This window comes from Solea senegalensis, linkage group LG4 (assembly GCF_019176455.1).
Source record: "Solea senegalensis isolate Sse05_10M linkage group LG4, IFAPA_SoseM_1, whole genome shotgun sequence".
NCBI lineage: Eukaryota > Metazoa > Chordata > Actinopteri > Pleuronectiformes > Soleidae > Solea > Solea senegalensis.
The window spans coordinates 6,092,549-6,164,637 of record NC_058024.1 but is presented as its reverse complement, the minus strand read 5'-3'; the positions used below and the strand labels follow the sequence as shown (position 1 = coordinate 6,164,637).

General features: G+C 41.7%; 1 protein-coding gene across 1 annotated transcript; it reads right to left on the bottom strand.

The window, feature by feature from the left end:
* Window positions 1-35,789: 35,789 nt before the first annotated feature.
* On the bottom strand, window positions 35,790-66,600 carry mdfi (MyoD family inhibitor). The gene is made up of 5 exons (XM_044024986.1): window positions 65,928-66,600; window positions 63,584-63,785; window positions 50,734-50,871; window positions 38,944-39,282; window positions 35,790-37,901 (listed from the first exon to the last, which is right to left on the bottom strand). Exons 2-5 carry the CDS (start codon window positions 63,732-63,734, stop codon window positions 37,648-37,650), a joined length of 882 nt encoding a protein of 293 aa, XP_043880921.1. The 5' UTR covers window positions 63,735-63,785; window positions 65,928-66,600; the 3' UTR covers window positions 35,790-37,647.
* Between the last annotated feature and the right edge of the window lie 5,489 nt (window positions 66,601-72,089).

Genomic DNA, 72,089 nt, shown 5'->3' with positions numbered 1-72,089 from the left:
TAACTAGTAGAAACAGTAAGAACCATAAATGAAGACCTATTAACGGCAAAAGTTAAGTCCTTGGTAATTCTGATGCACGGTCGTTCATTGTGCTTTCATATAAGATTTAGTTTATAGATAACAAATACTGTTGAAGGGCTTTGTTTTCTCACCTACCAGGCTAACAGGCTAACTTCACAGAGAAGCCTGCTTATTAGCTTAGCAGTAGACAGTTAGCTTAAGCATTATCATCTTTTCTTCATGTAATGATTTGTAAAGCTTTTTTAAAAAGTCAGACCTGGTTTTTCACGCACAAAACTCATTTTTAAAAGTTTTACATTTCGAGAGTGTGATTAGGAGAGTGATACAAATATAATTTGTACATGAAATGTGTTGGTGAGATAGAGAAACACTACTATTAAAGGGTTGTTAGCCAGTTAGCTTTAGCTTAGATCATGGGAACTTGGGGCTTCAGTTGCAACAAATCTGTTCACTTTCTAATCATAATATCTGTGTAATGCACACAGAAATGTCATATTAAGCTAAGCTAATTGCCTATAGCTGGATCTATAGTTTCCTGTACAAATCAATTACAAATTTGTATCACTCTAATCAAATTCTTAAGATGTCAAACTTTTAAAAGGTGTTCTTTATTCAACTCTACAAATCATTACACGACCACTGGTTAAGAAAGACAAAATAATCATGTACATTCTATTATCAAAATATCCGACATTGTTAAAACGATCCCTCATAGGGAAGTATTTTTCTTTTATATTCTTTGTCATTCTTTCACATTTTTCATACAATAGCCACAAGTGGTGTGTTGCACGTTCATTAAAGTTTTTGGATGGCACTTGCCCTCATTCAAAATGCCTCAGTTGTTTTTGACACCATTTTCCTTTCTCATATCAAGTTATAAACAGCCTTTTAACCCAATTTGAGTGAACTTATCCACAGAACTTTAATACAGGCCGACTGTATCTTTAAGAAAATCTCTATTCTCTGGAGGTTGGATGACAAAAGTGCTTATTCTGATCCTCATGCCCTCTTTTTGGTGCTGATTAAGTGTTTAGAGCAAGCGTCTTTGTGCTGTTGTTAAGAGTGTGTCCCTGTGTGTGTGTGTGTGTGTGTGTGTGTGAGTTCAGGAGTAATTCTCTCACAGGTACAATACGTGAGGAGTGTGTGTCTCTGCCTGTGTGTGTGTGTAGGTGTGTGTCTCTGTGTGACTGTCCCACAGGTACACCGTGTTTGAGCCTCCTGACAGGCTGTGTCTTTGATCGTTTGGTGAGTTGGTCCTTGTTTGCCTCGCCTGTGTTCCACTGCTGTAGGGGCTAATTAACCAATGAAAACACTTAATCACAAGAGCCTGCTGTCAACTGTACACCTTAGTTTGCTCTCAGGAATCTTTAAAAAGGGAGTTTTGGGGAAGGGGGAGTGCAGGAGGAGGAACAGGGGAATTTCTTTTTTGTAAAGATGGGGAACTTAAAAGAAGTATTTGCTTCATTTTACACATGTTTTCAAATAATAATAAAAGCAGTTATCACTCCTGCAATCAGCTGCAAAAACCCTTTTCCTTAATAAAAAATGAGAGGGGAGGGGAGGGGAGATGAAAGGACAAGAGAAAGAATCAGAAGACAGCCATTAATCCTGATCAGTGACCCATCACCTGAAAAAGAGAGAGAGACAGGAAAAGGGAAGGGATTGGAAAGAAGGTCTGACACACCATGAACTTTTCTTATATGCAAAGATCCAATTAAAAGCGGTAGAAGTGCCTCCCATTGTCCCAGCAGGCTCCAACAATGGTACCTGACCGGCTCTTTATGCTGTCATTGCTGCTTAGTAGTGTTTACCTTTGGTCCCTGTAAACAAGCATTATCTAACAGAGACAATTCAATGTGTGTGTAGCAGTAATGATGACGACCTGCAAGTGGCCACAAAGGTTTACTTGTTATTCACCAAGACCCTGTAATTAGAGAAACATCGTCAAACACAAAGCTGAGCATTTTCAACCCGGAGAGAGAGATAGAGTGTGTGTTTTGTGAGGTCCAAAAAACATAAAAACCTATCTTTGTGGGGACATTTTGATGTTATGGGGACATTTTGTCTGGGCTCCACAACTTTAAATGGATTTTTTTTTCTGGGTTAAGACCTGGTTTAAGGGTTAGGATTGGATTTAGGTTAAGGTTAGGCACATAGTTGTGATGATTAAGGTTAGGGTAAGAGACTTGGGAATGCAGATGTGTCCTCACTAAGATATAAAAACAGGTTTCTGTGTGTGAGTGTGCAGGTATCTGTGATATTGTGGGGACCTAAATGTCTTAACACAGTCACATTACATGGACGAGGAGTGCGTCTCATGGTTGGGGTTTGAGCAGGTCTCCAGGAAATGAATGCAAGCCTCTGTAATATCCTCTGAAGTCAGAGTGTGTGTGTGTGTGTGTGTGTTTTAATTGGTTTATATCGTCATTGTAGCTGTGGTGTGATCTTGTTATTGTCCCTTCATGAAGACCTCTCTGACTTATCGCAGTGAATGTGTCATTTTTCTCTCTCCGTGGTGATATATTTGTCTGATTTATAATGTGATTAATTAGGACCTAGAGAGGACTAAAATATGCATTTATCGCAGTGTAACACTATTACAAATGGTGAATTTGATTTAATTCATGTTCATTTATTTATTTTATTACATTTTTTTTTTAAGTGAAATGCCTACATGTATCTATTTCCTGATATTTTACTCTGATATTTACCGGAATTTAGTAGCAAACACCCAAGGTTCCAAAAGAGCTCACTAATTTACTTCTGGAGCCAAAGTCTTTGAACAAACTGCTATAATAAGAAAATTATGAAAAGAAGAAACTGGCCATGACAAGAAAAAAGGAAACTTTGAAAATGAGGTTTTAATTTGTGAACAGCAATGATGGTACAATGCAGGAGCACACAGAGATGAGTCAACTTCCTGTAATGATTTAACATCACACTGAGTATTAACATTGCCAAGGTCCATTAAAAACAATGAAAGATCCAACCATGCACACAATAACATCCTATTTCACTAGTGGACAGAAAGAAGAAAAAGAAACCTTGGCACTGAACTGAACGTGACCCGAGCGCTGAAGCAGGCAGACAAACAAAGACATGCACGGTTTAAGCAAAATTGTCTTGATGAGTTCACTTCAGTTCACTTTAAACTCAAGGTCCTAAGCATTTAAACAACAGACACAGTATGAATAAAGACCCCCAGACATTTAAGAGTATAAAAGACAATCATACCACTGATTGGTAACGTACAGTACTAAACTTTACCAAAACAACATTCAATGAATAATTAAAATGTCAGATTATTAAGTTGGCAGCGAGCACTGTGGCCTCACAGCGAGCAGGTTGTGTTCGTGTTTGAATGTTCTCCCTGTGTGTGCATGGGTTTTTCTCCGGGTTCTAACTGGACACTCTAAACTGACCATGGACGTAAGTGTGTGAGTGGATGGTTATTTGTCTGGTGACCTGAGTATCTGCGGCCTTTTGTCAGCTTTTGCATTTCCATTAGGATTAAAAGCAAACAAACACAGAACCAGCTGATTTTTGGCACCCTTCCCTTAAGGTACCAGAGTAAAATAGTCGACAGAAAAACGGAATCTTGCGATCAGTGTTTCTTCAATATTGTATATTCTCATACAAAGCTTGATGTCAGGCATAAGTGAACTGTGCACCTGTGTAAGGCCTTGTGACCAAGTTTGTTTTTTATTTATTGTATTGGTTGTGCATGAGTTTTCACGTTTTTAAATAGTTTTCAGACAAAAGTGCTTAACATTTTTCTTCTTAAACCGTTGTGTTGTTGCAGTCCCATGTCCTTATTTATTTTTATCTAATGCTGTCTTTTGTTTTACTTTTGGACTTTTATTGTGTTATTTGTTTTGTTCTACTTTAATATTTAATAATAATATAATGTAATTGTTTTATTATAGTTGAGTTTTTTTGTAGCTCTGGTTGTGCACATTGGATTAAAAATAAAAAAAACTAACCCAGTGCAGTCATTGTCATGGTGACAATAAATGCATTTAGTCTCTTTTTAGTCAGCTGACACCATATTCACGTCTTAGTATTGTGCCATTTTGAATACTATGTGAAAATCAACACAAGACCATTCTCCTGAGATTGTTAACAAATTAAAGCCAATTTAATAATATATGGGTTAGAACATGCAAGGCTGACTTTGGGATGATGCAAGCGACACAGCTACAACTGCACACAATCTCCCCCAGAAGCATCGTGTCATTTACTGCTTCTTATTGGTTAATAAATGTGACGTCACGTGCTAACTTACTGTTACTGTCCCCACACTATTGACTTTTCACAGTCCAAAGATCTCCCCCCTCAGCTATCCTGTATGACTGCTGTGTTCAGTCCAAAGTGAAGAGAAGAAGGAATGGAATGATGGGATTTGAGAAGAGACGCGGGAGAACCCATTTAAGAAAGGCAGACAGATAAGAACAGATGGTATAGAAGAGAGGACTAAGTGGAGAACTAATAGACGGTGTGGGAAAGTGATGAGAAATGAGTTGCAGGCTAAATACCCCCTCGCCCCATTTCCCTTCTCTCGTTGTCTCCTTCAGCTCTCCTCTGAATACGTGTGAGTGACAGCGATGTTAAGTGCCGTTTGACACCAAAGACGAAGGTGACTATGTGAAGGTAACTATCTGACTGAGAGGGCCTTTCTTCCAGTTGTGTATGTGTGCGTGCGTGTCAGGACGTTGTGTAATGAATTAGAGACGTGGGTCCGATTAAAATGACTGGTAATTTCTCTGGGGGGGGGAGGTGGTGGTGGTGCTGCTGATGAGAGCCTGGAGCAGCATGAATCAAAGGACTGCCAGGATGACTCACCACCATCTCCTCTCCACTCAGACACAGAGACAAGGGATGCTGGAGGAACAGTGGAGTGGACTAAGAGGAGAGAAGGAGGCACGGTTGACGGGTGCAAGAGCATTCAGGGACGAGCGGGGTTGGGGGGAGCGGGGCGGTGACAGGGATGCAGGACACGTGCTGTCCAAAGAAGAAGAGAACGGGGCTATTAGCGTTTGTGAAGAAGAAATATAGAGAGATGACAAGATGATGGGGATGGAAAGAGGGGTGAGGTGGGTGAAAGAAAAGGTCTCAAGCGCCACTAGTTTCAATCTGTTCTCGCCGTTCCCACCCCTATCTCTGGCCTCATTGCAGGTGACAGCAGCATGGCTAAATTACCTCCTGCTGGCACTCAAATTAAACAGGGCATATAGTGAGAGTGAGAGACTGTGAGAAAGAGAGGGACAGCGAGAGAGAGAGAGGGAGAGAGAGAGTGCTTATGAAAAGAGTGTCTGTGGTCACATTAATGCAATTTTTCTTTCCGATCCCTCCGTTCCCTCTGCCCAGCCTTGGATAATGAGCTAGCGAACACTCTCCACCACCCCAACCCCCACCCCACCCACTGGGCCTATACCTGCTATGCACAAAAGGCCGTGAATGCTATTTTTGGAGCCCCTCTTCTCATTTATTTCCTTGATTTGGTGATGATAATAATCATTGTGGCTTGAGGTGCCATATTCAAATTAACTGCCATTGCTCTGGTGCTATCAGCGCGGCATCACCCTATACCTGCAAAAGTGTTCCTGCGCCTCCTCCAGCTGCTCCCTCCTCCTCCCTCCCTCGCTTCCCCTGGAAGCAATACAAAGACCAGTGAGGCAGCGCCACCTGATATGTTTCCTTGTTGAGCTTATTCAAATCAGGTGTTTGAAAACTCACCTTGTTTGCATTGTAACGTCGCGTGGCAGAGCATCCGCAATTGACAATTTACTGATACAGGGCCTGTAAGTGGGCCGGGTGCCACGTTGCCCCGTGAATATGAAATGAATTACATTCGCGCCTGTTATTCAGTTGAGAGTGTAACATGATAGCTTACATGAGTGGCTTTGAAAGGAGGCCTAACTAAATAAATTTGATTTGAAAAGGGTGTGTTTGGCAGATTGTGCCACTCACCGGGTGCTGCCACGGATAAAGCAAGCAGTTTATTGTGCGTAATAGGATGCAAGAATCTTTACATATACATGAATTCTATTAGGCATCGCCGGCTCTGCTGGAGGGAAGCACAAAAGGCAGCGGTGCTCACTGAGAGGAGGTGAGGGAGCTGCTCACGTTCATATCCAGTCTGATAAAGAGATTTGTATGCGCGAGTCTCCATGTGAGTTTGCGTGCGCGTGTGTGTGTGTTCTGTTAATAAAAGGCCATCATGCTGTCACTCTCACTTTGCACTCTTTTTTTTTTGCCGAACAAAGAAAATAAAGCGTTTCTGTGAAACAAAACACCTGGGGGGATACCTGTCACTGCTGAGACTCTTCCTAGTGAAAACACAGCTTCCATGAGGACGTGTGTGTGTGTGTGTGTGTGTGTGTACAGGCATGCTGTCAAGTCTATGTGTGTGTTAGTTTAACCTAGGGCTGGTAGAAAGCCTGAGCTGATATATGAAAAAAAACTTTTTTTTTTAGTTAAAATATTTGTGCAGGCTGCTACAGTACCAGTGGAGTGCCATTTTTCAAACAGTCAAAGTTTTCCGGAGAAGTGGAGCAGCAGAGATTCCTCCAAACTGTGACACTTCCATATGCGAGCATCTGTGTGTTATATGCGCTCCGGCTTAGCAGCTGCTGGGGGTGACCTGGGATGGTCGGGGGGCTATAATGGCCAACTTGTTTTCTGGTCCAGCTGAGCTCTTAATTACATGATTGAGCTTGTTATAGCCTAATTAAAACCGTAAAACACAGGGCAGAGAGGGAGAGAGTGAGAGAAGCATTACTCAGTCCCTCGCCCTACCTCCCTCCCTCCCCCATTGCCTCCCCTTTTATTAAACTGTTAACCCACAAGGTCCCTATCTGGCGTCTTGTCTGCCCCTGGCTATTTGGAATGGGCCACGAACTGCAGCCATAATCAGGAGGCCTACATTTCAATAACACATTTTATCATTTAACCTCTAGTTATACACATCAAGGTGGCAGAGCGTGTTCCATTTGGGGAATTGGAAAAAAAAAGTAGGGAGGGGTTGTCGATAAGAAAATTAAACACGAAAACAAAATTATTACAAGAGCCCGAGGACAGCCGTAGAAGAAAAAATAATAAGTTTACTAAGTTTGTGTCAGAAACTAAGACACAAGTGGGAGGGGAGGAAGGGGGACAGCGAGCGAAGGCGACGAGCCGTGTTTTGTTGTTCAGTTTTTTGAGAGTATACTTTTGGGTCAATTAACAATAAAGATCAATTGATAGCTCCTCATCCTTTCTTCTGTGATTTTCTCTGTAGCCCGCGGTAATGAGATAAATATTTATGAAGGCTGAAAGTCCCCTGCCTCTCCTCCTTGTGTCAAATGCTCGGCATGATCAAAGGCGCAGCCCAAAAAACACACACAACACAGTGAGCGCGTCAAGGCTCTGCTGGCATTGTTTTCCTACACTGTCCCACAGCTCAGACAGCAAACTGAACATCACCCCCCCAATGTAACCACCACCACCACCGTCTCCTCCTCGTATCCTCCACAAAAAAAAGGATAGGTTTGGGACCAGTGCACTGTCGCTTTAAGATAAAATATTCTATCTTCTACATCATAATTATCTCCTTAAGGTAGAAATATTAGCATATCCACCAATCTTATTATCTGAGAAATTGGCTCATTAAGTCGGCTGGCTCCCCTTGCGCCCACCTTGTTCTCTGTTGTCCATACTTCATCAGTGATAGAGGCTGCTGAGGGGCATTCTGACTGACAGGAGGCGCACAGCACTCGGAGCAGGACTCTGTGGGGACTGGCCCGGGCCAGCACAGGCTGACGGGACAGTGCTCTGACGCTGTGTGAGGGAATAAAGAAGAAGGAGGCAACCTCGCTGCTGCTGAAGTCACATCTCAGAACAACCTGTCCCTGGAGGCTGAGAGACACACGGAGTTGACCCAAGTACAGCTTCAGTGATGCTTTATGGTCACAGAATCCCTGGTATCTTTTTTCCAGGCGGTCATTTTGGTGAAAACATTGATCAACATGACGAGATAAAAAAGTTGCAGCTCGGTTTGACCTTCCTGCAGTTTGTGCTTCCATCAGTGACCCTGCCTGGGGATGAGGACTAAACCCCGAACAGAGACAGTGTTCAAAGCCCAATTTATGGTCTTAAAGAGCAAAGCATACATTTGCCTAGTAATCAGAAAGACGAGCTTGCCAAATTACATTTCTCTTGCTATTAGATATTAATGAGATGCAGAGGAGTAGCCCTGGCTTCTAATCTGCAGGATTTAATCCTAAAATGAAACCTGATACCCACGGAGGCTAATGAAATCATCCTTTTAATCCGGGGAAATGTCCCCTGAAAGCTCACAGCTTTAGAGAACCATGGGGATGTAGAGCGTGCAAACAAGTTCAGGAGGTGGACAGGGACTGGAGACACGCGGCTGTACGGCAGAAGCAAAAGGTTTGGATTCTTAAAGCAGTAGTACGTAAGTGTTACATATATATAACCAAGGCTGTTACAGTCAGACCACTGTTGAGTTCACACTGCTCATCCCATCACTCTCTCTGTGTTCAGAGCTTGTGTCGCCCGACGACATTCCCTCGCTGCACACAGGAAGTGATGCATATTTATGTCAAGTCAAGGAGTGGGAAACACAGGGTTCCTTGTGAGATGAGACGATATGTGATACGTGGTCCACGATATCAATAATACACAACGATTCTGAATGAAGAAGAAAACCAAACAGCCGGGTAACTTCTGCCCAACGTTTCCCTCAGCGCCGCCGCGAGGAGACATCAAGTAGTGACGCCCAGCGAGTGAAACTGGCAGGGACTGTTACCTTTAGAGCGCCTTAAGTTGTTTATCAATATATCGATTATTGTATCTCACCAAAGGCAACAACAAAATAACATTTCAGAAGTGAAAACACGGTCATTCAGCAGATCGACGGCATAAATCCAGAACAAGGTTAGAACATTAAAACAACGTCACGTCCTTTTTGTTCACAACGACCAAACAGACGCACAATAATATCAACAACAGGTCCAGGGGTTGTAGAATTATAGTGTAGCTAATAGTGTGTGATTAAAGATGAACCAATCTTTCTGACATTTCTCCAGAACGGAGCGCTGCTTCCACACAATACCGGAGTCCCTCCTCCCCCTCTTTCTCACTTTCTCTTTCTTTCTTTGGCTGCCGTGTGAGATTGAGTTGTTAATTAGAATCGTGGTCAGGTCGAATGAATTCAGACCTTCTTCCTTGCGTAATGGTGCTGCGGACCCCAAGCTGTGGGCTTTAATTCTCCTCTCATCAGTCTGATGGAAAAATCACCTCACTGCCATTCCATTCAGCTCTGCCACTCATTAAACAAGTCAAGAAAAGGTGATTGGCACAATAGACAGTTTTATTACATTTTCCTTGTCCTTTTGGGGACATGCATATGCCTAGGAAATATTTTGTTACCAACACTTGTTCCATCTGAGCCATAAAAAGGGGGAAAACACACAAAAGACTATTGCCCATAATAATTTCACAGCATCCATTCTTTTCACAGCGAGGGACACGAGTCTAAATTAGCAGAGCGGAGGTTTTTCAAAAGAACCGAGGGCAGCGGTGTGTCTCTATATGAGTGTGTAAGGGCCTAAATACTTATGAGGGTGTGGTTGCTTGGCTTGTGTCTATTAACGGGCCATGTGTGAGGCAAGAGGGTCAAGTTGCGATATGCTTAACAGCCAATTTACAAAGGTCAGGTGAGTGGGATCAAACGGGTGGGAAGATCACACCTCACACTCCTAAATGAGAAACAATCATCCCTCCAAAGGTCACGCAGACACAACCGCGGATTAGAATAATAGAGCAGGCCTCGCGCTTCGCCCTTTTCCCTTTCTCCTTCAACTCTCCGTCCTCCTCTCCACAGGGGCACGGATGACACAGAACACGACGCTCTCTTCATTTATTTCAGGTGTATTTCCGTGTCCTCATTACCTGGCATTTGTGTGTCTATCAGTGATTTAATATCAAGTGAAGAAAGTGTGGGTTCACCTCACACAAAGAAATCTGAATTTCATTTTATAAAACTCGCTTCAGTCTATTTTCGTTTTTTAAGTATTGAAAAATGAAGTCTGTTCAGAAGGAGTGGACGACACGAGCTATGAAAGAACTGATCACATGATATTGCACTTGCAATATTTGTGACAATATTTCACTGAATTACAATTTGTTTTGATATACATATATAAACATATATGTATATATATATATGCTGTATATATATGATTTCAATGAATCAATTCATAGCAATAAATAGGTATTAAGGTACAAATAGGTATTAAATTCACTGTGAGAAGTGTGTGGGTCAGATCATGTGTGACAATTATTTAATTCAACTAATATTTTGCACCTTTTTGATTTTATGCACTTTTATGCGTTACACCTGGGTCAAATATGACAAACCTATTTGTATTTCATTTTTAAAGAGAAACAATAGTTCCTTGTACCACTATACGCAATTCTGTATGCGCTCTGAGGTGTGTGAAGGACAGGTTTGAACAAAATCTTTTTATTTCAGTGGAAAACATTATTGCTGGTACCGATGCAGTTCTATTATATTTCTAAAATGCACGCATGCATGGCCCTGCTGCTAAATGTCTCAGTTTGAAAATGCGGCCGAGTTTGTAATGATATATAAATATTTTAACAACTGACTTTGTTGTATTTGTCAATTTTGAAATTAATCTTCTAAATCATTTAAGTATTTAAGAACAGTGCACAACACAGAGGAGCTTTGACTATGTAAATACCTTTTTTCTATATCGTTTATAATCTATGAAACATAAATAGATTTGTTTTTACATCTGTACAAAATCAAAAATAACACACACAATTAATAGATTAAATTTTACAATTAGTGCTTGTATTAAATGATGTATTTATTTGTTTTAAATACAAAACAGCTAGGGAAAAAGTAAGGTTGGCATTTGTGAAAAAGTGTAGGTGCCACTGGAGGAAAATGGGGAATAGGCAGCAACAGCAGCAGCAGCATCAGCATCAGCATCAGCCAGCAGGAAGGTGTAGACACGCAGTGAGGAAACAACAGGGGGCAGTGTTGGGTCATAATACAGACCCATCTCTACGACCACCTCTCTCTGCCTCTGTTTCTCTCTGGCCAGAGTCCAGTCTCGCCACCTCTCAGGATTAATTACACTTTTTCAATTAATGTTCTAATGAGAGCTGCTGGTGCAGAAGTCTGATAAGGCAGTTAGGGAGTGAAACACACACACACACACACACACACACACACACACGCGTTCAGACATAGAGAGAGAGATGTACTCACTACAATGATTGATGGGACAGAGCAGAAGCTGATGGAGTTGATACAATGTAGGTAGTAGCAGAGATCAGCCTGAACACACACACACACACACACACACACACACACACACACACACACTTTAACATGTGAGTTGAATAATATACAAATAGAATTTTTTAAAAAACACACACACACACACACAGGCTGATTATTGTGATGAGGATAACGCCGTTTGTGTCACAGACCCACACACATATGCAAACTGGGTTTCCATGGTAATGAGCTCAACTGGTGCACACACACACACACACATGCACACACACAAACTTTGCCGGCACGCACCAGGGGACCTGTCAAGTATAAATTAGTGCTGCTGATGTGTCACTAGATGCCCTGAAGGTCATTAATTGGTCAGTGATTGGAGGTTGGCATGTCATTTATGTGGAGATAATTTGCATATAAGGCAGCAGAGTATGTTCCCCTCAAAAGCATTGTACAGATTCTATATGTTGAAGCCCACACCAACCACATCTTCCTCTCCTAATCCCAGTGAGACGGTCTACTTCTTTACATTCCAGTGCTGTGTGCACACCGCGAGACAGGGCATCCTATAGGAATGTGTGTGTTTTTTTTGTAATAAAGTCAGTATTTTTGATAATAATATTTATCCCAATGCAAATATGTGGCATTATAAGACTCGTAAATGTTGATACGGGCCTATATGAGTTTGACTATGCACCGCTCTCCTGTCAAACACAATACACTTGTATTACCATTTTAAAAACGAGTCACAGGAAGACTAAGGACGCTTTGAATGCAATGGAGTGAGATGAAAATCATTGGAGATCTAATGAATCTTAAAGGGGGGCCATTGTGCGAGAACCAGAGCCAGATTGAAGGTCATGGGAGGAAGAAAAAAGAAAGAGAGAAAAAGAAAATCCCCGACTTTTTCGATGACATCCTTTAGAAACTGTGGAGGCTGTCTGTTCTTGGTAGACAAAGGAGAGTGTGGTGTGTGTGTGTGTGTGTGTGTGTGTGTAAGAGACAGAGGGAGAGCAGGGAGATTGTAGAAATATGACTTTTTAAAAACACACACACACACACAGACTGAATGTGATTCCCACTCCAACTAATCAGAGCAAACCATTACATTACATTTTACACTTTTAAAGATAATAAGAATTAATAATGCCTTGTCTGTATATGCATTAGTCCGCATATGCATTAGTTAGGAGTTTGTTAAATTAGAATACCATTTTCTCTCATGTACTTACACAGTCCTCACCAAAGGAGAGTATGAAAGTCTGAGCGAGAGATATTGCTTTTCTCCCCACTGCTGCTCTCCCTCTCTGCCCTCCCCTCCTCCCCCTTCTCCTCCACCTTCACACACACTCACTTTCTTTCTCCCTCTGTTTCATTCTCATTCTCTCTTTCAATCGCTCTCTCCGTCTCATTGCCCCATAACCACAGAGAGATGAGTTCAAGCCACCATTAAAGCGTTAAAAATTTAAATATATATAAAAAAAAAAATCTTAACGCTCTTTTTAATTAAAAAGGATCCTAATAATCCACATCATATTATACGTCGCAGATTCATCGGTCAATTTAATAACAGTGAGGCTTTTGGATCTTAATATCTCTGCTACCAGGTTTCCTTCATAACTGAGAGCCCGTGTTAATTACAGCAGAGCCTAATGGTGGGGAATATTCAGGGCCTCTCCGTGTTTTGATAAATGGCTTTCCACTAAGATTTATTCCTAATTATCTCATTTGTCTTTCTCCATTACTTTTTATAGCTTAAATTTATGAAGTCATTAAGACGTTAGTGGGCCTGATAATGATTAGGAGAAGGAATTGTATGAAAGTGAATTATATGAAAATGATTATGGCTAAAGGAGTGTTTAAAATGAGGGCTGCGGAAGCCTGGATATGTGTGTGTGTGTGTGTGTGTGTGTGTCATAGCTTTGTCTGAAAGTGCATGCATGTCCCACCGCCCCGCCCCTCTGTCCTGCCCAGCTGATGTTACCCCCCTCACACCACTGGAAATAAGTGTGATGAAACATCTTTTGTCACTCTCCTCATCCCTCTGTGTCTCTCCTCCCTGCTGGCCACCATCTCATATCTGTGCTCCATCTCTCTGTCTGCTCTGACTCTATTACCGCAAGGTAATGCTCTCACACCCGGTGATTGCGGGATGATATTACACACATGCACAGAATAAGTTTTTTTTTTCCCCCTTGCACTGCATTTGGCTTTTGTTTAATTACATTTGCCTCGAAAGATAATGAAACATATAAATACAGAGGCCCAAGTGTGTGTTCTGGGCTTAGGAGTTATGATGACTTTATGGAGTGGGAGCTCCCCGCCACCATCACTGTGGTCTCATTGGTTTGATGAAAACTTTGGTGGAAAAGCATCCACACACACACACACACACACAGCCTTTGTAAACGGATGAAGTGCATGACAGATGTCACCCTGGGCTTAAAATACACAGTTTTGACAGACACACTGAGCTCCTCCATCCTCATTCCGGCCCCTTTTCTTGTATCTCAGCAGTTCCATTGCACCTCCTCTCTCTCTCTCATCCCCCCCCACCCCCACCCTGGCAGGCTGTGTGCCAGAGATCACAAGAAGCGGCGCAGGCCCTTTTGCTTAATGAATTAATTATTTGATTATTTAATCACCTAGATGAAGAGCGTCTTTAACACTGGTGTTAATTAGCCAACATCTGGGCCAGTTGGCAGTTGCCACACAGAAAAATCACAGAGTGGAATAGCAGCACACACACACACACACACACACACACTGCTTCTCTCTGTGAAGTGTCACAATCACCACAATCATTTTCTCCACTGCCCTCCTTTCAGCTGTTTCCACTGTGACTAACCGACTTATTGTCCGTGATTGTCTGTAATTGTAAAAATAACTGTAGGCCCTAATATATCGAGAAAGTGCATTTCTTCGTTCCGTATTTCTTTTTCTTTCCCCGTTTGAGTTCGCTCTGTTTGTCATAGTGTCACTGTGGATTAATGTAATTCTTGCTTGTCTGCCAAAACAAAACACTCAGGTATGTCAAACAAAAACGGAACTGTCTTTTTCTGTGCAGCTCTGTTTTCCCTCACCTTCGCTTGCAGTACTGCCTCTAGCCAGTGGGAGGAGCAGTGTCTTTTCTTTTGACCTCACGAGGCACTCCTTGGTTTTACTTCTTCACAGAGGTGCCACACAGCTGTCCACAACACGCTTACTAAATAGTGCATGCAGGTCGTGTCGTCTACGGCATCCACTGCAACAGGCGAGTTGATGCAAAACAACACAAGTCTCCACACAGTGTGAGTGTAGAGTGTGTAATTCATTCTACGTGGATTCCCATCGTTAGACTTCAAGCGTAAATCAAAGCTGAAGGTCACACATGTGTTCTTATCGCTTTGCTTTTTACGACTCCGTCTTCAGTGCGTGTGAGGAGACAGACAGACAGACAGACAGAGGAAAGAGCGCAAGAGAGCAGACAGTGAAGGAGGGATGGAGGAGGAGAAAAAATATTTGTGACTCTCCAGTCTGATTAAGACCACTCCAGACTGGGTGGTGCTACTTCACATCAGTAGCAGCCTTCAGTGGATGAGGGAGTACTGGTGCATGTGTCTGTGTGTGTGTGTGTAGGATGAGTGGTGAGGGGGGGGTGGGGGGTGGAGAAGGAGGGATTCCCTTTAATTGCAATCATTCTGGCAGCACTGTAGGGATCTGCATGCTATGCATACAATTAGAGAGCCGAGGAGAAGGTGGACCTGGTTTTCTTCTTAACAGCCACGCAATGCTTATCGAGAGCAGTCCTGTAACACAGTGGGTTATAGGGACGCAAACCAAAGCGATGTTTATTTTTAATTGCACCGTTTTCTGTTGGAGCTGATGTGGGCTCTTTGTCTGAGGCTCAGACGCTTAATTGTCAGAGTGTGTGTTGTGCGTATGGGCTCCACGGTGGAGGCAGCATCCTGATCAGTGTGTGTGTGTGTGTGTACATGTTTGTATATAAGCTGCATGTGAGGTTAATTGAGACACACAGCTCATCTCTGCCCTGATGGGGGTCAGAGCACAGAGGCAGATCTGCATTGCATTAATCTAACCCCAATTTATGCTGCCACACACTGTCAGTCACACCCCTGCTCTCTCTCTCTCTCTCTCTCTCTCTCTCACACACACACCCCCATTAATTTTGCCCCAATTTGTGTTGTCTCCAGCTGCTGTGATGCGTGGCCTGTGTGAGTCAAAGGCTTGTACAACAACAGCGACGCAACGTCTGCCTTCTCGCACACTTTCACAGCACACACACACACACACACACAGAACAGATGGTGTTTACTTTTGTAAAAAACAACTCAACTTCTTCTACAGGAAGAAAGACCTCGAAACATCAACGTCAGTGCCAGAAACACACACACATGCACACACATGCATGCGCACACACACACACTTCTCACTTCTTTGTGGCCTCTATTATTCCCTGCATAAGTTCCTTGCAGAACGCCGGCCTGACAGAAGCCAAACCCTACAGTACCCAGAGAAGGAAAGGCAAATTAACCAGCTTCACTCTAACACTGAGGGACCATTAAAGTCGAAACGCCTGATCTCCCTGGCCGGGTTTTTCCTCTCCATCCTCTCCCTCGTTCCTCTCTCATTTCCTCACTCTCCAGCTGGAAAGGTTAACCGAGAGAGGCTCTCAGAGACACTTCAGCAGACACACAAGTGATCTTTCCTTTAATTGGCTTTTCCACTCCCCTTCTCCTCCTCTCTTCTTCTTCGCAGGTCAGCAGCGTCCACTACAGGGCCCGGCAGAGGAAAAACACACACACACATGCACACACTGAATGAGATCCAGGCAGTCAGGCTGAACTGAGAACTTGATGCACTGGGCTAGGTGTGTGTGTGTGTGTGTACACACCTTTAAATATCTCCATCCGACCAGTCAATCTGTCTTTAATAGTACAGGAGTAGAGGTTCTGTGTAATTGAGCTATTTGGCTCTCGGGCCTCCATGATGTCCTCATCCATGAAGCAGCTGACACGGCGGCTCTGCTCCTCGCTGTCACATGGACAGGATACACGGGAAATTCATAAGGAGAACACTGACAAGCATGGAGCCATTATCAGCCATGGGACGTATACTTGTCTTCCCCTCTTATCACTGAGCGAGAGTCGTGACAGCGAGTGTCAACGTCTTCCTCACATCATGACTCTGGAGGAGACTTTACTGTTGTCCACAGGTTTTGTGAGGATCAAAGTTGTGGAAGTAAAAACAAATGCATAAAACATAAATATTAATTTACTGAAATGACCTATTATCAATTCACAACATTAACCTCCAATTATTGAAATACATAAAGGCAAATGGATGTTGTGGAGAATTTCAGCCGAATATTGTATCGACAAAAAACACTGACTTCCTGAAGCTTCTTCACAAAACTTCCCGGGAGGGAGAGGACAAATTAAGCTTCTCCTATAAGCTACCACTGGGTGACAAAACCTGCAAAATACCTTCTCCTGGAAGAGAATTTCACAATAAAAACTCACAGAAAATGGTCGGGGAGAACTTTGAGAAGATTGTTCGACCCTGTTCAGACCTGGTGTTCACATCGGTCCTGAGTGATGCGATCATGTCCAGGTCACCTGAGGTTCAGGTCTGAACACTCCATCCTGAATGCGTGACCACATTTCTGAGCATGCATGAACACAATCCATCCTCAGGACACATCAGAGCTGACGTCGACTGACCCATGGCAGTCTCAGTTTTTATTAACTCTACTTTAACATGCATACGTTAATTATTTGTAGTTGTTTTATTTGTAAAATGTAATACTGATTGCCATATGCTTCCTTTTGAATTGTTTAACATTTATTTCATATTATATGGTTTGAAGACAGTGAGTTTTACGAGCTGGGTCAAAGGGCTGACACATCATTGTGTGTTGGATGCTCACAGACTGAATCACTGGCATGTTTTGATTTAAAAGTCCATCTTTCACCATATCTTCAGGCCTACATTTGTCAGAAAAGAAGGAGAAGGAGTTATTCTTACTGTTGTTACCAAAGATTTGAACTGTACTGTCTGGTTATGGTTTGTCTGGTGGCTTTTTTTTTGCCTTTTTCTGTACGGAGCTTCTTCTACAGTTTTGGAGTACGTATTTGTGCGACACCACAGTAAACATCCATCCATCCATTGTCTACTTCTTTAACCTCATTGCTGTAAAAACACACTGCTGACGCTTCCCAACTCCCTTCCCCTCCCCTGACTGTGTGCATTTGTTTTCAAAGGAGCCGGCGAACACAAGCCGAGGAGCTATGTCCATGCCGGTTGGCATCCATTTTGCATGCTTCTGTTTCTGTTTTTCATTTCTCACCATTCAAAAAGAACTGGTGCGGTGTTTACTCGTGTGTGGCCCCTCGATCGTTCGGATAGTTGATTGTGTGTGTGTGTAGTGCCATGAAGCAATTTTTGTTTCTCACGAGACATGAGGCTTTGTGAGACCTCCTAATTCTGAGGACTCCAGGTCCCTGATCTTACAAGGCTGGTTTACCGCTAACAGACAGTAGGGGGAGTGGCGACAGCTCCTATCTCCCCACAACAAGCTGAGAACTTTTTGAAGTTCCCTTATATAGATGTGAAATGGTTGGACCAAGACCAAGTGGCAACCAGTTGTGACGTCACTCTTATTGATGGTTGAGGATCAGCGTCGTCAACCATTCCCCAAGCTAGAAGTCTTTAGAAGTTTTCACTACAACAGAGGATTTGAGAGAAATCTCATAAAAGTGGAAGAAGAATGGCTTCTAAGTATATCATGTACAAGAAACAACTCAATTTCGGGGGAAAGGGTGCAGGGAGAAGAAGTGAGGTTAGTGTTAGTGCCAAGATGACCTGGTAAGGCCATATAACAAGTAAAAAAATGCCACGGTAAAGGCTATGTTTCGTAGTCCTTGGTTACTACGGCACCACAGCCTTCCGAAAAATCCTCAACCCATATGGATCCACACCTCCAGAAACCATGTGGATGTTTTGCAACCAGAACTACAGCCATATAGACACTACCAGCTGTCAATCACACTGGTGTCTACACATATATGTTACACTTTATCGTCTATTCTATGCAAAATGGGAACATACTTTATAAAATTGACATCCTGTTCTTTTGAAGAAGACATGAAAGTAGCCACTGAGACCATGTCAGGTAAATCAAGGCTCATTTTCTCAAGATTCTCAAGATTTCCTTTTGCAGCAGCATGGATGTGTTCCATCTCCTGCAGTATGACGGCCCTAATTTGAACACCAGTAGTAGCTACACACTGTAGGTGAAGGGACTATAAATGCGGCAGATTTTCCCGTGTTTCGTTCTTTGCGCCCCTGTCCAACGCGTCACTTCCGGTGGGAGTGTTTGGCTCTCGGTGAGTAGGACTGTGCGCTGCTTCACGTCTCTGATGCTCGTCCACCTGTGTGCTTCTAGCGTTTTGTTGTTGTACACGCTCAAGGTGCGCTGTCTGGTAAGTGTCCTCTCCCTCTCTGCGTCATTCTGCTTGGTGCCTCACGGCTAACACCAGTGCGGTTGCAGGTGAATGCCGGTGGCAGCGCGAGTTTCTCTCTGTCTCCCCCTATGTGTTGTGCGGGAATCATACTCGGCGACAAGGTTTGTTATTGTTTTTATTGCGGCGTTTAAAATGTAGTTTTAGCTCCAAAATAAGAGTGCTAATGTTGTGTTTTGTTTTTTTAGATAAATGTTGGCCACCTGGCTGATGAAACTGTGACTTGGGTGACGTCACGATCAGCTGTCCCCTGCTGCTTTGTCTCGACTTGATTTTGTTCCGTTTAACGGCTTCTTCCGCTGCCGCTGTCTTCCGCTGTGTCGCTACCACCGCTTAGCTTCCGGTGTTCCAGGGCCGCTGCTTCGGCTCTCGTGGGCCTGTAGTGACGGCCTTGTGTTTACTTGCTATTTTATTTTGATATCTTAGTTTAGGTTTGTTTCGATTTTGTAAGATTGTGTTATTCCACCTGCCCCTTTTTATTTATTTTTGATTTCTGAGATCTATTTTGATTTAATTAACTGCTGTATTATATACATTTTTAGGGCATATTATTTAAGTGCTTTATGTAGTGTTATATGTTGTTTTCTTTAATTATTCTGGGGAATTATATGTAGTTTAGTCTTTAGAGTATAATTTGCCTAGTTGTAATTCTTTAGTTTGTCTTGTTTGATTAATTTGTGGTTATCAGTTTCTTTATATACTTGAGTTATTTGTTGTATTTTCTTTGTTCTTACTTATTCTGGGCAATATATATTTTGTTTAGTTTGAATATAGTTTCCCCAGTCTTTATTATAATCTGGAGTTTGTTTTGTGTGATTAGCTTTATTTTCACCATGAGCCTCGGCCTGAACAGATTTATTTTTGGTATGAATGAACAAATTGTGCGTTTAAAAGCTCTATAAAATAAAGTGTACATTATTGTAACATTTTGAACCACGTCTCTTGCCTCTTGAATGGAATTTACTTGCGTGTCCTTGAACGGGGTAAAAATGTATCTTTGGGTGAAAGTCCCAAGGTGGCATTGTTAGTAACCAGACTACGAGCGGGACCTCGTATGTTAGCTCTTAAACTTTAACAATATTCCATCACTTAGGTTGGTTCCCTCCTTACACTCACCACACTAAAACTGAGTTCTTTTTGCAACCCTTGGTGTTGCTTCCTGGTGGCTATTCTGTACATTTCCACTTCCAGATTGACTTCACTGAGGCCCCTTTTTTTTCTTTTTTTTTTATAAGGTCCATGGTTCAGACAGACTTCATAAACTCTGTCAGAATGATAATAGAGATGCATGTAGTTTGGCCTTGTGACTGCTAATGTGTAATAACTTGAACTGAAGCTACACTGAACCACTGCCATTGTTATCAAATCCTACAACCTCATCACATCTGGAAAAGTACTGTGTTCCTCTAAACTCAATCTGGCAGCTAGCAGATCCAGATAGGAGAAAAAGAATCACAGTGTGAAATGAGCTACATGCTACGCTGGCTTATCCGTGATAGCTTAGAATCAGAGCAAGATGACTAGACAAGGCTGTTCAGATGATTGCACCCAGACTCGGTTGCAGCCTACTATGCCGGGCCTCGCCACAGCCATTATCCACAGGGTGCAGTGTGTGAGAGGACATCATTACCAGCTGTCTGCAGAGCCGCCTCTTGCCCCTTCCTCTGCTGAAACCATCCAATCTAATGGCCCAGTCTGGGGAGAACCGGAGCAAGGCCGGGCAACCGAGAACAGTCTCATTCCCACCTGCCACAGTAACAGATATGACACAGAGATAGCTGCAGTGTGATGGTGGCGTTCTAACCTCCATTAGTCTGATAATGGCGTTCGACTCATCAAGTCAGAAGTTCACTTGTTCAGTCTCCATCTCAGTCCAACACGTAGTGAGATACAGTACATTACAGTGAGGGTGAGACAATGTCACCATGGTACATAGGGCACATCGGACCTGACTGAATCCTCTCACCATTTATGAGAGTGGCCATTTTTCTGCTAAACATACAACCAGTCTCACTTTATCCTCATGTATGTATTATTATTTTTGGAACATCATATGCAGTGTATTGTATACTTAATTTATACTATACATTATTTCATATACGATATTATAACTATTATTTGAGGCAAGCCAGAGCCAAGTGGAAGGATCTTGGAGTTTTGTGACCCTACCAGTTCATGGGCTTAGGTACCATTGCTCATTTTTATTGGACACTTTAAACTGGTTCCAAGCCCAGATAAATGGCATATGGTATAAAAAAATATCTGCCAAATCAAATGTGCAGATCATCCACTGTGGGGAGAGGGAGCAGCTGAAAAAGTATATACTCACCAAAAAAATACATTATTATTATAATTGCATAGACTATCTTCTCTTTTAATATTTCCTTATTTGCTCTGACGCACGTGGCCGGCGCTGTCGCCACACAGCGAGAAGACCGCTGGTTAGCATTGCGGTTGCATGTTCTTCCTGTGTGCTTGTGGGTTTACTCCAGGTTCTCCGGTTTCTCTGGTCCAAAAACATGCAGAGGTTAGTGGCGCGCTCTAAATTAACCGTAGGTGTGATTGTGTGAATGTGAGAGTGAATGGTTGTTTGTCTATGTGTTGGCCCTGTGATGGACTGGTGACCATTGGGATTGGCACCAGCAGACACATGACCCTCATGTGGAGGATAAAGCAGTAGACGGGATGGATGGATAGACCGGATATAAATGTAGACTTGATGATGAAACTGGAGTCAAAGACAGGGCATCGCCACAGTTATTACGGTTCATCACAGGGGGAATAATGTCAGAGTTAAAAACAACAACAATCCATCCAACAGTTTAACAGTCCTGTGGCACTAGATTAAAAGTCCTAAGAACACATCAAACAGTCAAGCAACTTCCAAAAAATGTCATAAGTTGAGAACTGAATAAAAACTTTGATGTTCTTGTGGTGATAAGGGAAAAAAGTTAAGAGATCCCCAAAGCACTGCTAATGCCTGTACTAAATTCCATGATAGTCCATCCAAAGGTTGCTGCGATTCAGTCTGAACCAAAGTCGTGGGCTGACTGACTAGCATCGGTGCGCTTTAACACCGCAAATATAGGAGAAAATTTGCTTTTTATGATTTGTATTCACTGATCCTTTAAGGGTCAGTGTTCTGTAAACACCAGTGAAGTTACAGAGGGTATTATATAAACTGCACACAGGAAACTGCTGCAGTAAAACACACACAGGCTTCAATTTCCAGTTTCTTTTTCACGTGTGAATGAAAACACATGAGAGGTTTGTGATCCTGCCTCTGAAAACAGAGTTTGTAATTGTGGTGTGTTTGGTGGAGAGCTGTGATCTGCTGCACTCTCACTGCATTTGAAAGACGTCTTTTCCTCGAGGTGGACATGTGACAGCAGGTGGGCAGCCACACAAGAACAACAGGCGCTAAAAGGAAATGGTCTTTGAGGTTGTCATGGTAATAAGAGCGTTGTGACCCAAACAGTCTCCGGGCTATTACCCCAACCCACGCTGCTGCCCCTCTCCTGACCCAGCACCTCCCTGCACACGTGCTGAGGTGTATTTCATGCACTGAGGTCAACTCAACCCAATCTGTTGGAATTTCTGCCATTACATGTTCCCTGCACTATGCTGTGATTATGTCAAACACACAGACAATAGTCACTCTGGCGCTCTGTCTGACGCAGCACAGGAAATAAGTATTTATGTGGATGAGGCACCCCTTCCTGTACGCTTTGAGAGAGCCAATAACCCCCCCTTCATGATTTACAGTCATTTTAAAAAACTCAGGTATAACACGAACGTTAAGTTTCTGCGCAAAATGCATTGCAACCAACAACACAACCAGAAAGAATTGAGGTTTTAGGTTCACACCAATCAAGTGAAAACACTCAGAAAATTGCAAAAATACAGATAATGAGTGTTTCCTTTTCCTCTACCTTCACACAAGGGCCCTAAAATAACTTGTTTTGGAATTTTCTCTCAATATGGCTACAGTTTTCTGCAGTGGGCTTTGGTGTATTTTCCCATTTGTCCTCACAGTGCAAGACTTATGGTCAGAAAAGAAGAACACAATATGAAGAGTTACTCACAATACATTTATAACAAAAACATCTCAAAAGCATTATTTCCACTATATACACTACACGGCGAGTCTGCTTTTGGCCTGGCAGATCCACCCTGTCGTCTGTATTTGACATACATTTGAGGAAAAAAACCCTCCACATTGACAACTGTACTGTTCATCTGTTCTTCCTCTACGTACGTGGGTTAGTTATCAACAGTGAAGTGGAAAATTCCCAGGCAAATTTCAGTAATTAGTCTCATTTGATTCATACAGTTTCTTCTGTGTGGTTGCACAAAATCCTGCTGGTGGTGAACGCTGACTAAGAGCGCTATTCATGAATTGTGGCAATTGAATAGAACGGTGAAACGGTTATGAAAAGGAGGACATGGTATTGAGACAAGAATAAAAATGACTACAGTAAAAAAACAGAAACAGCTGATTTATTTTAATCATCTGCAAGTTCTTAGTCTCTATGTGTCATCCATCCATCTCTCATGCTTTCATTTCCCTAAATCTCACTTTCTCTGTGATTCGCTCTGCTTTTACTGCACATGGAAAACAATGGAATTGTGTTGTGTTTGTTGTTTACCTTCATGGACATTTTCACATTGATTTTCTCAGTCCAAGTGAAATGTGTTTTTGTGCTTTTTATTTGCAACTGGCATCCAGAAGGTCTCCGGTTGTCGACAGAACTGTTTATCAAAGCCAAACCGAGACGTAGCTGAACGTATGAGAGGCTGTTTGGGCCTGTGAGATGTCAGCTTGTTTTGTGTGTGAGTGAGTTTGTGTGGTAGTTCAAGAGAAAAATGTCAGACAGGCAGTTGGCAGGCCGTGCGAAAACAGGCTCCTGTTTTTGAGTTAGGCTGACTCATGCCACCTTAAGCAAACAGGGAGTACAGACCAGAGCCTTGTCCGTACACACACACACACACACACACACGCACACACACCTATCCTTTTAAGAACTCTCAGTGATTTCCATTCAGTTGGACAGCCTCACCGAGGCATTATCACTAACCTTAACCATAACCAGTTAAAGACTAACCTTACCCTTAAACTAACCATAATTCATCCCTGAACTTAACACATGGTTCTGCCTCATTAGGACCAGGTTTTAGTCACCATGAGGACTATTGTCCCAAAAGCAGTAACAAATACAAGCAAACACACACACACACACACACATAGATACAAGTCAACATGACTCAGCAGAACCAAACAGCCTCTACTGGCTCTTCATTGACCCAGAGTTTTCTTTTCAGCTCTGTCATTTCCTCAGCTCAACCAAAAGTAAAATAAAGTCAATAAATTCTTCTTCTCACAGTTATATTTTTTAAATGGAATGTTGATTTTTTTTTCTCCTCCAATACCAAAGCAAAGAGTTTGGTGGGGATAAAATGTACAGAAGGTGTAAAAGCTGTTGGCACAGGAAATGGAGATCAGTTTTGATGGTCAGACTTGTTGGATTAGTCAAGGATACGTTTTCGGAGGGGCAAGGCTCCCAGTCTCCTCCTCCTCTCTGCCCCTCAGAGGCACATTGCTGTGGTTCTAGGCAGCCACAGGGGTTTGAATCAAGGCCAGAAGTTGCATAAATATGCCCTTAAACCAGTGGGGTGTCATACCTCTCCTCCCCTTTCTGTCTCTCTCTTCACCTTAGCACTCAGTCTACCAGCCATTGTCCATTCATTCCTCCATTGCCATGGTTCTCAAACTGTGGTACGTGTACCACGACTTGACAGGCTTCTTGTCAATATTTTCTTTTCTTTCTATTTATCTGCACTATTTCTAACTTGTCGTTGCATTATTACATCATAACTGCTCTGTGTGCTTTTAGCTTCCCCCGGCGACAAATAAGGTTTTTTGGATTTAATTGAATTGTCCTATATGATCCAAGCACTAATGCAGAATCAATTTATTGAATGAAATGTGTTTGGGGGCAAAATGCCCCATATTCTGCCTCTTCGGAGTAGCTAGTGTACAGTTTACTACTACAGTTTATTAATAAATATCCAATCCCCTAAGCTGACAGCGCATAACACAATATTCTATTATTTCTGGGTATAGAGCTTGTCACACAACCAAGGTTATGCCCTCTGGCAGGACACTATGCTGTTAGACTTTATAGACATACTAGACAACACATAAATCAGGCAACATGTCTCTTCGCCGGCTGTTTTCATCATAAAATGAAGATTGTGGAGCGCTATTGTGCCATGGACTGCCAAAACTCTTGGAGACAGGCTAATGGGAGAACATTTACCAGATTCACAGATCCAGAGAGACAGTGGAGGTGAATCACTGAAACACACTCCTCACAGCGAGCAGAAGAAGACGGAGCCATGGGAACCCACAGGAAATGGACTTCATTGATAACTCTTGGTAAATGATGGATGGTTTAAGTGACATACAACTCTGTACAGCAATTATTTACATTACACTACCCAATGGTAAGGCCAACATTATGCTGCTTAAAGATAACGCGACACTTCTTTATCCGTTTGTTTCCGTCCAGGATCTTGAAAGCGTTCAGTGACTCTCTGGAGTGAGATGACGGGAAGTGAAATCAGGAAGTTGAAGATGTCAGGATGTTGCAAGTCCAGAATAATGTCCTCTCTGGCTGTTTCCACCCACATGAAAAGCTTGCCAGGGTTATAATAAGGTTCGGTTATATAAGTTTAAGGATCCAGCCACCGGTCCTGTTCATTTTTTCTGCATCTTTGGCTGTTCACAGGAGCTGAGTCACGTGACGTCCGGAGCTCTATTAGCCAGTGGTAAGAAATGCATGTGGCACATGTGCAGCTGGAGTCCTGAACGTATTTTTTGAGAAATTCAATTTAGTGCAGTATCAGTTGGACTAGAATGTTTACACATATTTTTAAAGTCCAATATTATAATATATATAATTTTTTCTGAAGTCTTGTCCACGTACTGACTGTAGCAATAGATCCCATGTTAACTTCTTACCCTAAATACAGCGGACACATACTTTATCAGTCAGTTTACTCTGTCCAGAGTAATTCAAAAATACTCACTGTCAAACCACATGTATTCATCCCAGACTGAAAATAGTCCCCAACAAATGCTCTCTTTATTCCTATTTCAGGAACATTTATTAAAAACCCACAGTGCCCAGCTGTTATTGATTTACTTCTCTTAAACTCGAAATGCCATCACTTTTAAAAGGTTTATGTCTTATTTGAAATAAATTGAAGAATTAGGACCGGGAGACACAGTGTAAGGAAGTGTTGTGTAATGGTGGATATTCTTACTTGCATACGGTAACTCGTGAAGCTGGATGTGAAACAGGGAGCAACTTGTATTTCAAAACCTTGGACCCATCTTCTTCAGTTTCGTCCTAAATGTGTGTGTGTGTGTGTGTGGAGTTTCTGCCACAGCACTTCACTCCCCCTAGGACATACAGTAATCATACATAATGGTCCTCAAACAACTTCCCCTCGCTGCAGCATGTCACTCGGCCATTTGGTTGCTATTCAAGCTATTTGCCTGAATGTGAAAACAAGCTGGTTGAATTAGCACTGATTAATTACCCATGATTAAAATAAATTACAATGTCAGTTGCATGACTTCTAGTGTTTTTACAAAGCCCTTCGATGAGTCATCAGGTCAAAACGGACTTAAGGCAGCAGCCAAAATGGAGGAATACTCTTAGCTAATGGAGATCCAGTGCTTTGTTGTCGCTGTGCCAGTAGTGGGTATCTGGCATGTCCCACCCACACAGATGAAAGCCATGGAACTCTTTAAATGCACCTCCCCACCTAACACAGGAGAGAGAGAGAACATTGTGATGGAGCTGATGTGTGTGTGTGTGTATGTTTGCCAACATGGCATTCATTAGGTATTCAGTTAGGAGTTATATCTTCCCCATCTTTCAATTTCTCCCTTTTGATTGTTCGCCGTCCTCTCCCTTTATGCTGAATTCACGAGCAGCTGGGATGGATAAAGCATTTTAATGATCCCTAACTGATTTCTGCATTCGCTTTAAACTCGCCTTCAAGTCGCAGTGAGGGTTAAGTTACGGTTGCGGTTGAAATTTGTACGAGTGGTTGTGGCCAGTGGAGTTGGAATGGGTTTTTACTCCAAATCCTGCAGTTCACTTCTGTGCGCCGCCGTCCCTGCTCTGCACTCCGGAGTCTCTGTCATAATATTTGTGAACTGTTACTGGCAATATTTCCTTTATTGGTTTTTCATATAATTTGGGACACTGATGCAGGAGCATCAAATAAAATGCGGTCAAGCGAAATCTTAAAGGGACAGTTCGGGTTTTGTGAAGCGTGCTCGCATAATTAACACACACGAGTTGTTGATCCACTGCTGTCTCAGATTTACCTAAGTGACACAAACTTGACGCAGCAGTAAACTGTGTCTCTGTAAGCTAAAAACACCAATTTTCTTAATGGACCTTTTGTGTGTGAGATAACAGTGCAAATAAAGCTGCAAGCATATTCTTAAGGAGTAGACTACAGCAGGTGTAGATTTTTTACGTGAACCTTGAGTCAGTGATAGTGTTCATTTGTTCCACAGGTACATGGAAAAGTCGATGCAGACAATGATCAGACTGGGATAAACCTGTTTACATAGCACACTTATATTCCTGTACACAGCACATGACACCCTGTAGTACCCCAGCCGAACTACGCATGCCCGCTGTGCCCTGCTATTTTTCTTTTTTGGTGAAGAAGCAGCTGTTTTTAATCTTCTCTGTGTGCCATTTCAAAAGTGGAACTATGCAGATTTAACCCAAACTTAACCGCTCTGGAGACATTGTGATGGTTAAATGGCTTGGTGTGATGGTTAAAAGTCTCCTGGTCTTTCCAAAAATGTGAGCTTTGCAGGGGAGCTCCATGTTTTTCAACTTATGACCCTTTACCTTTCTTGTGTGCACATGCACTCAAGAGCTTGCCCCGGTCGTTCCTGGGGTAAGGTAAACGTCTGAATATAACCCAGCTTTCTTATTTGTTATTTCTCATTACCTGAATAAGGGCATGTTCCGGTAATGCTAACAGGGGTGAGGTGTTGAGTCACAGTGTTCCTGGAACAGTGTATCAATACCTCATATCACCATACTTCATAAAACCTGAACTTTTCCTTTAACTCCTGGGCAAAAACGACCAAACTGGCTCCAGATCAACCTCTCGGATTGATCAGGAAATGCTTACGGCACTGCAGATATGCATACCAATTAAATCCAATGACTTTACTCTGTCTTGGAGTGAAATCTTTCAGGTGATTCATTATCTAACGAAATTCTCTCACTGCAGAGGAATACAGCACACTCGATTAATCTATCTGTCATCGTCTTATAAGGAAGATATATGGTCGTTGTTCAGCAGAGCAGGGACAGAGTAAAGGGGCAGGCTTGTACCAGGACCGGACGCAGACTTCTGTAATGAGAACATCACTCCAAGCATATATTGGGAATCCTGGACTGTTGTGTTTCTGTGCTGTAAGGAAGCGATTAGTGCAAATCCTCCATTTTATGGCAGCTTTACTGAGGCAGCACTTGAGCGGCCGTTAGAACGCTTTTCCCACTTTCAGCTCCCTCAACACCGCTGATATCAAAATACGTATCAGATGGTGTGTGATACTTTTTAAAGCTCACAAATGCAAGTGGTCATCTACTCTCCACCCACTCGCCTGCTGCTACTCCTGCTGCCTCTGTTGCTGCTGCTGCTGCTGCTGCTGCTGCTGCTGCTGCTCCTGTTGCTGCTGCTGCTCCTGTTGCTGCTGCTGCTGCTGCTGCCGCCTCCAAGAGAGTAAGACAGTAACAAACGTCTCGTATCAGCCAACTTTTTGCATCTAAGAGTGTGCATGAGTGTGTGAGTGTGTACTCCATAGAAGCCCATGAGTTGTGGTTCCTCCAGTAGTCCTTCAACCACAGTAACTCGATACAGTACACATACATTTTTGTTGCGGATCCAAGTTTGTCTGCTCGCCATGATTTTTGGTTCACTTCAACTTGTTGTAAAACACTGCGAGCACTGTGATAAAGAGAACATGTAATCAGCATCCAACCAACACAGTGTGCCATTTAATGAGCGGCGGTTATGTGCCCCTCCAGATTTGACTTTTATTTGCTGTAAATAACTTTGCAATACAGATGTGTTCTCAAGAATCGAGCTGAACATATCACATTATCACCAATCCAATCCAAACGCTACAGTGTACGTGGAGATGCCAAAGTAACCTTTGTAAAGATGCATTTCTCTCCAGTTCTTTTTTCTCTGTCTGTCCCCACTCATTTCATCTCGTCTCTCTCTCACGTAGGAAGAAAAGATCTTTCTTTGTAGGGCCTTATGGGCACTAGTTCCACTGACTCACACAGCTGCCTCAACAGAGCTCTCCTCCCTCTGATTTACAGCCAGATGTGGTATTATCTTTTTTTTTTCTTCTTAGCTCTTATCCAGAGTTATTTACTGGCACTTTCACTCTGTCTATGTTTCTAAAAATGTTCGCAAAGAAAATCTTTTGAGTCTGAAATGGGAGGACGCTGCAGCGTGCTCTGTGTAAAGTGATCATTTATGGGAATTAAGAGAAACAGCATAAAAAAACTGATTTACAGCATTGTTGTTTGACTTGTATTGGGGGAAAAAAATGCTACTTTTAGTCGATATTCAATACCCAGTAAGAGATTCAAGGCTGAATGTAGTGTGTACACGTGAGCCAAAAGTTGATGGGGGGGAAGTGAAAAAGTGAAGGAGCGGAGGTGTCATATTTCATTCTTGTAATCCTAGTAGGAGCTGGGATTTGTTTCTCTATAGGTGAATAAATGAATTTGAGTTTGAGTACATGTTATATCTGGTACTTTACTTAAGTGTTCCAAGACAAGCTGGTGATTTATGATGTATCTGTGCAATTTAATATGTACGCTGGTGCAAAATCATATGTGCGAGTCCCTCGTGTCGTTTACTCTGTACATAATACACATCCATAATGCAGGTTTACTGGCCACACGGTTATACAGTGGCTAGCACTGTTGCCTCAAAGCGAGAAGGTCTTTCGTTTTGGATTCCAGTTCGAACGAGGGGTTCAGTCCCGAAAGATGCAGCCTTCCATCCATTATCTACCGCTTTATCCTCCACTGGAGGGTCACGGGGGGTTGCTGCGCCTTGGGCGATAGGCGGGGTACACCCTGAACAGTTTGCCAGTCCATCGCAGGGTCACACATGGTTAGAGATTAGGTTAACTGATCGTAGGTGTGAATGTGAGAGTGAATGGATGTTGCTCCCACTGACCCCCCGTGCAGGGTGCACCCGCCTCCAGAGCCCCCATGACCCATGACCAGTAGGTTCTGGTTATTTTGGTGCTCTTCCTAATGGACCGTACTGTACTTTACTGTACTGTACCAAACCGGATTGTTCCAATCGATGGAAACATGGCTATAATGAATTTTCATGAAAATGTAACCAGCTTTCAAAGCACTCATGGTATCCCTGAGATAAAAGATTCACCCTTGTAATTGAAGTTAACCTCCAAAGAACTGCAGAACCAGTAATGCGACACAACGATACAATAGACAACGACCTGAGGATGATATGAGCAGTGAGTCTAAATATAACGTTGCATGACTCCAACTTTGAGACAAATGAAATGCCTTCTCATGAGCCGAGTGCAAGCGACTAAATGTGAAGGCCGTTGTTTGAGAACCCTCTGCATCTTTGAACCCCTGAAAGAATGACAGAATGAGCGAGGATCACTCGGTTTACACTGGAAAGCACTAATCTTTTCTCCACGTCAGAATCGTCAGAAAATACGTTGCCAGAGCGCCGATGAAAGGCCCAGATTTGAATGAATTACAAAGGATGCGGAATTATTGAAATTGTATTAAAGGTCCCCTTAAGACCACTTCTACAATAACCCCTCTAGATGTAGTCACACACCAAGGCTGCACGGCGGAATTGTCACATCAGAGAAGTATCAGGCATATTGTATAAGTTCTGTGTGTGTTGTGGTATTCCTTTGACCCAGCATTAATAATAAAATCAAGTATTTCTTTTTCTCAGTGTCATTGAGACATCAGTGGAGGGAGCGTGGAGCTGTGTTTGGTGGGAGCCAAGGGCGAGTGGCTTGTCATGTCAGGGGTATTAATTTATGGTTTCCATCCCAGCTTATGACCTCATCACCTCCATTAGAATACAGCCTTTGTAATTTCATGGTTAATATTCAATAGCCACTTGTCCCCTGCGCCTGCTTTGTGCATGTTCTTGGGGGGGGGAGGTGTTTCGTGTTTGGTTTGTTGAGGTTGTGCATCTCTCCCGTGTGTGTGTGTGTGTACATGGAAAAGGAAATGAGGGTCGACTGTAGCATGGCTTCCTGCAAAACAGTTGCAGATGTCCAGAGATGTCCTCTGTGTTACTACTCCAACTGAGGGGCTTGAATTGCTTCTCTGTCTAACCTGAGTCATCCCCTCTCTCTCTCTCTCTCTCTCTCTCTCCCTCTCTCTCTCCCTCTCTCTCCCCCTCTCACACACACACACATACACACAGTAGCTGACCCTTTCACAGGCATTTGCCTAGGGGCCAAAATCTGATCCTCATATCGACGAACTCTACATATTATATACAAGAAACAGAGGCTGACAGCCATTTCAGTCCCAGTGGAGATGAGACCCAGCACTACTGTGGACTGGAATTGTTTTCATGTTACAATCCTGCTGTAAAGATGATATACAGAAAGTAAGTCAAGTGGGCGGAAGGAGTGAAAGAGCAGAAGAAGAAGAAGAGAATCTGAAAATGTCCCCCAGTATTTCTCTCCACACATTGACGTGTTGGCCTGAACATGCATTCCTATTGAACGACTTTGGCAACCCTTTAAAAAAAACACATTAAAGGCCTCTGTTCTGGTTGAACCCAGTTGTTGCAGTTTTCTCCCTTTCCTCCGCTCATTTATTTCTCTCCTCGTCTCAGCTCAGAGAGAGATAATAACTAATAACGGTCATCCATGGGAGACAAAAAAACATTTTGGAAAAATTGACTTAATATACTGCTGGTGTAATACTTACATGGTCATGTCTTTGGAGCACATTTTAACAAAAACATTATACATTTACACATATTTCTCATGTACAGTATATTGACATTGTAGTTTTAGATTTTTAGATTTTTACCTTCATTCTCCAATGACACATACTGTCATCTTACAAATGTTCTTTAAAAATGCATTTGTACTTATTTATTACTGATTGTTGGGTTTTTAGTTTGACTTCATGTTGATCATCCGTCCCGCCCTAATGGGATTCACCTGTGTCTGATAATCCCCCAGAGTATTTAGTCTCTGTGCTCCCTAAGGTCTACGTTGGTTAATTTAGTTTATTCTGGTTACTTTGTTCAGATTGTTATATTAAGTGTCTGCATGTATTTTCTGTTTGTGTTCCCTATGTTTCTACTGCTTGTGTTTTTTTTTTTCCAATTTGAGTTTGTTTTAGTAAAGAGTCATGTTCATTTTTGCAACCTGCAAAGAATGGACTACAGAAGAACATGAGCATTTAAGTAAACACAATGTACTCGGGCCATAATGTAATAATCCTGGTGCCTTGTGAAAAACAAAGAAAGACTGATACATGAAGCCTGGAGTTCACATTGTTTATTCAGTATTAAACAAAGACATTTTAATGTGACTTCCAGTACGGCAATTCAAATGAACATTACATGGGGGGGGTAGTGTAAACAAAATGACATTATAGTGGACTACAGTCTAGTAAGAATTCAGTTGGGTTACGATAACTTTCAGAATACTGGCAGAGGTAACCAGCACTTCAATCACTACCCATGATTCATCTCAGGATAAGATAAAAAATAAACTAAAATAAAACTAATAAACGTCTGGGTAGAAATTTCTGTTTTCAAGGTAATTCTTTAAAAAAAAAGATAACTTTGTAACATTGTAAATGGAAGTCATTGACTTCCATTATTAGTGAGACGGCTTGAAGGAATACGAGGGGAGATATCTGGAAATGAGATGATTGCCTGTCTGGCACAAACGTAACAAATCAAATCCAAATCATCTCTATAATCCAGAGAATGGTGTAAGTGCAAGAGCAGAGTTCATGTCGGGACTTTTCATGTCATTAATGTGTCTTCCATCTCCAGACCAACCAGTCAGTGCTTTCTCTGCCTCCAGACTGCCTTTGTTCTCTCTGAGCTACAAAGCTCTTCTCAGTGTTCAAATAATGGATACGTCATAAAAAAAATAAAAAAAACATGGTTTGAACACCATCAAATCAAATTCAAATCATGTGTTCAGTTTTTCTAACCAGACCTTATTAAAATGCCGTTTCAAATCATGTTGCACATCACAACCTAACTCTAGTGTAATCTTCAAGCTACAGCAGGGATTTGAGCATAATAATTTCATTGAAACCAAGAATAAAAAAAGCGTTATTATTCCCATTCATGAAAACTGGATTTTGAAGGTCTCAAAATTGAATGAAATTGAGTTTGAGTCCAGCAAGAAGCTGCAGCAGCGCTGAAACTTGAGCGAGAGGGAGGCTGTGGTTATGTACAGTCATAAGTGATTGGAAACAACATGTCAGTTGGGTTGGGTTAAAAAACACAGGACCTATTGTTTTCAAGGTAAAACAAGCCAACAGGTCTCACAAAAATATCAGAGTAACACTTTTGTTTTGCTCCCATTTTCCAGGATTTTTCTTATATGTTACAAATTCTTATTTCTCTCACATGGTTCACAAATGTGTTATAGCCTCTGTATTAATGAGCACCAGACCGCTACTAAAATAATCCATTTAACTGGTAGGTGAGACATATCAAGATGTCATTAATTTACCATTTTTCTAAGTTCTCTTAACGAAACACCTTAGACTGAACTAAGCCTCACATAGAGATGCTGTCAGTGTCTGCTATAACCACATAGCTCCTCCTCCTCCTCCGTGGCACTGTGAAGTTGCTGGACACATGTTATTGTAACCTCACCTGTGCAATAATCATGCTCTTTAATGCGAATAGGTCTCACCTGACAGTGACAGTGTAGTTGGCTACAGTACCTTTGTTTGCACATATGAAATCATACATCTCCTCAACTTCAACGTATGGAAAATGGAAGCAAAAACAAGTTTTTCATTTATATTTGTGTTGAGTAGATTTATATTTAAAGATATTTCTTTAAATAGAAGAATATTAGATGCTACATCCTTGACTCCTATGCTTGTGCCCTCTCCTCTTGACCTAACCTATTTTTATCCAACCCCTTTACTTATTTCTGCAACATGACTACGGAAAACATGTTCATTTCAATACAGAATGACCTCTGCCGTTCTCTAATATTCATCAGTCTGATGGCACAGAGTACGTATGCAAGGGGGTTGTGGGAAATGGAGGAGACAGAGTTGAACTCTGGCCACTGCAAGAGGCGTACAAAGCTATTTTTAAAAATGTTTCCTCACAAAATTGGTCAACCCTTCTCAGATATCACAAAGTACTGCTGGTTGGTCTGGTGACAGAAGGCCTGTCCCTAAATGAACTATAGTTGAAGATCATGTAAATCAAAGTGACATTGTTGTAATTTATTTTATTTTATTTTATTTACACAAAACAGTATAAAATCCAGTTCTCCCTTAATACGTCTCTTTGTACTATTAAGTATTGCATTGTTTTCCAGGGCTTTCCAGGATTTTTGTCCCATTTGAGTGTAAACATATCGCAAAATGTGAAATATATCCAATCTGATATGAACAGACCCCAGGAGTCATATTATCTTCTCAATGCATTAGCTGAATTCCCAAAACTTGCATATTCTGCTTCTGTGTTATCAGGTTAATTACAGCCATAGTGTATTATCATCAACAGTGTTAGATTTCAGTCCTTAAAATAGGGTTTAATCAACCACAGCCTTATTAGCACAGTGAAAAAAAACCCACTATGTACAAGTATTTATAGGTCTAGAAACTAAGGTCCAGTATAGGGCTGAACGATATGGACAAAATTTCATATCTCGATATTCATGCCAGATATCTCGATATCGATATGATACGATATGACTACGGGTTCGGTGAAAAGCAAGCATTTTTCAGAAAAATAAAAACATCATAATACAAAAGACTGTGGAAACTTTCCACATGGAAAGTGTTTTATTGATACGAACTCACTGTGAGACTGTGTACACGGGTACCATGTCTTTTGCAATGTGGCATGTTATAGCGTCTGTAACGCCTTTATGTCTGGTGGACGTCGACTCATATGGTGTAACACTACTGAACGCATCAGTAAACACACTTAACTTGGGCTTCTTTTGGGATACCTGAGAAGTCCCCGGTGTTTCTCTCATTGTAATACACTCTTCGTGCAGCACGCGATGGTGTTGTTTCAGGTGGTGAAACATGTTTGTTGTGCTACCTTGGTTCGTTGCAATTTTCGCCAAGCACGACCTGCACAACACCTCACTCGGGTTGACATCCTTTTTAAAATCCAAAATACCTCCAAATAATGGAGGATGATTTATGTTTTGGCACAAAATCGCCACCGGCCGCGTTATCTTCTGTCACTTTTCTTTCCCGCTGTGTATGTCGTGTGTGTGTGTGTATGTGTGTGTGTATGTGCGTGTCTCAGTCTCCGTCTCCCTCCCGCCCTCCTATGTTTGTCATTGGTTGGCTTCAGCTGTCGTTCCACAGCAAGCATAAAATAAGGTTTGTGGTTGGCTGGCCGTAGTGGTGCATTCAAGGGCAATCGTAAAAATGAAGTTTATTGTGACTGCCAGAGCTGTACATGCAGGGCGAGCGCGGGGGAAAATCTATTTTGTTTATATCGTTGCTTTTTCGATATGAATATCTTGAATGTTCATATCTAGATATCGATACGATAACGATATATCGTTCAGCCCTAGTCCAGTAAGAGAAAAAAGTCTTTGGTTTTTCAAAGAAAGAAAATGATTGCACACACAGTATTTAATCAGAGAGGAGAGAGATTTGTATCAAGTCATTTTTTTTTTAAAAAAAGCCACAACAGATCTAGGTGACATCTCAAGAGGTATTGGTTTGGAGAGGGAACGTGTCTGAGCACATGAGAGTGCAGGCCTGTTATCAAAAAGTGTACCATTCATACAACGAGCATACCTAACCTACCATAATGCTGTGAGATTTTCGCTCGAGGAATTAAATTAGATGTTGAGCAATGTCTGCTTTACAGAGAGCCCGGGAAAACCCGATAACACAGAAATGTGATTTTCACATTAGAGGAGAAATGCAAATATCTTAACTAAAATCTACAAAACAAGGATTAATAGAGATTTGGTACAGACGAGGAGTCTACTTGGAAATTCAGGCCTTGAGCTACAGTAAGCCAAGGCCATTTGTTCACATAGCTAGAATGTCAAAAGGAAAAGAAATGTATTAAAAAGGACATGATGATTCCCAATCCTCTGTCAGTCCTTTACCAGTTCTGACCAATCGGACAAGGAAGAATTCACTGAACACAGTCAAAGCCCCTCAAAACAAATGAAAAGTAAACAAAATGTGGAATATTAAATGAGGAGAGACTTTTGATTAAGAGCCCTCTCCCTTCACATGTTAAAGCAGAGAATAATGTCCACTGCAGATGCAATCAAGCATTCGCTCCGTGACGTCCATTACTTACAGCACTTATTTCATGGGACTTATCTTCAGGCTGATGAATGACACACTCATGAATCTTCTCTAAAGCCATGTTTCCGCCGGGTGGAACAATTCAGTTTGGTAAAGTATGGCTCTTATTTATTTGCGTTTCCATTTCATTCCATTCTTTGGTACCCTTCCCTTCGCCGTACCAGAGTAACATGGCACGGTTGGATCTGGTACGACAATCCGCTGAGCGACTGGGCGACAGAAGAACGCTGTCTCCGCTGTCGTCATATCTCGCTGACGCGGCCATCAGGCGCAGCCCACACCCCGCCTAACCAAGTCAAAACGCAAGTCTGACCCAGGGCTTTACCATGACCAAACCCCGAACCGTGCCATGACGGAAACACAGCATAAATAAGTCCTTTAAGTGAGATGCATATTAAGAAACAACAAATCTGTCTGTAATATTGCCACAAGCCACCATTTTTTTTTACAAGACAGCGGTGAACTCGACGTCTGCCAAGTCCACTGCATGCAATCAAACTGGAAGACTTTAACCTTGCCAAGGACAGGACAGACTACATTTCTGCTGAGATCTAAGCGTCCATTTTCCCATTATGCTGCTGCTCTTATCTATAGAAACATTAAAATCCAGTTAAATGGAGCCATTTTCTCATTTGCCTTCAGAGGTCACTTTTCATGCTTTGAGAACTCCAGTCATTCAGATGGCACAAGGGGCTCCTTTGTAATAATAGCTTGTTCAGTGAGGGTCCAGAGGCTGCACAGCCTGGCAAACTCTCATGGACCACAGCTGGAACTCACTCTGCACATACACCCAGCTGTGTAGAAATGGACCAACAGCAAAGAAAACGCAAGGGGAAGTGAGCGTCCCATTGCTGGATCAATGGAGGAAGGGTTCAATAGTGACTGCTGTCAGCATTAGGTCACATCTTTTACTTGGCAAACCCTGTAAGACATAAGGAACATATTGTGGAGCCAAGCAGACCAGCCAATATAATGTGAACCACACATCCCAGGCAACAATGGCGATTGCTATTCAGCTCTAATAACACGCTGGCCGTCGTTGTTCCTGGGCTTGTGGGAAGTGAGAATCAAGCATCTACTTTGCCCCCCATGGTGGCGGGCCGGGCCCTCAGGAGGAGAAGCAAAGGCTACAGCACTCCATACAGATCTCCAGGCAGTCTGCCGACTCACAGCAGGCGTCGATGATGCCACAGTCCATGTCACAGGGCAGGTCACAGTCGCCACACTCCTCTGACGCACAGCAACAGCAGAAACACGAGTCGTCGCCCGCACAGGAGCCACAGGTGGCGCAGTCCAGCACGATGTTACACAGAGTTAGAAACTCGCAGAAGAGACAGGCTAGAATGCAGTGAACGCAGCAGTCTGCGGGGGAAAGAGAGACAGGATCAGATATTTGTCAGAAAATGCTTCGCTGTGGAGTCTGTGATAGGCAAAATATCTGTCGAGTGTAATGCCAGAGACTGTGAACTGCTATTGTTCTGGTAGACTCACATTATTCACTTTTTAATAGACAGTAAATGTAAAAGAAAATGTTGGTTGATAATATGTGCCCACTGTCCTCTCCTTCCCTTGACTTGCTGACGATGGAGCCGTGACGGTGTATTTTTGAATGAATGAAAAGAAAAGAGTCAGTCTTATATAACAGGTTGCATTGAATTGACAAAATGTCAGTGGCCTGTTTACTTTTATCACAAAAGTTGGCACAACCAATGAAACCATGACAAAAGGTCACGGGAAAAAAAATCTGAATTGCAGCAGCGACTGGTAAAGATGAGAAAACTTTAAACATACATATTTAGAGTGGATAAAAGCTGGCACTTCATTATTATGGCCCAGAATAATACTTCTGTGGGTGCAATAACAAACTAGGACCATCTGCAAAGCCACGGAATAATAATAATAATAATAATAACGTGTTCAGGGTCGGTCTCTTGTATGAAGTTACGGGACAATCGGTCAATGTCATGAAAGTTTTAGGGCAACGAATTCCGATGGTTGCCACGGTGACGCCTTCGGCGAAACCTTCAGATACATTTTTGCCTTTGAAGTGTCGAGTACAAATGTTGCTAGATAAACACGCTTGGAGGTTTGCGTGCAAGTCGCCAAAGTGGATGCCAAAATTCAAAATGGCCAACTTCATGTTGAGTTGAGGCCACGGTCCCAATCGTCATATGGATAAGGAGAGTGCTGGCACTTCATTTTTTCCCACTTCACACACTGGATGGAAGTACTTAACAGATGAACTAAACTTAGAGCTCATTTGGTGTGGATTGAAAGTGCCTGGGGAAAGTAGAATTCTCATCTCCTACTCTGCGTCGACAAGTGGATACAACTTCATTGAACCTCGATGCATAATCATCGCTCTCCTCCTGCCCCCGGCCCTCTGTCAGTGTCTCTATCTCACCATCCTGTGTCTCTGTTGGCATCTGGGAGCTGTTGCTCTTGGAGCTGCTCTTGCTTCTCTTGCTGCTCTGGGAGGTGATGGAAGGGTTGGACTGCAACTTCTTGGTGTGTCTGGGTCCTGAAGACGACGAGGACGTGGATGAGCCACCTCTTGGGAGGGAGCCCAGCTTAGGATGCTGAGTTCCCCCATTCCTGACGCTGTTCGACTGGAGTGTGTGCGTCGTGTGTGTGAGACAGTGTGAGTGCAAGTGCTGCTTCGTTCCGTTCCGTAGGTGGCCACCGGGCTGTGTCCGACACGGCTGGGTGTGCTGGGTCGGCGTCGATCTGGCTGCTGGTTGAGCTGTGGAGGGACAACATTACAAAGCATATTATTATTTTGTAAAGCTCTGCAGTGTTGCTGCCCAGTGTTAATCTTCCTGAATACTACAATTGAGCACATTACAGTTTAATTTAATCAATTTAAACAAAAAACTAACAGAGGGTTTATTGAGATTTACTGTATTAGCATAGTTAGTCTAGATACGATTGAGCTCAATCAATCTAGTGATTACTGATTATAACAGTTACAGTTAGTATATCCAATTTCTGCACACAAATCATCCCAAATGTTACACACTAGAGCTTTAAATTACCGTTATTTGTCAAAGCTCAAATGTTGCCTATTGTCTTCAGTTAGTTTAGTTGAACCACTGAGGGAAGTAAGAGAACATCGGCTTCTTTCTTACAAAGAACACAGTGTACGCAGTGAAAAATGGTTATATAATGTTGTCTGGAGCTCTGGCAACGTTTTCTAAAGTCCAGAAAGATCTCAAGTGTGGTCTCGATCATAAAATGGTGCAACCTAATAATGACAGTGTATAACTGGGGCACCTCTTTAAACTATATATAGACAGATATGACAGATTTTGATCTGTTTATATCAAATATATTAATGTTGCAGAATGCACCTCACCAGTATATGGATATATACACACACACATAAATATATATATACATATATATGTATATATACATATATATATATATATATATATATATATATATATATATATATATATACATATATATATACATATATACATATTCATATTGAAATATATATCATATGTATATATATATATATATATATTTCTATATATACATAAATATATCCATATGATATATATTTTAAAAAGTCACTTTATTTAATTGTGTTATTGCTTTATGGGAAATGTCATTGTTTCTAACTTGATTATTGGATTGGAGTGTATTCATAGTGTCTTGTCCCACTCCTTTGAGAGGTGCAAACATCTCAATAGAAAACATTTCATCAGCCCAGAGAAACGACATGTGTGTGGTTTTATATCCCAATAAATCTCGTACATTGGGACTAAACATATTGAGATACTATTTACATACCATATTGTCCAGCCTTATAGACATTCGATTATTATAGATATTGACATTGAATGATGAAAAAAAAAATGTTCCCATATGGTCCAGTCCTGCTCAGCAGTGCATCACTGTGAGACATGTGTGAGGCTTCTCTCAGCATGTGTGTGTGTGTGCGTGTGTGTGCATACTTGTGCTGATGCAGCATGTAGAGAGGGAGGCTCAGGGAAATTTAGTTAAATTACAAAGCCCATCCCAAAAGCAGTAGCTCATGGGACGCGGCGTGTCTTTACAGTGCTGACCCCTGATCCGACTCGTCTAGACTCTTACACAACTCGAAAGAGACAGGACGAATGAGGAGCGCGAGGCAGGAGGAGAGACATTTTTGTCTCTTAAAACCCCTGCACATTCGTACCAGATTTAGTAAGAATGCAGTTTTGAACAACATCGAGTACAAAGCGCCAAAAAACAACCAGCATCTGAGCTCACGCACATTTGTTATTCTTGGCTCACGACACTAGCTGGTGTATTTTACCTCCAAGTGCTATCAAGTAACTATTCTGCTGGAGAGGCGGAGGCAGAAAAGCACACCTTTGCTGCCAAACCAAACACATGCCCCGAGAAGTAGAATAAAATAGAAGCCTGGTTTTATATATTATGGTTGTATTTAATGCCATCCAATTGAGGCCCTAAATATTTTTCTTGACCTTTAAGCACATGGAGAGGAGAGGTGTGGTGAGACTTGACAGAGCTGCACGGAGCACAACAGAAAACCACAGGAAATCAAAGCAGAAGGCCTGTTCCTCTCAGATGCACGCACACGGACACCCACACACACACACACACACACACACAGTTGTGTGGTCCTGCAGCTCGGGCTATGAAACATGGCTGACAATAAAAGTGTTCGCTCGATAACCGTCCGGAGACAGATAACCCAACACGGTCTGTTTTGATTGGCTCGTGGATGTGGTCTCACAACCAATCCAGTGTTATTAAAGCTTCTCTCATTCAGCGTTTTCTAACTTTGCTCCAGATGTTTGGCAGGCTGCACGGCCAGTGTGTGTGGGTGTGTTTGCGTGTGTGTGTGTGTGTGTGGATGTACATGCATGTGCAGGGCGAGTGAGAAGGAGACATACTTTTCTGCTTTTTAAGTATGTCGGTGCATGCTGCTGTGTCATGTCTGTTTCTCTTCCTCTTTTCCTCCCACAGTCCATCTCCTTCTGTCTCTCTCTCGTTTTAGCCTTTAGCACAGTAGTGCTGTGTTTTAACACTCTCACTTGGCTAGGATGTCGTGCACCAAGAGAGGGAGGGGATTAGCGCGAGGGGAGGGATGCTGTGCACAACTTTGCGGCATTTCTTTTGGTTTTGTATAGTCCTACTGGGGATTAAGAAATTCATACTTCAGTGTGTGTGTGTGTGTGTGTGTGTGTGTGTGAGGACTAAATAAAACATACAAAACTGTCTTTGTGAGGACATTTTGTCTGGGTTCCCACAACATTAAAGGGTTTTTTCAGAGTCAAAACCTGGTTTTAGGGTTAGAATATAGTTTATTTTAGGGTTAGGTTAAGGGTTAGGGTAAGGTTTGTATTATGTCAATGTTGTGTCAATACACAAGTTTGTGTGTGTGTGTGTGTGTGTGTTTGTAAATGCATTTATATCTTTGTGGGGACATTGTGTCTGGGTCCCACAACTTTAAAGGGTTTTTTCAGAGTTAAGACCTTATTTTATGGTTAGGGTTAAAATTAGGTTTAGGTTACGGGTCATGGTTTGGCACAGGGTAATGGCTGGGGTTGCATTATGTCTATGATGTGTCCTCACTAAGATATAAAAGCTAGTTTGTGTGTGTGTGTGTGAGCACAGTGCATAGGCGGAACTGGCAGAGAGGGAGTGAAAGCTCTGTCTCCCAGCAGAGCTCGAGGTTGGTCCCACTCTCACACACAAACATATGCATGCAAGGACACGTGCAGAGACACATACACACACACATGCAGAGAAAACACAAGGTTCCTTTTGTCTGAGATCAGGAAAGTACGCGAGCGGAGCGGCAGTGAGAAAAAGAGGCAACAAAGTCGAAGGATTGGGTTAGTTCTCGTGCATTTTTGGAGCAGGAGGATGCATGGGTGTGACTCATAAACACAATGATTCAGCAGTGGGAGCTATAGTTAAAAATAACACCAAATAAAGAGCCAAATGACTGTGGGATTAACATGATGAGATTGGGAAACCGCAGGGCGTGTGTGTGTGTGTGTGTGTGGCACTAACGCAGTATTGTAGGCCTCTACAATGGGTTCCTTTGACCTGCAGTGTGATGTGTGTATGCACATGTACATCTGTGCAGATGTGTTTGGCCGGCGAGTGAGCATGAGTCACCATCAGTTGAATACAGCAGCACTAACCCCCCACCCCCATTCCCACACCCTCCACCTCTCCCTCCTCTCCTGGCGTCTTTCAGCTACCCTGTACTTACACACCTCCCTCCCAGACCAGAGACATCTCTCTCTCTCTCTCTCTCTCTTTCTCTCTCTCTACTTATCCTCTGCTGGAATGAGTCACCAGGATGACTGAACAGTGTCTGTCTGTCTGTCTGTCTGTCCTGTCTGCCTGTCTGCCTGTCTGTTCCAGCTGCTTCGTCCTACTGTCTCTTCTGGCGCAGTTCATCCGTCTTTGTAGGTTAGTGAGTGTTGAAACTGCAGACACAGCAGTCCGAGTCGAAACTACATTTTCATCAGACTAAATGTGTTTTCTATTACAAACTTAAACAACACAGGGAGAGAAGATACACAGACGGATCATATGTGCGCCCGCAAATTTGCCTCCACTTATACACAAATGTGCAAAAGATCATTTCTGTGTGTTATCGAGCGGAATGGAAGAGCAATGTCCAAATATTTTTCTTGCCGTGACGACCGACAAAAGCTCATGAACAGTTTTGATTACTGGGTGGTGTAAATAGCACAAACTGTATTTAATTACTGATGGAATGAATGAATGAATGATGTGGGACCAGCATGGGTTACAGAAAATAGTTGAGTTTCACAATAATGTGTGAAACATTAAAAAAAAAACATTTTCAAACACGTCTGAGGCGTCTTATAATTCAGGCCAGATCTGCACAGGCATCTCACCCACTTGCAGAGTTAGATTTGGTTTTAAACCGAGGCCCAGCCCTACGTGTGAAACACTGCGAGTGAAACATGTTATCGAAAAACAGCACTCAATCAACTGAAGTTAGTGAAACTTGTTTCAGTTCAGCCAAATCAAATAAAACAATTAAAAAAACGTGAAAAGTCCACGTAAAAGTATTTTTAAAACGGCTGACTCAAAATAAGTTATGACTCACTTCTGGCCAAGAATAAATGCATATTCTACTAAACAGTTATTTAGAGCCTCTGCCATTTAAGCACACATAAAAAGCAGTTTATTGTATCCCATTATTCAAATGCAGACCACAGAGTTACCCCTTCAGAGACGCGCTTATCACGGCATTTCAGCTATAAAAGTCAATTCCATCCTCTTTTATTGAAGCATTGCTCATAGACTTTGTTAATGCACTTGACTGTCACTTGGCACATTAAACATAACTGTACTATAAAAAAGTGAAAAAAGAGACTTCTGTTGCTTCCAAACAGACATGATCTTTACTTTATGGAGTTTGCAAAAAAAAAACCCATCTGTGTCATGTTTTTGTGAATTTAATGGCCCTCATTTAATCAGCCTGTTTCAGTTCTTAATTACGTGAGATGTTGGATAGACAGGAATACATTTACCTGCTATGAAAGGGATTTATTTGTTTCTGCAAAGTTTGTTTTGCTTCACGGAATCAAAGAAAGAAAGAAAGTTTTTCAAAACAAAAGCAGGCATTTGACATGACTATTTGTTATAAAGATATATGCAGCCTCTTGTGGAGTATTTACATACAATAGCTTGAATAGGATGAAACTATCTGATGTGTTCATGCCTGCACATGTTTGCAGGAGAGCTTTCCTCAACCAGAAGAAACACAGTGCATGTGCATGAGTCAATTTAGCAAGAAATCATGAAATATGACATCAGCAAACAAAACAACAACAACAACAACAACAACTTGCCCAACTCCCAAATGTTTGTGGTTTTCAGACATTCTGAAACACTAATTAGACACTTCAAACCAGCTGAGGGAAGAAAAAACTCTGGCAACATTTGACTCGGTTGTGTGAATTTTTTACCACAGTGTGCAAATATCTGGATAGGGCTGGGCCGAGATTCTGTAGAGAAACGTGCAGAAACAACATGACACGCATGCACCACGACCCCTGACCTTAGACAGCTCGCCTTTCAAACACTCCGTTACCTAACTGGTAGCAAATGTGAAGTGTATCTGAATTTATTGTGACCAAAAAACAGGATGAATTAGCAAGTTAGCGACACAACGTTCAAACCTATCGTATCACTGTGCTGAGGCTCCATCCATACTGCAGCGTTTTCATTCCATGGCTACATTTTAGAAAGTATTACCGACGAGAACCAACTATGATGAAAAGTAAGAGGAAGAGGAAGAGGAAGGATTAGTGTGATGAGTCTGACGATAAAACTAAGTGAAAGCAGAACTATGCAGGATTTTTTTTTTTTACCCTAATTTAACAGTAATACATGTCTTGTTGCTGTCTCCCCTCCCCTAAACCAGCCGGCGTCCTCAGAATCAGGAGGTCTTGCAAAGTCTCAGGTCTCATGAGAAACACAAATTGCTTCACAGCACTACACACGCACACACCAGCCACGTACGATCAAGGCAGCGACAGATGTTTATCATGGCCGAGTCGGCGAAAGATGAGCAGAGACGACTGTTGTCGGAGGAAGCGAGGAAGTGGAAACGACTGTCTGACTGTCTCACACAAGTAAACAACACAGAAGCATGTAAAACGGATGCCAACCGGCATGGACATGGCTGCATGGCTTGTGTTCCATGGCAATGTTGAAAACAAATGGCCAGAAGAGGGGGCATCAGTAGTGAGGTTTTACAACAGTGAAGACAGGGTCGTAAAAAGATGTACTCCAAAACTGTAGGGGGAGCTCTGTAGAGAAAAAGGTAAAAATAAAATAAAAAAAGCAACCAGGCTTTATTGGAGCTTTTCCTTACCAGCTGATAAGAACCACTCAGGAAGTCAATGTCTCCATTTTCCCCATCAAGATTAAAAAAGCAACCCCTGAAGTTTTCAAATGAAAACGGAGCAGCAGCATTTTTTAAACCCAGTTTTGGGTCTCATAATCGGGCTGGAGTGGAAGACACGAGTATCCAGAACAGAATTTATGTGTTTTAAAATAAAAACATATGCATGTAAACAAATATGTCTCGTCCCCAAACCGCATTTAGTCATGTTGACGTGCAGTAAGTGAGCGATGGGCAAAAACCCGGCTGCGAATTAACTCTGTCATGTTTTTGGACGTTGTAATTCTCTTTTTCCCCTTCTCTTTATTTCTGATGAACCGATGTTTTAGTCTTGTCTGAATCTCCGCTGATTGCCTTGGTGGCTGCAGTTGTCACAGAGTTGACTCGTGTCTTTAGTGCTGAGTGCGAGTCGCAACACAACGCCAGACTAAATATGAGTACTGTTTTTTTTTTTTGCTTGTGTTGTTGTTTTACTTTCCTAAGCTCCTTTAATTTATCCAGGCGATGTTTGTACATACGTGCTTCATTCAGCTGTTGTCGATTTTGGGACTACATGACAAAAGGAAACAAATGAAGGCAAACAGGCCACGTACATGTGAACTAAGCTTCAGTGAAACACAGAAGACAGAGGAAAGAAGTGAAAGATAGAATTAAGGCAGAACAATTTCTTAAAGCACACTGACTGGTCTCTAATTAAGGATATTGTCGCAGTCCTGTTAGATTTCCCTCCAACAACACGTTTCACACACTCCTCCCCATTAATGACAAGATAATAACAAACAGTTCCACTAATCATTTCCCCTCTCACTCACACACACACACACACACACACACTTATATGGCCCATTCTCACACATTTAAAGGACTTTTATTTGTTTATACTGATGTCATTTAAGTGAAGATATTTCAAATGAAACAAAAGAAATAAACACAATGGGAACGTCATAAAGGCTACTGTGATCCTGATTAATTGCGTGTGACATTGTTTCCTCATGAGTCAAACGGCTTAAGCAGTTAAACATCTGTTAACATGTGTATCCTGCTGTGGCTGTGACGTCAAACACTGTTGCAGTCATGATACCACTGACTTGGGTTTCACTGTGTGTGTGTGTGTGTGTGTGTGTGTGTGTGTGTGTGTGAAGTATCTCTACCTCTCTGTGGCACAGTCACTGACCCAGGACTAGTCCCAAACCTGGTCCTAATGAGGCAGAACCTAATATCTGAGGAACTGGTTAAGTTTATGCCTAAGATTTGAATTGTGGGTAGGTTAAGGTTAGGGTTAGACATTAACTGGTTAGAGATAACGCTTTGTTTAAGCCGTCCAAATGACTGGAGGTCAGTGCAGTGTCCTAACAAGAATAGCAGCACAAACCTGTGTGTGTGTGTGTGTGTGTGTGTGTGGGAGAGAGACTGAAGTCATGACTGACAGTCACATATGTTAACTCTCTCTCTCTGCACATTGTTATCAGACAGCTTGTCACAGACTCAGGGCCAGACACATACTCAAGCTCTGATGTCATCACTGCAAGACCGAACATACAGACTGAGAGCGCTCTCTGTTTACGTTTCTGTTTCTTCACCCTCTCGCTCACAAACACCCTCTCACACACAGACGCACAGAAGTCGCGACCGCAGCGCAGACCTGAGTCACAGCTCCTCCGTATTGCGTCGTCACAGCGTGACGCCAGTGAAACTGGTGGGGCCTGAGTGATCAGTCGCAGATGAAACGGATTTACTCAGAACCACACTCGGGCCGACGGGGCTCTGAAAAAGACACACGAGCTAATTTGCACTGACAAGAACAAAAACAGAGAGGTCCTTGAGCGAGAGAGGCGGATGTCGGATTACGCGGACAAACAAGTGTGAGTCTGTGCTCACCTGTGAAGGGGATAAAGTTTAGAACTCAGGCGGTGTTTAGTTTGCGGTTCAAATCCCATGAACACACGTGCGTTTGTGTGAGATGTAGAGGGAGGAAGCTATGGATGAAGGGAGGAGACACATGAAGGCAACTGGGAGAGCAATGAAGGCCAGTGTGCACCATGGTAATATTTGACCAGGGCTATTAAAGTTGCATAACCTTACGTGCACAGCATTTGGGGCCAACAGTGCTGTAATGTAATTGAGTACAAATAAAATGTGTACTTTCTAATCCAGTACATTTTCTCTAACTATGTTTGCTGCTCGTTACTACCAAATCAAATCAGAAGAAGAAGAGTTGGTGGATTGGTCTTTATTTATATAGAGCCGTTCTAGTCTTGATGAGCTGCTTTACACTATAGTAACGCCTTCTCTCACACAAGCTTCATACTTATTCACACACAGCTGTCAGGAGCAACATGGGGTTAAGTGTTTTGCCCAAGGACACATAGTGGAGATGGAAATCAAACCCATAACCTTCCAGTAGAAAGACTCACTCTACCTTTTTTAATACTTATACTTTTGATACTAAAGTACAGTGGATGTCATATACTATATATATAACAAGTAATGTTATGAAAGGTGACTTTCTGGTAAGTCCGTTTATTCAAGCATCCCTTTTAGGTACTTTCTACAAGACTGGGGGCCGGTGGAGTTCATGGATTTTATTTCGATGTAAAATTATTAAGAGAGAAAGAGAAAAGCCAAACTAAAACTCTCAGTGTTCCGCTCCCGGGCCTGAAATAGACTCATACAGCAGACAGCACAGATAGACAATTCACACACCTACTCAGCTCAAAACACACTGCTTTCACCTACTTATCCATTTCCTGACTTAACTGCTGGTTTTTCAGTTACGGCAACCTAGCTATTATGATGGAGCAGGTTTGTGTGTTTGTGCATGTCACCCATGGCCGGCGCTGGATTCCAGGAAAAAACCCTGGTTGTTTTCTAACACATGCTCAGATGTCAGCTTACTCAACCTTCCTCTTACCCCTCAGTTGCCCCTTTGATTTGACACTCCCTCACATACACCATCCCTCATTTTCTTTGAATGACAGGGAGGACAGATTTAGACCACTTTGGAGCATTTCATTTTTTTTTTGGTTTTTTTTTCCACAGTGCTTTTGGGTTAGTGGCACAGCATGGCGACAACGTAGCTAGAGCTCTGTGGGTGTTATTATCGTGGAGCCTGGTCGTTGAACGTGAGTAAATGACACAGTAGAACTAAGTTTAAAAATTAGATGAGATTGTACCTATTTCATTGTGGGGGAAAGAGCGAGAAAATCTATGTGGTAGGATAATGATATGGTTTTCTTGCATAACCTTTGGCTCTGACACAGAGGACAAAGAAAGTCTCTTTCTGGCTGAGATAGAACCACTGGAGAGGTAAAACGGGGGAAGGGAAATGGGTGGCGGCAGTTGGTGATATAACTCTGGACGGAGTGTTGATCAGGTGTTGTGATGTTCCTCACCAGCAGATTGAGTTGGAAGAGGTGCTGATTGGACAGGCGGAGAATTTTGGGAAGGAGTTTAGACTTGCACAGCTGAGTGTAAATAAAACACACACAGTATTCATCTCCTTGTCTGCAATTTTCTAAATCCGGTGCCACAGCCGGGCCAACAATCTTATGTTACAGCATGAGAACCTGGATCGGTCAAACACCCGTTTCACAGATGGAATAAACACTGACATCAAAGAATCACAGTGTGAAAAGTGGAAATTCTGGGTTGTGGAGCTGAAATAATAAAATGTTACCCAACATTCCACAAGACGGGGATAACAAGGATTACTAAGAATCACACCTAAGACATGTTCACATATACTTTCACTGGTTCATATCATTATTTTAAAAAGTAACCAAATGTTCCTGTTGTGAGGAGTTTTAAAGTGCCAGTAGGAAAGAGCAAGTGACATCTAATGGCGAGGCTGCAGATCTATATAAGTATGAAATATGGTGACCAAAAGAGACGGTCATGCATTTGATTGGTAAAACATACTCTGGATCATTTGTCCTTTTAGACTGATGTAGAAACAAGGATGTCTGTAAACAGTGGCCCTTGTCTGAAGTACATATAAAAGCATTATTCTCATCCTTTCTAATACAACATCATATTCTTTTGGAACTTTGCACAAATGGCTCATTAGCTCTATTCATTGTTGTTGATCTGGTTTGATCTGGTTCAATATTTCTCTTTTTAATTCTTTCCTTATACAGATGTGATGTCTGTCCTTACACTTACTTGACACTTTACTATAATACTTGTAATATATTTACTACTTTTTCATGTCTGATATTGATATATTATAAACTGGAGTACCTGTCGATACCAGTGTCAGTTGGAAACAGTCATTTTAGACCTTTAAAACTACACAGATTTTGTGCTAGCCATTTGAAGCTATTCCAAACACATGCTTCTCCAATTGTGTAACAAATATAAATGTTGGTGATTTTCACTTTCATTTTTACAGCCTGTGAATGTGATCTTTGTATCGGATTGTACATGTTTATCTGTCTGATATCCAATCCAGTGATTTTGACCAATATCCGACCAATATAAATACGAGTATGTGAGTATCTTGTATCGACTCATGCCAATTTTGTACGTTCTTGTCTATGTTTTTTATTACATTACATTACATTTAAACATGACAAGCTTAACAGACACTGGCTGCGTGGCTGAGTTGGGACAATGGCTGTGCTGTTGGGAGCTGCAGCTTTAATATGAATTGTGTTTTTGTACTGATATGCATTTTGTGTTCTAGGGTCAGCAAATCCAAAAAACCCATCTGACTCGTTCAGAAAGACCACTGAAAGAAACTTGTTACAAGAGCTAATGGAACAAGTTAGTCTTACTGTGACGTAAGGGCTTCACTACTGATTGATTGACTTCGGAATGGTGGGGGGCGGGGGGGTCTCAATTTTATTAGTCCAATGCTAAGATTTTCAGTGAACCTTAAAAATAATTAAGGAGACTGAGTAATGGAAGCAAACTCGACAGTGCCGTGAGTGACCATTGTCATGGTGATATTCTAACAATGAAGTCCCAACAAAGTAGAACAGAAAATAAACACAAGCAGAAGAAGATATGGAAGAGGAGGAAAGAGGGTCAGGGATTTGGGTTGAATTCAAAAGTTAACCTCCTTAACTGAAAATGTAGATATTTCAGTATTTATGTATGATTACCTGACCCATTTCTTCAGGGTGTGCAAATGTATTTGTTTAAAGGTCAGGACAATGTGACTCATTAGACCAGCGATAGGTAATGGAAATAAAAGGCTCACCCTTCTCTCTGCATGTGTGTGTCTGTGTGTCAGTGTGTGTGTGTGTGTGTGTGTGTGTGTTTACTCACATGTGATACTCTTGCTGGGTGTTGTGAGCACTGAGTGTGGGAGCCTGTTGTTACAAGTGTCTCCATCATTGCCTAGCAACCTTTCTGGGGTTCCATTGGTCCTCAATATGAGGGGCTCAGTATAAGTTTGGGCCACATCTGTAAAACAAACGCACAGATCAGTCACAGTTAATAAACAATAACACATTAGTGAGATCACAATCATTTATATTTAGTTTTGACCATCATTCAGATTCCTATATTTTTTCCTAATAATCAGTTATTAGCAGCAACTGTGAATTTTTTCCACTCGTAGTAATCTCGCCTATCCCTGTGTCATTTCCCATCTAGCAGCACTTAATCTATTTAAAAAGAGTCATTCTGCTGACTTTAACAAAGCAGAAGATTTTGTCTGAGTGCGTTGGTGTGAGCTCTGTCCTGAGCTTGCATCTGGAAGCAGTTAAACCCAACCCCTTGGGACTGTTTAGGGGTCCACGTGCATGCTTGTGAAACCTGAAAAACTGTGTGGACGTTTAAAATGAACACATAAGAGGACATGCACATAATATACATACAGTAAATTCATGTCTGGGTGTTTTATGTGTTCACCGGTACACTAGAATCCTCTAATGAAGCTGTTATTCCCACACACACACACACACACACTCATGTACACACATATGTTACACAAGCTACACACTGAGGCCTTCAAAGCCGGGCAGGCCTGGGCCTCTGAGAGGTGCAGACTCATTCCTGGGCAAATGGGAGCCAGCTGGGTTTGATAAACACACACGTGCGCGCGCGCACACACACACACACCAAACCACGTCCTGCACATGGACTCAACACTTCCCGGCTCTGCTTATTTACTCTATCCACTCTTGCTCAGTTCTCTATCTGTCCTCTCTTTCCTGTCCCCTGCCTCTCACACCCTACATCTCCAGTTCACATCCACACTTTGAGATAAATTCCTTCAGATATTGAGTATAACTCTCATGATTAATCCCCACTTTTACAGCTAATGCATCATGTCACACTGCAAAGGCACAGAGTGATTTGAGGGAAGAGAAAACAAAGATGCAAAATGGAAGAGATGCTTTCTTTCAGGGAGAAAATCATCACAATCATTTTGTGAGGCAGAGAGACAATAGACTCAGCATGCCTGCACAGCTCTTTAGTGCTTGTTTGGACTGGCATGCTTGGCATCTTGCTTCATTCATTATCACATGAGGAGAATCAAACACGTGACTTACGGCGATTTAAACATAAAACCAACGAGCGTCGCCAGAGTTAAAGCCACAGTAGGCGACGTTTGAATTTTTTGTTGTTGATGTTATGATTTTGCATCAGTTTAGTCCCTGTGAACAAAGACAACGTAAAATGAAAATGAGGGAAGGAAAAGGAAGGGAAGGAATGGATCTTTATTGTCATCATGCAACCAAAATTGCACAACGAAATTTCTAGGTCAGTTGAAGGGTTGGTCAGAGCCACTGTGACTGAGCGCAGCGCCACAAGGGACCAACGTGAGTGAGGGAGCATTTGTGTGTATACAGCAGCAGCACATGGTATAACTCTGCAGAAATATCATCATTATATTATCATGCGCACGGAAACAACTTGCAAAAGTGCCTTGATACTACACTTAATAGCAAAACTATGCTATATGCACTGCACCACACACTATTAACACTGAGATTCCGTCATATGAACAGAAGGCAACTGTTCATTGCTTCACACACTAAACGCTCTATGCATCACACAGCAAACACGTCTGATCTTACCCTTCAAAATAAAAGCCAAAAGATCTAAACACTGTGCCGCTGCGCCACTGCTTTGAAAGGCAACTCAGTAAAAACGGCCTACAATAACTTTTACATGGATTTTCGCAGTCACAAAACTCCCCAAGTACATACATTAAGGTGATTAACACCTACTGCAAACACAAAGAAGAGCACAAAGAAAATAATGCCAACCACACTGAAGAATAGTCAAATTCGATTCGTCTGTCTCTGAATCGATGTCTGTCACCAAAGCTTGAGAGATAGCTGAGCTCGAAACACTCCAACTTAAACTCGAAATGGTAAGCTTTCGTTGCTCCAAAGTGGTGAAGCAGTGACTGACATTCATGAGACCTCACGCCTGCTGTTGTGACTGATTAGTTGCTGTCAAATCACATACAAGGTCTGTAATGTGTTCAGTTTTTGAAATTATTGATTGTACATCGTACAGTGGGTGAAATTAGCATACAAATACATCTGGCAACACTGACCGTGGAGGGCAAAACGTGTTTACCCTGTCAAGCTGCTGACGATCAGGTTTTTTGAGCAGTAGAACTGCAACTGACATTCGTTAATATTTGATATTATGCACTACACGTTAAACTCGTCATCAGATAAAAAAAACCACAATCCTGCACACCATCACATGCCTTTTGGATACAATGATACTGAAGTTAAGTATTTAACAGTTACACTAATGCTGAAAGATTAATGTAACTGAAAATTAGATTAGCTTGTGTAGCTCAAATGGATGACAACAACAAACCAAGGTGAAAAAAGTACCACAACTACTTGGCTCAATAACATTATTGCGTCAGGTGGTTTCACCGCGATGAAGAGGAATAATGTCTTCAGCATCTATTTGTTTTTTTTCATGGGTAGCAGGATTTGTGAGTGTGTTTAAAAAGACATAAACAGGACCTGAAGGAATAGGAAGTCCTTCCTGCTTGTCTATTGTATTAGCCAGCGGTAAACAAAAACCACACATGAATATCTGCACATAAACACACACATACACACACATAAAACTCATATACTTCGAGGATAACAGTGTCTCTTTCTCTCCACACACTCACACTTGCATGTGGAAGCCATTTCTGAAGCCCATGTTGTATCCATTAGTCTCAATCAGCCTGCTTCAGATATGAAAGCCACTACTAAGAACCCTTGCTCCTCATACTGCCAAATTTCTAGTCTGGAGATATGTGTATATTACAGAGTACGTTTGTCAGTGCACATGCCTATCCATTATTATATGGTCACCCATCCATTCTCATTTGACTTCTTTAAACTGGATTTGTAAAACACGAAGTAAAGACAAGCGAGAAGCGTGCATTGTGTACTGTATATAGGTCAGCCAGCCAAAACCAATGTGATGTACTGTATGTGTCACCACCCATTAAACGTCCATAATGTCTATTCAGTTTACCAGGTTAAGAATAACCCGATAAAATTACCAGTATCAGTTTCAGTATCAGTTGATGAAGTTGGTAAAAAAAAAATCAATGCAAGACAAACTTCAAATCTGATACGATTAAAGCAGCAACTGCCTTTTAACTGAGTCATGTTTTGTGCTGTTTATTTCTTTTTAATGAGCGTGAAGTAGTGTTAGTTATTTGGAGCATTATGTGAATGGCTGGTTATGGCTATAGGGGTAAATGCCTCAACACAAATGTGTTTTTGTAGTTAAAAAGATGTAAAACAACTGCATCAGTTGCCTGATATCTTTTAAGCTGTGTTTCCATGGAGTGGAACAGTTTGGTTTAGTACAGTACGGTACGCATTTTTTGCGTTTCCTTTAGGAATAGTACCAAAATACCAAAGTAGCAGCCTCTACTGTTCCATTTGAGCACCAGACTAAATGGTACAGTACGGTCAGGGGGGAGCGGTCAGCTGATTGGGCGACAGAAAACTGTCCCTCCTTTTGACCGGAGTTTCTTTAACACCCGCAGTCGATTCTCATACAAAGCTTGACGTATTGTTGAGACAAACAACCACAAACTGAGCAAGAAAAAAAAAGATCTGTTGGACGTCCTCCATTGTTGTCTGTTGTGTTGCATTTGATATCATCATTCGTTGTCGTCTCACATTACGTATCTCGTAACGGCCCACACCACAACTACCACGTTAAAGGTACAGTTCTCAGTCGTAACAGAAGCCTGACCCAGGGCTTTACCATTCACACCATACCGGACCAAACTGTGCCGTGATGGAAACACAGCATTATATCTAACTCTAACCCTTCAAAAATGGTCTGATATACTCATAATCACCCACTGCTCTGTGCAGCTGCTATCATTTGTATCAAAACACTCAGAATGATAAATAATTCATAATTCACAATGTGCTCATTGGTTAACAGTTGACCTTAACGAGTTCAGACATCTGGCATTTTTCTGAAAATACTGACATCAATTCATGTAATTTGAATTTTGAAAAAAGCCCAGCATTTTAGATGCCATTCATTGGTCATACTCATCCTCGCCCTCATCTTGTTTTGCTCTCCACTGAAACTGCTTTTGGGGGTTATTGTGCCGTTATTGAAGTCACATGAATTCCCAGTGTAAACAAACTTTTGGGGGAGGAAGAGACTTCTTCAGTGTTAAGTCCCATGACTTTACAAGAACCATTTCACATAGACTCCATCAGATGACCAACGCTAAATTAGCAGGACAGGACATCTCTGCCCTCTGTGGTCAAGTGACTATTCAGTAGTGAATATTTGTATGACACTGTGTGTTCAATCATCTGCTCAGCTGAACACCCTCTGTTACGCATTCTCATTTCAATTTCTGCTGCTGGTGGAGTATTATGGGTTAAAAAGTATGTAGGTCTTGTGACTCCGTAAAAGCTCTCCGTCTGTAAATGTTCAAAACCACGATTGTTGGAGCTAAACACACCCCCCCCATGCCATCCAACCAGGCCTTCAACCAACTGTGTTGGCATCAGCATCAAACCACCAAACCGCTCAACCTCAGAGCCATTTCTGAGATCTGAGAAAGATGAGCCTCTAATTCAAATCAGACCAGAGCAATCAAGAGCTGCTGAGGAGATCGGCCTGCGTGTTTACATGTGTGAGTGAAGATGTGTGTGTTGATTTGTGCGCACTTGATTATGTACAGTATGTGTTCATGTATGTTCACGCCAGAGTGTAGTCTGGTGCATGTGCACATGTCAGAGGCCCTAAAGCAACAATCCGGAGGAATTTACGTCTCCTTGTAAACAAACAGTCGACCATTAAAGCAAAAACATATGGATCGCATAGGGGAATGGTTTGCACAAAACAGGGCACGCGCTCAAACACATGTACACAAACATTCACGTTAAACCATGTGACATATCCTGCATCACCTGAGGGAGAGTGCAGCCTATGATTTCTGAGGAGGGGAAACTCAGGTGGGTGAGCTGAGTTTACCTGTTTCTACACCTTCACTTATAAGAGCAGAGACTTCTCATGTGTAGATGAAAGGAAGTCTCTTAAAGGTACAGTGTGTAAAATGTAGCCCTCACACAACCCTTCCTTCTAAGTCTGTTGGATAATCTATTGCTCTTTCCATCATGGTATGGCTCGGTTTGGTACAGTACGGTATGGTTCAGAATGGTAAAGCCCTGGGTCAGGCTTGTGTTTTGACCGAGAACAGTACATTCACTTTGTAGGTTGGGTATGGGCCATTGCCTGCTAGTATGTATACATATATTGCGCAGAGGTGCGTGGGGGTGAAAAGAGTTTATCCCGTCAAATGTCTGAACAACAAGCTTTTTTAAGCAGTAGAATTCACTTCTGAAACTTTTCTTGGGTACATGTCTGTGTTTTCAGTCTCTTGCAGCTGTCTTGGTTAGGGATGGCAAGATACCCCTTTTTTGTGTCCAATACAGATACAGAAATCACAAACCTCTGCCAAAGACAAATTCTCCAACTGTGCAACAATTCTTCTTCTTCTTCATTTAGAGAAGAACTAAACATTCCACATGCTGTGGCTGATTTTTATTTAAATTTTTACAGGAATTTTTAGGATAATATCGGATTTTACATTTTTATCTGTCCGATATCCAATCCTATGATACTGGTCAGTATTGTATTGGCTCATCTTTTCCTTTATTAGCACAATGTTGTTGTTTCCTCCACCTATCTTGAGATAAAACTAATTACTTCCTGGGGTTGACATTATAAACACCATCATAATGAGCATAATCAGGATTTCATATTTAAACGTTACACATTACAGTTTTAATTGATAAACAATAGTTTTAATCAAAGGCTACATCCATCCTGCTCAATTCTCATTTACGAATGAATTAATTCTGCTACTGTGATTGTTGCAGGTGCAGCCTCACTTTATGATTTATTTATTTAAACACGGGAAAGAAATGTGTACACATACTCACACACCCTGCTGACTTATCTCTAAAAGCATAAAGTTAAGAGCTAAGAGATTTGAAAAGAATAAAGAGAAGAGCAACTGAGCAGAACAAAGTTCAGCGGAGCGGTTAGTGTAGTAGCGCTCTCCGGCGTAATGAGCGGAACTGATTGAAACCACACACGAGCACTGAGATTCCGATCGGGACGAAACATAGTTCAAAGAATTCAAAGACAGCAGTTGTGCGTGTGCTTTCTTATCTGTATCTCGCAACAACAAAAAATGCATGCGTCCATACATGCACAAACACACAAAGAGAAAGAAAAGAAGAAACAGTTGTTTTGTTGCAACGCTGCCAAAAATGAAACCACAGAAACATACACACGCTGCACAGAGGGGCTGTGAAAGTGCACTACTGGAATACGTCCAAATTTAGAGATTATAGCTGCTGAGAGAATGAGGCACTGAGTGTAAGCTCATTAAAGACAAGAACTGTCTGCTGTTGAACAGGCTTAGAGGGAATTTAATTGTCTTACTTTGTCTATGAAATGTCTCTGGTCCGTGGGAAAATACAGCTGCTTCGTTAAATGAGTGCTGCTTGTACGACAAGGAGACTGAGATGTTCTGGGTTCTTTTTTTTAACGTGGACATCAATATCAGATGGATGGAAATAAGAAGATATTTCATATTCAGAGAGAAAGTGGCAGACATCACAGAGAGACAAACTACACTGAGTGTGTGTACATGCTTGTGACGCACACTTCAGGAAGCTTAAAGTGATAATATCTGAGTGTATGTTTAACACAAACAAGGCACTGATAAATGTTTTGCTCCCATATAGTTCATTTGGACTCTTCAACACTAAAACATACATGAACTTATTTTACATATGCAGTACGTCTGCCATACAATATGTATCTGCCACAAGTGTAGACCTAAAACTGAGACAGAGACTGAGACATTTGTCACAGCAGTAACTGTAAAGTGTTTCAACAGGACATTTTACTCCCTAAATCACATGCTGACAATATCTGTCAACAGCTGATGACACTGGCTATGAAAATCTGGAGTCTGTGCTCATGAAAGAAATCGATGACAGAGAGAAAAGGGCCATGGAGCTGCAGAATCAGCAAGTTCCTTGAATGCTTGCGAGGTGGTGAGGGGTAAAAAAAAAAAGAAGCTTTCTTTTTCTTCGTTCAAATATGCTGCGAGAAATGCCTCAAACAGCGGCGAGTTTATTTCCATTTCTGTGAGAAACCAAATTAGACACAAGCCTCGACAAACCTCAAGGACGAAAAAGGGACAAGTAGGCAAATATCTGCATCTGCAGTCTGCAGCAAAGTGAGAACGAGAGAGGGAGAAAGAGAGCGGCAGCTGGAGTAACCAATATCCTTTATTACTAAATATCAAATGCTAGAGCTGTGATAAAACAGAAGGAGGCTGTCACCGTTATAAGGCCCTGGCCTACCATCAGATAACTGCTCCTTAGTCAATGTGATAAAGGAAGTGTAGAATTACACAACTTAACAAACTTGATAGAAAAATACATAAACATCATGAATTCTTCCCAAAATTGTAATAAATATTTCTCCAAATTACAGAACAAATCAGAGCGGGAATGAGCATTGAGTCCAGTATATGCTGCCAAATATGTCACCTCATGTCACAACAATAGGAACAAAGCGAGAGATGTCTGTAAAATAGTCATTTTGTACCCTATTCAATTTAGTGCCACATTCAATTGCTAGTATCTACACAACATCGACTTCCATGGCTGTTTGTATCTTGTTTGCTTTTTGCCTTGTTGGCTTCATTCATTGATTGTCATTGACTCCAATACATGTGAATGTCCGTCATTTTCCACCGCTTTATCCTCCACGTGAGGGTCACGGGGTTGCTGGTGCCAATCCCAGCTGACACAGGGCAAGAGGACACATAACCATTCACTCTCACATTGTCAATTAAGATTGTCCAGATAATCTCTGCATGTTTTTGGACATGTGTGAGGAAAGTAAAGGACCCGAAGAAAACATACAAACATGTGGGAAGGGCCCTTGTTCTGACCGGGCTCCGAACCCGGATCTTTTTGCTGCAAGGCAACAACGCTAACCACTATCACACTTGTGGGTGACCACACGTTCATGTCCTTCCAATAAAACACATTTTGAGAGTGAAATTGAGAAATAGAGAGAGAGAATAAATGTACTTTAGACTGTGTGAGAGAGATACATTTACATTGGTGATTACAAGGATAAATACGTTATTGTTATTTGATATTTAAACACACACAGATTACACATTACACATGAGGCGACATAATCAGAGAGAACAGTGGAGCAACTTTGTCCAAATATCGAAAATATCCAACTGTAATTATCTGACCAAACTCAGGGTCAGAAGAAATACTGTAAGCACAGTTTTGACAGTTTTGGAGATGGGGTTTTGGGTTATTTGCTTGACTATTTCTTGGCTAGTCTCCTCTAGCTGCTCCTCTGTCTTGGCCCTTTTCCTGTACGAAAGGAAACAGCACCGCTCACACATTTAGAATGGAAAGAATGATAAAGATTAGCTATATTTAGCAACAGATTTGCATACAAATTAGCATACGGATATCATATTATTCAAACAACAGTCTGGATTTCAACTTGCAGAATTAAACCCTGATTAGCAACAGCCGTCCATAGTTCTCCTCATGGCTAAGGCTGTGTATTGGCAATAATCTGGCAATACAATACATGGGGTGACAAGCTTACAATTTCTCCCCACCAAAATATAAAAACATTATATTCATAAAGAATTTTAACTTTTCCTAAACTAGTCAGAGGAGAGGAAAAAGGAGCAGAGAGTAAAATGAAAGCCTGTAACCAAGTAATGGTCAGAGGCTTAAATCCAACACAAATACTGATATATCAATACAGAGCTTCAAAGAATTAATACAGTATCATAATAACAATATTCTCTTACAACTGTAATAATGGTGTGATGAACAACTCAAGATAGTCATTTTAGAAAAATTCTGAAAAACTTTTTAAACTGTTTTTTCTTTTCTTAAAAGAAACTACAGTTGAGTCTAGAGACAATGGGAGGGAGAGAGAGAGAGAGAGAGAGACAGAAGGGCTGAAAAGTGGTCATAAAGATCGAGGTGAGAGAAAAAATAGAGTGCGAGAGCTGCCAGTGGTGAAAGACGATGAGAGAGTCCAGCTCGCATGTGGTGGTAGGAGGCTCCTGTATAAACAGACAGCCTCATTGCATCTTAATGCCCGAGTGAGAGCCACACTCACAACAGCAAGACAGGCACTAATCTGTCAACACACACACACACACACATTTGCACAGCTATTCGTCTTAGGACACTGCATTTACTTCCATTCATTTTCACAGCCTAAACAAAGCATTATCCTCAACCTTAACCATAACCAGTTAATGTGTAATTCTACACGTAACCTAACCACAAATCTTAGCCCTAAACTTAACCAGGTTTTAAAGGACTACTGATTCTGACAAGGTCAGTGTTTATGCTACAAAAGGTTCCAAAGGTGTCACACACACACACACACACACACACACACACCACCACTCATGGTGTTGTAATGTAATGACTGAGCAGAGCAGAGGTCCCGTTGAAGGCCTCTGTGACACAGAGATGTTGGCAGCAGTGCAGACGCAGGCTTCAGTTTTACTTCCCTGCAGACATGCACACCAATAGCTGCGTGCCAGCAAACATAGATGATAGTGACTCATATGTTGACTTTAAAAAATTACAGCTCTTTTTTTTTTCTTTGATTAATGTGAAAAACATCAAGTTCACTCTCCTGGCAAGCAGTACTGAAGCTCTGTGTCGACTTAAAACCTGATTTATGGGATGTATATTTCATTCACTACTGGTTTGCTATTATAAAACAAAGCTCCACACACTCTCAGCGCAGTGTAAGGCTAAATGAGGTCAAATGAAATGACTTACTGTTATTACAGCATATTGTGTTATAGCGTGTAAAGACCTAAACATGTCTTAACTGAGAGCTCGTGTGGAGCTGACAGGCTAAGTCGTCATGGTGTGAACTCATTTGTTTGTATTTAAAAAGTTAAAAATCATTTCATGACACCGGCGTAAACATCCATCCATCCATTGTCTACCACGTTATCCTCACTGTTGTAAAATCTCACCACTGACACTCTCCCCTCCCTTCCCCTCTTCTTGCCATGTGCATTTGTTTTTAACGTGAGCCGCGAACACAAGTCGCGGAGCCATGTCCGCGCTGGTCGGCGTCCATTTTGCATGCCAGTGTTTTTAATCCTCTCTACGCCGCGCTCGGTCAGACAGTCCTTTGCTCTTTGTCGCTTCCTCAGACAACGGTTTTATCTGCTTCTGTTTTGACGACTGTCATGAGCATCTGAAATAAGGTTATTGCTGCCTCGATCTCATAGCCCGTACCTAGCTAGGGTGTTGTCGTGAAGCAATTTGTGTTTCTTGTCAGACTCCGGGTCAGCAGCCCTGATCTTGCAAGGCTGTTATTTTGCTAACACTCAGTAGGGGGAGTGGAGACAGCCCCCAATCTCCCTGCAACAAGCCATTTAACCATCACCATGAGTCTGGAGCTGTTAAATTAGGGTACAAATACTGCATAGTTCCACTTTTAGAACAGGGAAATAACAAATGTTCGCCATCTTGGAAGTTATTATCGAGTTCTGATAATGCATCCATGCACAGACCTTATTTTCAAGCGTCAGATAGATCTACAGTATGTGCCAGCGTGTTGTCTCAAAGTCCTGCAGTCTGTGGGATGAGGAATGGGTAGTGGGGTGAAACAGAGTGCTGAAAGCAGGGCCTTGTTGCCCTCCTCTCCACCCTGACTCACCTACATACTCTCAGTACACACACACACACACGTGACCAGCTGACCAGACAGGCAGTCTAACTTTAGTGAGAGAAGCCACAGTTATATTTTGTGCTGGCGTTGAGCACAGGTACAGTCAGCACAGCCACGAGAACATGTTCAGACACCATCTTACTGTTTAATAACACAAACACTTCACTGAGGCATTTCAAATTAAATCTGACGCTGCGCTTACATCCGTCACAATAAACTGCAAAGGAGCAGAAAAGAGAGATGAGTGGATTCTATATTTTAGCACATTCAGCATATTAATAAGAAAAATTTGGTTAAGACTTGCCCTTTAAAAAACAAACCAAAAACAGGAGAAACAAATAAAAGAACTCCATCAACCATTGAAGATTTTTGTGGCAGGTTCCCATGCCAACAAGGCACTTAGATCTCTGCACACTTCCCTAACGGGTAACCACACCCACAATAATTACCGCATAGGACCTGCACTCTGATCTACAATCAGCACTGTATTTCTTGCTGAAGCTTGAGCAAATTCAAAGCATTTATGCTGATCCTGGATGAGTCATTTGGACAAAGTGCTGCCCCTAAATCGGTCCACATTCTCCTCTTCCCGCCTCAGTGTCAGTCAACCCTCACCATGACTAATCGCACAAAGAGCAGGGTCATAGGTTCAATCCCAAATCCCCAAGAGTCCCATTGCAGCCTCTGAGCGCTCCACAAAGCCGAATCGGTCCCCGTCCTTTAGCTCATCCATGGAGGCCGGTCCCCCACAGAGGCTAACCTTTAATCACCTCAAGACACAACTGTTGCGTCTGTCAACGAGAAGCCCTCTGACCTAGTGAATCACTGCGACATTTCCAGAATTTAGTCAGAGTCTCTGAGTTTAACGTTTGCGATTACCAATTACAAATGTTTAAACAACACTCTCTTAAGAATACTGAAGGCTATTGTATTCAGAGGAAGCAGATCTGCTATAGATTGGACAAAAACTAAAGATATAATTTCATACATTCACAAACATAACCAGAATGTAATTATAATAAGCTTCACATGGATGATAGGGCTCAGGGAGAATGTTGCACCCAGCACTAATCCACTAGTTTTTCCAAATGAACGATTGATCTGTCAAATCTGTTAAACGACTTAAAACACACACACATACACTGCAAAAAACAACTACAACAACAAAGGAGGTTTAATAGATCTTGGTGTCTGAGGTTATAAAAGTCAGCATATTCAGGGCCTGTTCAGACTCATGGCACATCTGTTTGTAGAGTCTTTTATTTTTACCCCAGTCCCACTGGTCAAAAAAACCCCATTAAACTTGAAATGGGTTTTTGACCAGTGGGAATGCGTTTAATCGGCATTCACTCCCAGGTCAAATTACTCCAGTGCAACCAGGTTTTAGTCAGTTTCGGCTCCGGCATTAGTGGAAACACAAACGCGGTCATTTCTTTTCTGCTTGCTTAATTTTTGGCATGATTGAAAATTTCTGATGCAACACTACGACATGCATTAATTTTCTGGCCATTAACCATAAATGCTCGTGCTAAACCTTATTTCAACAATTTCTGATTTTCATATTTCCTCATTTGGATCGATTGAAAGATCTATTGGCTGAAGGGACTGAAGTTAAAGATACAAAATGTTGACCACTGAAACAATGTCATAGAGATCCATGGTATTTGTTTTATCCTCCAAATCACCAAACAACGTATTTTTTATATTTATATTTTTTGATGCTCCCCCTCCCTTCCTTCTCTTCACGGCTTGTATTCTCCGGTGAACACAAGCCGCGGAGCCATGTCCATGCCAGTCGATATATAACACAAATCTCAACGCACCAGAGTATGTTTGATTCTGTCTTTGCTGTGAACCTGTTTCTTACCTTCGCAGGGACATGGCTTAGGGTTTGGGCAGGTGTCTACTCTCACTGTGGAGGAGGTTCTGTGCGAACCTGGTTGTGGTATTGGTAAACTGGGGTCCCCATCGTCAGGTGTCTCTGGGGAGATGGCAGGAGCGCTCCTCTCCTCATCCATGGACGTCGTCCTGGCTCTTATGGGAGGAGGTGGAGGGGCCAAGGAGTGAGTCTGAACCAGAGAGAGAGAGAGGGAGGAGAAATGTTTGCATTATGTTGACGTGAAGTCTTTCAAACAGGCTGCGTTTCATTGGCAGAGGTGAAGTCATTCATGACTTGAACCAGCATGAATCCCTTTCAGCTATTCTACAAATCACAAAAGGAAGCGATTGGACTGGCGTGCTGCTCGCATGAAAACATCGGCATCACAGCGGAAATTCCTAATCATGGCCCTGCTTCAATTAATAGTGTTTAAACTCTTTAACCCTGTGTTTTTTTTTGCAAGTAATAACAACAACAGTTGTGTTTACGTACATAAAACACTTTATTCTAGATGATTCAGTGGGGGAAAATCATGATGAATCATTCAATCAACAGTTAAACTAAATAAAAAGGCACAGTATTGCCAAAGCAAAACAAATGTGCAGAGTGAAAGGCCTAAGGCATTCAAAAACTGTTTGCACCTTATATACTATTCTTCTGTTGCACCTCATCTCAACATTGTTTTGTTGCTACTGGGTGAACATGTGTGTATGTATGTTTATATGCTCTTATTACAATTGTTTTCTATTTATGCACATAGTTCATGCTAGGGGAACATTATTTCACTAGTGTCTGTGTGGAAGTGCAGGTAACAATGACGACAAACCTATCTTGATCTTGAATTTGCATGAAAATAAATGAATTGATTTCAATATTTGAGTTAATGAGCCCCTGCAACAGTCAGACCGGGCTATGTGACAACATTGTATGTGTAACTTTAAAACAACTATATGTAAAACAGAGCATAACATGTAGTTAGATGATAATATCATGTAACTTTACTTGATATTATCCTTATTAAACCTTATTAAATCCTGATATAAATAGATATAAATAGTTTGGCACTAGTTGCAGAACTCTGATGTATTTTTTTACATCTCAACATGTTCACCACCTATTAGTAAACATTGAAAACATTTTGCATTTATATGATCTTAAACAAACCTAACTCACAGAATCATAGAGACATTTCTTCACATCCGTGACAAAAAATAAACAATACTTTCACTGTCTAGTTGTTCATACAACCATTAAATATTGCAGTACAAAATATTTTCATCATGTAATGTCACTGTAAGAGAACCAGCATGTGATAAGGACATGATAAAGATGCACTCTGCAATCACGGCACATCTGTTGCGTCTCAAATTTGCACAACAAGTTTAAAACCCACAACTGGTTTCTTCAATGTTCTCTCTGTGAAGCATGAGTCTTTATCTATGTGGCACAACAGTTATTGATATATTGTCGCTTGAACTGGGAACTTTTTATTGTGATAAAGTTTTCAGCCACATCACATATGTTTGTGCCTCCAAAAGCGTCCAGTGAGAGCAGATTTTTTCAGTTTCACACAATCTTGTGTTCCTCACCTGCCTTTTGTGTCAAGACCTCATCAAGGCTCTAAAACTAGTGCCGAAGTGATTATGATAATCATTATTGTTCTGGTTATTATTATTATGATAAGACAAAATAACTTCATTACTGGCTTGGTCACGTGCCAAAGTGTGTTTGGCGCGCGCCTGCTTTGCCAAAGCAGCTCAGCTGGCCAGCTGTTTGCGCGCTCCCGCGGCTCACTCCTCACTCACTGCCAACCAAAGGAATTGATGACAGGAAACAAGTCAGGTTTTTGATTTGTAAAAATAAATAAATAAACAAAACAAAAAAACAGATTATATGCGTTCACTGATTCAAATGTCTACACTGAAGTAACGGTAACCAGTCGAACAGTTCAAAGTTTGAAGAAGTTTCGAGGAGAGGAAGAGAAAGAGAGAGAGAGAGAGAGATGTCGCAGCGCGCACTTAAAACAAAAACAGTGGCAATTACCCCTGACGCGTAAAAATGTGCCAGTCTTTAAAAAACAAAACAAAGTTTAACCTCTTAAAAACAAAGTCGCTTTTAAATGTGTAACAAAATCCCACTCATTGTTACTGTTCTGCCACTAACGGGCGTTTTCTGTTTACCTTTATTGCAGGTCTGCTGTCACAAAACGAGTCCCTGCACGCTCACACCGAGCCCAGCTCCAGCGCGAGGACGACTTTATCATATATATACACACATATGTGTTTGAAAGTATTGCACAACAACAACAACAACAACAACAACAGCTCCTCACCTTCTCTCTGGCTGGGACTCGGAGCAGCCAAACCTTTGGGCTAATTCATTCTCTGACCGCTCCAGTTGGACTTCTCGCCCTCCGCGACCTTTCCCGTCCTCTTTCCCGTCCACTTTTGCCACTTCACGCGAGCACCAAAACTCTGCTCGGAGTCATGTAGGTGTCCCACCTTCCCAAATTCAGAGCATTTTTCCTGCAGCGGAGAAAGTCTTTTCTCTCTCCGCCTCCAAAGTTTCTGTCTCTCCGGTTTCTCGCCCCGTCCTCCAGCAGACCAGATGTTGCTTGGGAAGATGGCTGTGAGTGTCTCTGCAGGCAGAGTCGTTAAAGACTCTCGGGGTGTTTTTTTCACTGTGTGTGTCTTCACTGCAGAGTTACTCGCGTTCTGCTGCAAACAAAGTCCAAACACACCTCCTCCTCCACACTTGTCCAGATGAGCAGTGTCCGTCCTATGTGTGTGTGTGTGTGTGTGTGTGTGAGTGAGTGTCTCTCCCTTCACTCCCACTGACTGACTTGTGTGCTGCAGCTATTGGACAGGAAACTCCAGTCAGCAGTGACTGTGCTTCCTCCAGGCTACAAACTAGTTGGGCTGAGCTATACAGTTATATTATATGCCCATTAACTCAAACCAGACACAGCAGCAGCAGCAGCAGCACTTGCAGGCAAACTTTCTCCTACTGTGTGAAGATCTTTTATGTTCGATATCAGTGGTTCTCAAACTTTTTAAACCAAGCACCACCTGAGAAAATACTGAGCTTTCATGTATCACAAGGCAAAGTCAGCCAACAGACTTTTCACACCAGGCAGATTTATTCTCGATAATTATAAGTATCATCCTCCTCTTCCTCACATACATTTAGACACTGGTATAGTAAAATTAGATTAAGATTGAGTGAGAAATAAGGTGACACTAATTATTATTCCATCCATGTATTTTCTACCGCTTTAACCTCCCACATGAGGGCTGTGCCAATCTCAGCTGACATAGGGCGATGTGTTCTACTCAATACTCAATACTCACACAGGTTGTTTCTCTGGGTTCATGATGTTTGCTATTCTCAAAGGAGAGTGACAAGACACTGTAAAACAGGGGTCTCTAACTCGTGGGGCCCCCCAGTCAATTTCATGGGGCGCACCACTTCCAGTTATACTATGAAGTTGTAATAAAAACTAGCCCCTGACCTCCTTTCCAAGTAAACGCTACAATATTTTTAGAATGATAATACATTAGGTCCATGGTTCTCAAACTGTGGCTCGTCACACAGTATACAAAATTAAACAGGTACACACAGCAGCGACTGAAGCGTGGCTGTCCTACATTATCAACAAGACATTATGCTACCCTCCTGAAGAGGAAAAGGAAACAAAAGTAAACATAGATAAAGGAACAAGATGCTTGCCTACATGTGCACATCACACACTACACAGGAAACAACTTAACCCTATAAAATCATTTGTATGTATTAGCTTCACAGCTTTCTGAGACCTATGTCTTATAAACACGATCAATTATTTTCTTTGAAAATAAATTGAAAATATATATTTTTTAAAAATTCAAATTAAAATAAACATTGTTGTGAGCAAAACATAGCCAAAAACGCCCAACATATCAAATGATGAATAAAAAATATCTCATAAACAAAATGATATGGCAATCTTTTTTTTTGGAATTTGTTAAGGTTTTTTTCATGTGTCAAGCTTTACAGGGTTAAATTAACCTATGTCCCTCAAACATAGCACCACAAAGTTGTTTTATGAAAAACAAAACTGACAAGATTAACCTTGTTCCATTGTGTATCTCCAACAATAGTTTGGAAATGAAAGAAATGTATTTATACACAAAGGACTAAGGTACATGCCTATCCATATGGGTGCACGTCACACACTTACATATATGCATGTACACATGAAATGCCTTACATCCACCTGCATCCCTCAGAAATATCACAGCAAAAGTGTTTTTGTAAAAAAAAGTGTAAAATTAAAATGAACATTTGCTTTACTGTCTTTACACAAACTTATGATTATGATTATCTCTAAACATTATTTGTAGTAAAGCAAATCATTAAATGTGTTTGCATTGTCATAATAATGTCTAAATAATGATGCACAGGGCTCTTTTCTGAAGTAAATATTATTGATTTATAAAGCCTTGCTTGATCTGTACAAGAGTGCTATTCACGATAATAATAGTGTTTATATAAAAATATTTAAATAAACATCCCAAACCTTTAAATCTGCAGCTATTGTTTTTTATGTAATGTACTTTACTATGGTTAATGTTTCCTTTGTTTAAGCCAATACACAGTGACTGTTTTCAAGTTTACATGCTGAGGTGACTCACTGTGGGAAATTTCCTCATTCAGTCTGGCATGCGTCAGGCAACGTAAATTGCGGTGGAAGACAAAACTGGGTCATTATGTCGGCAGTGAGTCACAATTCAATCTCAACTTAGTAACAGTGTGCTCAAAAGTAATTACCATGAACCCTGCAAGGCACATTCCTACCGCTTACCTACACCTCAATGACATCTGCTGGTTATTTTAGCTGTTGTTTGTTTGTTTGTTTGTTTGAATTTGTTTTCTCAACAAATTCATTCCGACTGAAACCTGTGTTCAAAACCTGATTCCATATCTGAACACATAAGATATATGTGTAATTATGTTCATACACAGGTTTGTGCTTCATGCAGGAAAAATGTGGTGGAAGTGATAAAATTGTTGCCTCACACCAACAAAGTCCCAGGTTCAAATCCAGGTTAGACTTGTCACCTGTAGGACACAGAGAGCCTTTCTGTGTGGATGTGCATGTTTGCTGTGGGTACTTTCTCCCACAGTCCAGAAACATTCACAAAGTCTCAGTGACTAGCTCTCATTTGTAGAACGCACCCACTGGGGTGGTCTTGTGTCTCCTCCAAACTCAGGTCCCTCTACCAGAGGCCTGGAAGCCTGAGGGTTCTGCACAGTATCTTGGCTGTTCCTTGCACTGCGCTCTTCTGGACAGAGATCTCAGATGTTGTTCCTGGAATATGTTGCAGCTACTCTCGCAGGTTTTTTGGGGCTACAGCCCCTAGTGCTCGTATCACCACTGGGACCACTGTTGACTTTCCACATCTTCTTCAGCTCTGTTACCAGCCCTTGCTATTTCTGAAGCTTCTCCTGTTCCTTCTTCTTTTTCTCTTTGTTGGCGTTTGGCCATGCTGGTGCATATACTATACTGTATGTGTTTCTTTGGGAGGACCAAAAAAGTCATATGGAGTGAGGACATTTTGGGAAAGTGAAGACTTTTTCACTGTCATCCCTCAAAAGGACTTTTTGAGGGTTGCTTTTAGGGTCAGGGTATTTAATTGTGACAGTTAAGGTTATTGTGACAAATTATCTCATAGGAAATGGGCGTCAAAGGACCTGATATTTACTTTGCATTATTTTGCATTTCTGTACTGATAAATATTTAATTACATACACTCCATGTACTACTAAAAACACTCAAATACAAAGAATGCAATATTTTTAGATGAACTAGAATTAGTTATTGGCAAAAAACCAACAGTAACAATGACCTGTCAACCAGTCGGTGTTAAAACCTTTTGCAGTAATTTCAGCATCATCCAGGGTGCTGTTTAGACTACTGAAACTCTAACTTGACCATAGGTGTGAGAGTGAATAGTTGAACGCTTGTTTGTCTTTATAAGTGGCCCTGTGATGGACTGACAAACTGTCCAGAGTGAACCCTGCCTGTCGCACCCTATGTCAGTTGAGAATCTCCTGTGGAGGATAAAGCGGTAGAAAGTGGATGGATATTTATGTTGATGGATAATTAATTACATACTTTGAGAGTGAGCGGGTTGTGAAGTGAAACCTTTCAAATAGGCCACGGAGCCCAGCTGTAATAACCACATGTACACGTGTTGAAAGATATGCAAGTTCAGAAATAAATGGACTGAAGTGGACGGATTATTAATCTGCAGTGAATTTGTGTATCCCCATGTTCACATGAAAACAACAACATATACGGGAATTATTGTGCCTGTGTTGATCGGGGCTGTTATTTAAGGTTCAGAGCATTTTCAGATTTGGCATTTGGAAGTTTTGGGAATAGATGGACTATACAGTGCACTAAATAATGTTATTTAACAGAAATGCAGGAAAAGCTCAAGAACTAGTTGTGTTTCTTTGGTCCCATATGACACAGAGAAACACAGCACATGACGGTCAGGCCTCGTCCACACCTGGAAGTTTGCTGAAAAGTGCTTTCCCTGCCTGTGATTGATGTTTGAAGGCGTGGCAGAGGTGTGAGGTAATTCACCGCAGCAAAGGGCTTTTTAAGATAGGCTCCATTTTTACTGACAACATGATAACCTCCTAGTCAATCTGTGTACCATCACTCACCCGAAACAGTCGGACTTTGACATTGAAGCATTTGTAGGATTTGTGCTCTGTGGGGGATCAGTGTCTGTCTGGGTTTGTGTGGTGTTAGAGAAGTGTTGTCCATGCGGTTTGTTTTGCCTCTTTCTTTTTTCACTCGTGCCGATGAATGGACGTAAAACATTATTGCATATTGCATTTCAGTGCCTTTGAGTGAATTCATTTGACCTCTCATTGAATGGCTGTCCTCTGCGGCTGCTGCTTTTCATGCAAAAATGCCACATTGTTGTTTACTGCTGGCGATTTTAAGAGGGCTCTTTCAAAGTATATAAAAATAAAATTCAGAGTTCACTGTGAATTCAGAAGGGCACAGAGTGTCAAAAGTGCTAATGAGCAAATTTTCATACCTAATAATTACACTGCATATTTATGGTGTAGCCTCATAAAAATGAATAATGTTAATCAGGAAACAAAAATGCAGGCTTCAAAAGATTCAAAAGATTGTTGACATTGCATTAAATCCTACTGCCCATCTATGCTGGTGGTGAACAGTGAGCGAGGAAAATGTCATCAGCTTCCTGAAAAGCTTTTGCTCTCTGTCCTCTATACTTCCTTTCATGACTCCCACTCCCACTCTCTCATTCACAGTGAGGTCGGACAGCTTTGAATTCTACCTTTAACTTGGTGTCTATGTACATATTTAGAAGCAAGTCCTCACTGTTAATTTAATCAAAGTGTAGAAGTGTTGTTTGACGACTTTGTCACAGAGGAGAAGATTCGATTCGCCGTTGCTCTCCACTTCCTGCGGAGGTGAACTGAGGACACGTTGAACCATCCAGGACTGAGTGAACCAGGCACATGAACGTGACAACATCCTTGAACATTCCTTCACTTCCAACAGTGGAATCAAATCAGCTTCTAATACTGAAACACGTAGCCATCAACGCACACAAGCACACACAGACACTCTGATCACATTATATTGTATATTGCTCTTGATGCTGAATACTTCATCATTCACAAGTAATGGTAAATGGTCTATATTTATCTCCATAGTATCCATCCCCCTTCAAAGTCTCATGAGTAACCACGGCTACCCTCCGGGATCCTCCAAAATTCAATCAATTTGAAATACCAGTAGTTGTCGAAGCCTCTTACGTGTACTTTAGGCACGGGGTTTACCTTATGGAGACCACGATCTTGTGTCACCATGTTTCTGCAGTAACTATCAGCAACTCAGGCAAGATTTCAAACTATTGCTTTCAGTCACAATGCATTGTAACTGTTGCTTCAATACTTCATGTAAAAGTCAACAATATGACCATTTTCATACAATGGAATTAAATTAAATTCACAATGACTTTACTGTGTCAGGTGGCGAGTGCCAGTATATTATTAAAAACCCACATCTCTGCTTATATTTAGGTATGATGCTAACACAAAAGAGAAGTTGCAAATAATGAAATATTGCCGAAACACCACAGCACTTCATCGTAACACAACAGTCCATTTCCCATGACTGCTTTGTTGAATTTCTCTCACAGCAACTCACTCTCATACATGCCGTATTTCACCATGCACAGTTGTACCTTTCTCACAGCGCACACATAGATCTGTTCTTTGTTTGGCTTAGGCTTCTGAGGCTGGAGAGGCTTTCCAGTCCACTGAGAGAGCCAGCAGAGAAAGAACAGATTCCCCTCCTCCAGCCATCCAGCGCTGAAGAACTGAGGTGAAAGCTGCTTCACTGCTCCAGGACCTCTGACCAGACTGCATGAGATGCCCACAAACCAGCATCAGATCA

What these genes read in the sequence shown, in the direction of transcription:
- mdfi (XM_044024986.1), bottom strand. Translation starts at nt 63,734, where the DNA reads ATGGATGAGGAGAGGAGCGCTCCTGCCATCTCCCCAGAGACACCTGAC. An exon ending in TAAGCCATGTCCCTGCGAAG is followed by an intron (nt 50,872 to 63,583) that starts GTAAGAAACAGG and finishes TTTGTTTTACAG; the next exon opens with ATGTGGCCCAAACTTATACT. An exon ending in ACCCAGCAAGAGTATCACAT is followed by an intron (nt 39,283 to 50,733) that starts GTGAGTAAACAC and finishes GTCCCTCCACAG; the next exon opens with CTCAACCAGCAGCCAGATCG.